Raw genomic sequence first — 72,089 nt, 5'->3', positions numbered from 1 at the left:
TATATATATATATATATATATATATAATATTACATAAAAATTTATAAAAATGAATGAGGAAATACCATAACTTCACAAGCAAACAGAGTTTCTGTGGGTCCTTGAAAATGTGGTTTGATCAAATTTATGACCATAAAAAGTCTTAAATAGTATAACAAACTTAAACTATCATTTTAATAGGCCTTGAATTTGGGGACGTAAAAACAGACGCTGCGGTCTAGATATATATGCAAATACAGTTCGAGACCCTAAACCCTATTTTTCTTATGCCTTATGGCTATAATAATTATTAGTTTATGGCTTTAAAATTGGAAAAGTGACACAAACTATGTCAATAACTGTTGAAAGATTATGAAGATTTCATGAAAATAAATCTACTGATTCTATGACAATCATTATTTTAAGACATTTTATATATATTTCAGGTATTTTAAGACTCAAATGAAGTTGATATGTCTACATTTTTAATATCAGGGGGAAAAAACCTGACATTTATATGCATTTCAGTACTGACATACATATAAAGTCTTATTTTGTTTTTGTTTCATCACAGTGGTCACTATTTACAAGACAAAGTCTCATAGTCTTTAGAAGTTTCCTAATATTTTCAGCATATCATTGGACAGCATGTATTTAAATATGTATTTCACCAATACATGAAACTGCCATCTCTTTTATTATTTGTATATATTTTATATAACATTAATAAAACTTTAATACATTAGCTCATCCATGAACATGATTTCTGAACATGAACATGACATTGTATGTGACAAAGTATAAGCTGCAAAAACCACATAGAAATTGTATTTTCAATTATACATGTCCTACATACAACTAAAGCCTTAAACAAATAATGCTAATTTAATATGAATGTCCACCATAACTCTTAAGACGTGTATAAAACATAGAGCAGTTTACCAATCAGTAATAAGGCTGTACTTCACGCATACCCTTGTCCTTAGTGGAGCCCTACTCCTATAGTCATTCAGAGTCATATACAGTACTGTATAATCAGAGACTTTCAACCTTAAGGGCCGTACACACCGGGACGAATATCGGCGCGCGTTATTCGCCAGCGTTTTTCAATGCGTTTTCTGTGTTCACACCCAAGCGATTTTCTCTGACGATGAGCCGAGTGAACATGCAAATTCATTCCCTGACATTAGATGGCGCTTAATACCACTCCATAACAGTTCTCTTTTATCAAGATTTTTGTAGTTGTCATATAGTTCTTTATGTTCTGACACCAACGAGAGCAGCAGCTCTACATTCATCTTGCCTTGCATCTTCCTCGTCTTATTTCTTCCCGGCAGTGTTTAGACTCTACTCGGAGTATATCTTCTTCGTCTTTACGTATGTGTGCTCGGCAAGACCGTTTTGTGTTTGAGCGCCCCCAAGTTGTGTTTTACTGTAACATCAGAAGCCAATCTCATTGGGCGGATAGTTTTTGAAGCGGAGCGTCAAACCAAAAAAACTAACCCGAGGCTTTTTAAAAAGAAAATGACGCTTTTACGTGTGGCGTTTTTCGTGTCGGTGTGCACACTCACATTGGCGTCCTTTGTTTAGTCATGAGGCGTTAAACGTCGGCGAATATCGCATGCAAAATTCGTCCCGGTGTGAACAGGCCTTTAGAAGAAACACAAGAAAATATTTTAATGGGGTCCTTGATTATGATTTCACTTTTTTATTCAAATATTTTTATTGGGTTTTGAATTGTAAACACTTATAAAACAATTAACAAGTCCCCATACAACAACCCCAACATACACAATAATAAATAACTAACCAAAAAAAATAAAAATAAATAAAATAAATAAATTAGAAAAAATAAAAAAATAAAAATAGATAAACTGACATGTTACAGAGTTACAGAGCCTGTGAATTAATTATGTTCCAGTGTTTCCAGCAGGAAATTGTAAATTACAATAATCCAGAAATGGCTGCCAGACCGTATAAAATCTCTGAGTTGAACCCCTGATTGTGTGTTTCAGCTTCTCAAGTTTCAAGTGTGCCATTACATCCTCAACCCAGCGCTTGTGTGTGGGAGGCATATCTGACTTCCAGTTGCGCAAAATAAGACGTCTGGCCAATAGAGATGAAAACGCAATAGCGTCTGATTGTGCACCACATATTGCCATCCCAGCAGGGGTCACACCAAATATTGCGCTTTCAGGAACAGGGCTTATCTCTCTGTCACAAATGTAAGAAAAAGTGTAAAAAATTAAAGACCAAAACTGTATTAACTTTGGGCAAGCCCAGAACATATGATAGAGGGTAGCCGGAGCCTGACGGCATCGGGAGCAAGTCGGGTCGACATCTGGGTAGATCCTGGCAAGCTTACTCCTAGATAAATGAAGCCTGTGGAGCACCTTAAACTGAAGCAAACCATGTCTGATACAAATCAAAGTTGAATGTATTCTCTTAATTGAGCTTTGCCAGGAGTCGTCCGACATTCTAAATCCTAGTTCCTCCTCCCATCCTGCCCTAATATGACTAAGTGACGGTGAGGCAATCATCTGAATATCCTCATATAATCTGCTCACTCCTCCTCTTTGATTTAGATCCCCTTCCAACCACTCCTCTATCCAGTTATTTGACGAGAGTAACAGAAAGGTAGGGAAATGTTTCTGAACAAAGACACGCACCTGCTGATACCTAAAATAATGCGAACTGGGGATATTATACTCATTTACCAGCTGCTCAAATGACATGAACACACCATCCTTAAAAAGATCCTTCACCCGTTTCAGACCATTCCTGAACCATGACTTAAATACTGTATCCATGAGTGACGGTGGAAAGAGTGCGTTGGCCGAGATTGGGAGAGAGGACATAGCCTGTCTATGTTTGAAGTGGGTCCTGAATTGGGACCATATTTGAAGTGAGCCACTCACAATAAGATTATTTGTAATGCCTAGTTCACACTACACAACTTTAAACGTCGGCAGATCGCTGTGCTGTTCAGACTACATGACTTGCTCTGGAGTCTTGAAGTCGTTGTGGTGTTCAGACTATGTGACACTACGTAAATCTTCTGCAACAGGGGCTTACACACTACAGGAGCTGACAACAAGTCTTGGCGCATTCCTAATGGCAAATGGACGGCGGGACAAAATTGTTGGTATATATATATATATATATATATATATATATATATATATATATATATATATATATATATATATATATATATAGTTGAGCACCGTCATTAGAACTCTATAACCACAAAAAAACGTGTTATTAAAATATTTTTAAATTTCTATCTTTTCTATTATAGAGAATGTTTAAATACTAATTAAAAGCAATTGTTGACAGTCTGTGTTATTATTGGTCTATACGTTTCCAACTGTAATTGATTCTTTCAATCATTTGAGATAGAAATAAAAGCTATGACTATGATATACATGTAGTGATGTGCCATCATTATGAGATTTATTAAACAAATGAAAAACATTTCCAATAATAAACATTAGCAATAAACATTTGCAATAATAAACAATATCATTACCGATAACTGATCGTGCAGTTTAATTACCCCTTGACTGGCCCCAAACATGTTTGATAAAAGAAACATACAGTGTGTATATATGATGTGTATTACATTTTAGCTCAAAAACAATTGTAATAAAAGATAGGATCATAAGATGCTATATTGGGTTTTTACCACTTAACCCTCTGGGCTTCTTCGCCCGAAAACTTGAACGTTTCGAATTGTTTAATTTTTTTGCTTCATCGGATGGGGGTGAAACTTGGTGACTTTTCTTTTACTACCTATATGAACACACAAAAAAATCAAGGAGATGATTCTGATATGTTAAAGGGTCGTAAAAAAAAAAGTCACACTTAGCTTCCTCCCGCCCGAAAACGGGCGACATAGGAAATGAATGGGAAATACGAAAAAATAGGAAAACTCAGAAAAACTTTTGGTGGTACAAGCTACAGATCAGCCACTGTGCTGAAAAAAAGTGTACAGCAATGAAGGGGTGACACTCTAAAACATCAAGAGTGCAAAAAAGACACCCCCCCCCCCCCCACACACACACACACCCACACACACAAACACACACACACAGAGAAATGAACTGGTAAGACTGAAACAGCAAATTTTGCCCCAAACTATATAAAAATTATATAATCATAATAACTCAAAAACTATAGCAAGGAGAGTCAAAAGGTAGGTATCGTTTGAAAGAACTCTTTTTAAATTTTTTGAAAATATAAATTACATTACATTTGGACATTGTCCCGCCAAGAAACGGTGGATAAAAGACAATATATATATATAATTTTTATTATGATTTTGCATATCTTTCATATTTGTCATGGAATAACTCAGGAAGGAAATAAGGTAGGAGGGAAATTATTTTTAGTGAAGTCCCCCTACATGTTAGCTGCATCTGGATAAAAAAATAATAATTTTTGGATAAAGGAATCAAAAATTACAGCATTTTGAATAGAGATAGCCTTTTTGTACAGTCTTTCACACCCCCTCATGGGCAATTTTTTCTCCATGAAGAATATCTTGTCATAAAAGCAATAGATTATGTTAATTTTGGGCTCATTTTAATTGTAATAATATGCTGTAAAAAATGAAGTGCCATTTTCAATTATCTGAGAATGTTTCATGAGCTGTATGATGTTTTTGACACATTGCAGTACATTATTTTATAGATTATGAAAAAAAGAAATTCTATTTATCAGCAAATAACTCAGCAATACTTAAGAGTTTTTCAAAGTGGATACATTCACTGTAAAGTTCAGACTCTAAGCTTTCAAATGACATCAACTTTGTGTTTATCAAGGCAAGATATTTGAAAAATATGGTAATAAATATTTTCGCAGCTAGGTGGCGCCTGCTGGCGGTACACTTGGTTTTAGAGGGATTACTCAGCACTCGTTAGGAATTAATACATTTAATTAGATGCATTAAAAAGCTGAGAATGAGCTTTAAAATGATATATAATTTGTGTTGTTCCATTCAGTGGTTGATTAGTAATAAATTGTTTTCTTTCCGAATGGGAATAAATCAAATAAATAAATAAAAAAGCTATAGGCCGCCTATGGGCGGTTATAGGACATGACACAAATTAATAAATTTTGAAGCCACTAGGTGGCACTCTTCTCACTTGAAATATATTTTTTTTTAGGCCTGCACTCTAATTTGATGTGAAATGTTGCATTTATTGAAAAATAAAATAAAATAAATAAAATAAAAATATATATATTAATTCTAATGGAAAAAATAGCTCATAAAAATTACATAATTAATGCAAAGTATCATAAAAAATTCAAAAAATTCTATATAATAATCAGAAAACATTATAGAACAAAACAATATTTGAATGGTTATCCTAGGACAAAGTTAAGTACAATTTTAAGGCTTCGCCCGTTTTCGGTGTGTGACCCAATTATGAAGAAGCCCAGAGGGTTAATGAAGTTTTGTTTTGTAAATCGTGAGACATGATTTTTACCACTTTGCTTTGTAGAAATAATTTATTTAAAACGAATTTCGTTTTGTACAAATTGTATCTTAATTTTAATAAATGTTTCATCAACCAATTGCATGTAGGCCTATTTATAAATTAAAAAGGAAATAGGCAATATAATAACCGATGAGTTATGTCATTTGACTCACGTCATAACCGTCACACCAATTCTGAAACCGGCACACGCACACCCCATATATATATATATATATATATATATATATATATATATATATATATATATATATATAGGCCTATATTGTTTGAGCAATGATCTGTTTAGAACCCCGAAAGAAAAAAAAGAAAAAAAAAAAAGAATATGGGTGAACGGATGGATAAGCACACACGGGCAGCAGGGATTGTCTGTCAGATAGAGATTTGGAAGTGAGTAAAACATTATAATGAAAAAGCAGCTGCCTGTTGTGGTTTGGCAACGATGGTTACAAATACAAAGGGCTTTTGTAATATCATAACAAGATGATCATTGGCTGTTGCTCGTCGCGACACGTGACACCACAGGCTATCGAGTCGGCCGACAATTCCAGATATTTGGCATGCTAGATATTTTTCTGGCGTCGGCGACGCGTCGGCGATGTGTCAGCGAGGGGTTTTGATGCGTCGTTAAGTATTTCACACTCAAAGATTGGCGAGCGCGGATCACCCGCAGATTTGCACGCGATTACAGCCTGACCTGTCGCCGAGCTCGTTAACTTGCAAATCTGGCTTAAATCGGGCTTAAAATCATGTAGTGTGAACTAGGCATTAGGCGCTGCTTACTGAGTGGCAATGGCGCACATACTAAAGAAGGTAGGGACACCGGGTCCGTGTACCCCTTGTTCATTTGATTTCCTGTTTGAAATGGAATAACGAGAAATGAAAACCAGCTCGTTTATTCGTTTTTTACTTTAGTTTAAAAAACGAAAAATTCGATTTTGGCTTGATTTTTCATTTTTCGTTTGTGGTTTACAAATCGGTTTATGGGTTCGATATTTCATTTGCACACGTGGGCGGTGCTGAAACGCCCCTTTCATCTGATTGGTCAAACCGCTCCGCCTTCAGTTAGCTATGAGCTTTCTTTCTGTCAGAGTCAGTACGAGTGTGGCACGGACAAATCATACACTATAATAAAATAATGTCTGAAACAACCACCACTCACTGTTAACTATGCACAATATTTGAAGCAGAATATGTTGCTGCTCACGTAATTCGTGCTGCAAGCGACCCCATTAATGTGAGCCACAGTATATGACAGATTATTTTAGCATGGTATAGGCTATTTCCCATTGATAAATACAGTGCAAATAGTCCCGTCTCTTTGGATAAAAGGGAAGTGAAAATAAATATCAACGATTGGCTGAACGGTAGCCTACCATGATAATATGTCCGTAACATTTACCATTTACATCAAAGGGCAGTGTGGCGTATAAATAATTTAGAAAATCGAATAGAAATAAAGATTATATTTATTAATGTATGCATTTGTAGCCTACTCATTTCACGTGAAAAGAAAGAGACAGAAAAGAGAGAAGTGAACGTACATTAAAACTGTGTGATGAAATAACAGGAGGATGCAAATTGCAAGTAAAACTCAGTTTATTAAAGATGGTCAGAACAAGACACAGGCCGGGGACAAACACTCAGGTGGTGATGAAGCAGGGACGAGATGGCGATCCGGTGGTGGTGCGGTGAACTGCGTGCTCGAGTGAAGACAACCAGGAACCGTGGAACATCAAACGACACGAAGAACTGACGAAATCCAGAACGAAGAATCTTAGCAGACGAGGCACAGGAACAGGACACACACCGAGGAACAACCACAACGATCTGACAACATGAGAGGGGAAATACTGGGCATATAAAGGGAACTGAGATTGATGACAGCTGGAGACACTAATCAACACAACGAGTAACCACACCCACACAATTACATTCACACAGACACATCAGCATGAGACAGCCGATTCATGAACCGTGACAGTACCCCCTCTCCTAGGAACGCCGCCTGGCGTTCCCAGACACCCTTACCTGTCGATTGTAATCATCGATAAGGGAGTGATCCAGAATGTCTCTAGCAGGTACCCAACTTCTCTCCTCCGGACCGTAACCCTCCCAGTCCACCAAGTACTGAAATCCGCGTCCCCTCCGTCTCGAGTCCAGAATGCGATGTACCGAATAAGTTGGTTCCCCATCTACGAGTCGCGGCGGGGGGGGAACCGGGGCAGGCGGATTAAAGTGAGAATAAAACACAGGCTTGATTTTGGATACATGGAAGGCGGGATGAATTCTCCTGTACGCAGGAGGGAGTTTGAGTCGGACTGTCACCGGACTAATAATTTTGGTGACAGGAAACGGGCCAATGAATTTGGGAGCTAACTTGTTAGACACGGAGCGGAGCGGAATATTCTTTGTAGAAAGCCACACTTTTTGACCCACGACGTAAACGGGAGGCTTTGACCGGTGGCGATCGGCCTTGGCCTTCATGCGCCCCCCTGCTTGGAGTAGAGTCTCACGGGCTCTAGTCCAAGTATGGCGACACCTCTGGACGAATGCGTGAGCGGAGGGGACCGCGACCTCGGATTCCAGACTAGGAAAAATTGGTGGCTGGTAACCTAAACTACACTTAAAAGGCGAGAGGCCCGTGGATGACACTGGTAACGAATTGTGGGCGTACTCCACCATAGAAAGCTGTTGGCTCCAGGACGACGGATTCTTGGCAACCAAACATCGCAACATTCTCTCGAGGTCCTGGTTGGCTCGTTCAGACTGACCATTGCTCTGGGGGTGATAGCCCGAGGACAGACTGACCGTGGCCCCCAGTAACTTACAAAATTCTCGCCAAAATTTGGATACGAATTGGGAACCTCTGTCAGAGACCACGTCCATCGGGAGGCCATGTAACCGAAAGACGTGATCTATGACTGTGACCGCTGTCTCCTTGGCTGAAGGTAATTTGGGCAAGGGGATGAAATGTGCCGCCTTCGAGAACCGGTCCACTACGGTTAAAACAACCGTCATGCCCTTGGAGGGCGGGAGGGCGGTGACAAAATCTAGAGCGATATGGGACCAGGGTCTTGAAGGGACAGACAGAGGTCGAAGTAGCCCATCTGGGGGTTGGTTAGATGTCTTACCAGTGGCACAGACTGAACAAGCCAATACAAAATCGTGAATGTCGCGAGCCATTAATGGCCACCAGAATCGTTGTTTAACTAAAAAACTGGTTCGCGTCACTCCTGGATGACAAGCCACGTTGGAGCAATGACCCCATCGAATAACGTCGGACCGTAACCCCTCCGGAACAAACAAACGACCCGGTGGGCAACCAGGCGGAGGCGTTACCCCTTCTAGGGCTGTCTTGACCCTCGATTCGACCTCCCATACTAGAGTGGAGACGACAATCTTCTCAGGTAAAATACACTCGGGAGTCACCGGGCGTTCGGAAGGATCAAAAATACGAGATAAAGAATCGGGTTTGATGTTTTTGGAACCCGGGCGGTACGAGAGAACAAAATCAAAACGTCCGAAAAAAAGAGCCCACCGAGCCTGCCTGGAGTTGAGTCTTTTAGCAGATCTGATGTATTCAAGATTCTTATGATCGGTCCAAACGATAAAGGGTACCCCCGAACCCTCTAACCAATGACGCCACTCCTCCAACGCTAACTTGACCGCCAACAACTCTCTGTTACCAATGTCATAATTACGTTCGGCAGGCGACAGTCGATGAGAAAAAAACGCGCAGGGATGCATCTTGTCGTCTGAGGAAGCGCGTTGTGAAAGAACTGCTCCTACTCCCACCTCTGACGCGTCGACCTCCACCACGAACTGACGTGTGGGATCAGGGGTGACAAGAATGGGAGCCGAAACGAAGCGACTCTTAAGTTTGGTGAACACTGCCTCGGCAGTGTTCGACCACCTGAACGTCGTTCGGGGGGAGGTCAAGGCGGTCAGAGGTGCGACTAGTTGGCTGAAATTGCGAATAAAACGCCGGTAAAAATTGGCGAATCCCAGAAACCGCTGTAGGGCCTTACGGGAATCTGGACTTGGCCAATCTACCACAGCCTTAACCTTGTCAGGATCCATGCGCACTCCCTCAGAAGAGATGATGTACCCTAGGAAGGGAACAGACTGTGCATGAAACGCGCATTTCTCCGCCTTGACAAAAAGCCCATTCTCTAACAATCTCTGGAGCACTCGTCTGACGTGTTGAACGTGTTCCTGGAGAGACGAAGAAAAAATCAATATGTCATCCAGGTAAACATATATGAACCGATCAACCATGTCTCTCAACACGTCATTAACGAGTGCCTGGAAAACCGCTGGACTGTTGGAAAGCCCGAAAGGCATAACCAAATATTCAAAGTGTCCTCTAGGGGTATTAAAAGCGGTTTTCCATTCATCCCCCTTCCTGATGCGAACCAAATGATATGCATTACGTAAGTCCAGTTTCGTGAAAATAGATGCTCCCTGCAACCTCTCAAAAGCTGAAGACATCAACGGCAAAGGATAAGAATTCTTTACCGTGATGTTGTTCAGCTCTCGGTAATCAATGCAAGGTCGCAGAGAACCATCCTTCTTCCCAACGAAAAAGAACCCCGCCCCCGCAGGAGAAGAGGAAGGTTGGATGAACCCAGAGGCTAGAGAATCAGAAATATATTTCTCCATGGCCTCCCTCTCGGGAACAGAAAGAGAGTAAAGTTTGCCCTTAGGCGGAGATTTACCTGGCAGTAGATCTATCGCACAGTCATAGGAACGATGCGGAGGAAGAGAAGCAGCACGAGACTTACTGAACACCTCCTTCAGGTCGAGGTACTCCGCGGGCACGTTTGACAAATCCGCTGCCTCACTCTGAAACACAGAACCAGACACAGAAGGACAGGCAGACAGTAAACAAGACTCATGACAGTGGTTACTCCAAGTGGAAACAGTGTTAGTGCTCCAGTCGACACGGGGATTGTGTTTGGACAGCCACGGGTGTCCCAAAACCACTGGTGCAAGTGGTGAGTCCATGAGGTGAAATGAAATGAGTTCCGTATGATTGCCCGAAGTGATGAGGGTGATGTTTTCAGTAGAATGAGTAATCCGGGGGAGTTCTTGACCATTGAGTGCGTTGACAGTAATGTGACGTGAGAGAGGAGTGATGGGAATCTGAAGCTTCAGTGCAAGTTTAAAGTCCATGAAATTACCCTCTGCTCCCGAATCCAGTAGTGCGCTGGTGCTGTGCGTCGATGTTCGCCATCTCAGTCTTACCGGGAGGAGGGTCGATGATGGTGATGAGGTCTTCTCGGCGGAGATCCCACCCGATAGTAGCCTCATACTTACTATCGGGCTTGCCCCTTTTACCGGGCAGGCATGGATGTAATGGCCCGCCCGGCCACAGTAAAGACAGAGTCCTTGGGATCTCCGCCTTTCCCTCTCCTCCCGGGAAAGCCGAGCTCTCCCCACCTGCATGGGCTCATGGTCGAATGTGGGGCTGACCGCGCTCGCGCCGCCGGGTTGATGGTCCTCCGTGCTGGGCTGTGGGCGACTGGTACGCGTTAATCTGGTCACACGATTCAGACGAGCGTCAACTCTTAAAGCCAGTTCCACCAATCCATTGAGGGTCTCGGGTAAGTCCAGGGCATAAATCTCCTGTTGAACGCGGTCAGCCAGCCCATGCAGGAACATATCCCACTGCGCCTCCTCGTTCCAACGGCACTCTGCGGCCAGGGTGCGGAACCGGATAGAAAAGTCCGCCACCGAGCCTTCTCCCTGTCGCAGTTCGGCGAGTAATCTGGCCGCCTCCTTACCCGCCACTGCACGATCGAATACTCTCCTCATCTCCTCGGAGAGTGCCAGGAACGAGGTGCAGCAGTTGTCTCCGTTCTCCCACACCGCCGTTCCCCAAAGCGCTGCTCTCCCTGACAGCAGGGTCAACACAAATGCCACCTTAGCCTGTTCGCTCCGGAACGTGCGTGGCTGTAGAGCGAAATGCATGGAACATCTCGTGAGGAACGCTCTGCAAAATTCCGGCTCGCCGGAATAACCCTCGGGTGTGGGTAGGCGTGGCTCTGGGCTGTCTGCTGCAGCAGGCGCTGGTGGTGGGGGAACGGACGGCGTGGGGGGCGCAGTGGGAGTCCGTAGAAGTTGTACCTGTTGGGTGAGCTCGGACACCTGCTTCACGAGTGCTTGCACCGCCCGACCTGTGCCCGAGATGCTCTCCTCTTGCTGGTCCATACGTGAGATACTGTGAGCGATGAAATCGTTGATCTGGGACGGGCTTGCTGCATCCATGATCTGGTCAGATCGTTCTGTGATGAAATAACAGGAGGATGCAAATTGCAAGTAAAACTCAGTTTATTAAAGATGGTCAGAACAAGACACAGGCCGGGGACAAACACTCAGGTGGTGATGAAGCAGGGACGAGATGGCGATCCGGTGGTGGTGCGGTGAACTGCGTGCTCGAGTGAAGACAACCAGGAACCGTGGAACATCAAACGACACGAAGAACTGACGAAATCCAGAACGAAGAATCTTAGCAGACGAGGCACAGGAACAGGACACACACCGAGGAACAACCACAACGATCTGACAACATGAGAGGGGAAATACTGGGCATATAAAGGGAACTGAGATTGATGACAGCTGGAGACACTAATCAACACAACGAGTAACCACACCCACACAATTACATTCACACAGACACATCAGCATGAGACAGCCGATTCATGAACCGTGACAAACTGACAAAATTAGCAGGGTTTGGGATTAATTAAAATCATGTTGGTTGAAGCACGGGATACCTTTAAAATGTTATTAGTTTTATTATAAAACTAACATTAATAAATAAAACTAGAAAAGTGCATTTCCGGTGGAACTGCAAAGTGTGCTTGCTCGGGTGCAGTGCACTAACGTTAGCAGGTAGTGGATAAGGGTGCGTTGAAGTTTGCTTGATGTGAGAATTTCAACAATAGTACTTTTTTCAAGATTGTGCATATAAAGTTAGGCAAGGCCAAACAGCGTTATCCATGTTGTTGCGATTGCATCGCTAGAGTAAGCTAATAGTGAAACTGATAGCGTTCTTCATTTAATTACAATATGAGGACTGACGGTAGGCTATAAAAAACAGCGTTTCTGTGTAGGTGATGACAGTCTTCATTTACTGTATCCAATAAGCCAATACAAAACTTACCCAGCTGTTCTGTGGTTGAGTGTTCCCTTTGATTAGGAACAAATTTACTATCTCAAATTAAGGTCAACCGTAATTAGCGATGCTTTGATTGCTGCTGTCAAGATGGTTGTCATCACCTACACAGAAACGCTGATTTTTATAGCCTACCGTCAGTCCTCATATTGTAATTAAATGAAGAACGCTATCAGTTTCACTAGCTTACTCTAGCGATGCAATCGCAAAACATGGATAACGCTGTTTGGCCTTGCCTAACTTTATATGACATATGTGCCATATGCTAGAGTTACACATCCCGCTGCCATTTCAGGGCTTGAATTTCGGTGCGGGAATGTGGGGATTGCACATTTACATGAATAAGCAAAATGCTTTTTAATGCCCCGCGGAAACCCTGGCTGATCATAGCTGTACAGGGCGCCTTATTATTTTTCATCTCCATAAATATATCTAGTAGTAAAGCCAAGGCCGTAACCAGGGTTTGAAAATTAGTGAGGTCTGGGGTGAGGTGCAGGGCCGGATTAAGAATTCAGAGGCCCCTGGGCACAATGTCTTGTAGGCCCCCCCTAAGGCAGGCCAAATGTATAGTTTGTTCAAGTACATTTTAGGACATTAAAAGGAACTTTGTTGTACTATGCTGGAGTAAAGTTAATAAATTATCGTTCTTTCCCATAGGATTTTTAAAACTATGTTGGGTAAACCTCTGTCCCTCTAGGGGGTTCGGGGACATGCTCCCCCGCAAGAAAATTTTGTACATTTTAAAGTTAAATAGAGCTTCAACGGGCTTCAACCATAGACTGTAAAAAAATGGCTTCAACCCATGAACTGTGCACAAAGAAAAAGCATTGACTTGTACCTGGACATTAAAGAGGGCTCAAACATATTTTTTAGTTATGATATAGAGTCTCAGTCTACATTAAATTATCACTGGTGTTTTAGGACGCCAAACAATTAGTATAATAATATAATAATGATTTATATAATTATTCCTATGACATAAAATAGCCTATAAACGTACTGTATTAAATGAAAATGAATATTTCAAAAGTATATTTTACATTACACTAAAGGAAAATTACAATACTTTTGTCCTAATGTCTTCTTCACTTGCAAGAAATAAACTCTTTGATCGCGTGAGCAAAGTGCGCACTTTTCTTTAAATCACGCAGCACAAACATAATGCCTATATAGGATACTTAAAGTCTTGTGCTGTTTTATAAAGCACAAAACCATATCACGGTTTCGATTTTAGTTCGTTGGCAAAATATAACGCTAGAGACCTTTATGTTAGCTATACATTTTACATCTCATGTGTATTGGGAAAAGGGAGAAGAGCGAGTTCGGCAAAAGGCGGATTCGAACTCGAGTCGAACGCGTCAAAAACTACTTTGTTTTAAGCACCTTGTCGGTACACGATCCGTTCCACCTGCACGATCCGTTCTACGCATGCGTATAATGGGATTTTAGCAATATTGCGAATATACTTTACCAGTTTACCTCATGTAAACACAATACTTAATAATGTGATTAAGCTCATAATTGCATAAACTATAATCGTATTAAAACGGGCGGCGTACGCTGTTTTAAATCGCAGCATGCGGCCATGTAAACACTTTAATCGCACTAACTGAAGTGCGCGTGTGTTTTTGTCACGCACCTTAAGCGCATATTCATTTTAAACTTGACATTAGGAAGTTTTCCCTGAACTCGTGTCAACACGACTCACTGTCAAAATACGTCCATAAGTCTGCCTTCATCCAGAAACAGCTCAAATAACGTGACAGCAGTGTATAAAACTGTTACAGGCACCGGCATAATATTTCTGTCTTCATCACGGCACAGAATAACAAAATACGTCCATAAGAACCCGTTTGTTATTTAACGTAAGTAATTATGCGCATGCGTGAAACGGATCGTGCAGGTTGAACGGATCGTGTACCGACACACCTCACGCACGCTCTCAAGCCCCGTTCACTGTTCTACCTTCTCGCAGCAACATGAATTGCAAACACACATGTGACGTGGTTTAAACGGCTAATTAATCATTCAGAGAGCTTGAAATTTTATTTTTGAATACAAAAAAATTACCGAGGTCCGGACCTCGGTGAAATCATAGCTGGCTACGGCCACGAGTAAAGCTAATGCAAGGGCTAGAAATCTATTAATCTTTTGATGATACTACTTCCTTGTCATCATGGCGATCGGAGTTCACGGTTGCATAGCAACGACAGACGCCACGGGACAGCAAGCGCTTGTGGAAAGGAGAGAGCGGCGCGCTCGCGCTTTCCACTTGTTTTTACACATCTAGAGAGACGTTGTTGATTGTTTGAGCATGTGACTGCACGTTTCTCCTTGTTTTCTGTTCTTTAGACCCCCCCCCCCCCCCCCCCCATGTGACCCATGTAAGCGGTGGAATTCCCTCCCAGTTTAAAAAACGAAATTCAGGCCCTGCATTTATTAAGGCAAACCTAGTAAAAACTAATGCAGTCTATACACTGACTTGGCAGCTCTGTGAAATGTAATACAACAGTGCCACCTACTGTCTAAATGCATTAACATTAAAAGTCTGAGTTGAAACCTAGACATAGGTAAATGGGTTTGTCAATTAGCCTGAAATAAAAAAATAAATTAAACAATTCAGATCTTGTACATCCTCACCTTGGAGTCTTGAGTTAATGTACAAAGTTTGGTTTCGATACGTGACAGCGTTCCTGAAATATGAACTACTTCCTGTTTTGGCGACTACGCCGCCGATTTCGTTTGGCTGTGACGGGCAAACGCTTCCAAAAATAAAAAATCCTTCTAGTAACTTTTGTAAGGCTTGCTCCAAGGATCATGTACGTCTAGTTTCGTGAAGTTCGGACCAAATTTGTGACCTGTGAAACTTTAGTTTCGCTTTCTGTTCAATCCACTATGGCGGACAAACGACATGGACTTGTGATGTCATCTTCGCGAGCAACTTACACCGGTACTGACCGAACGTTTTAAAGTTGGAACGGTGTCTCTGTCTCAAAGGGCCTAGGCGCAGGAGCTGGCCAAAATTTTTCTCCCGGGAATAATAATAATAATAATAATAATAATAATAAGAAAACTTAAGAAGAACAATAAGTGTGCGCTTTCAGCAAGCACACTTAATTAGTTTTATTATAAAACTAATACAATTTTATTACTGAATTGGTCAATGTTTGTCTGAGTTTTCTTTATTAGGTTGGCTTTAAAAAGCCAACATATATTTAAACATTATTATTATGTAATATTATTATGAGAAATTGACTCCGCCTAGAACTTAAATGCATCACCAAACTCAGCTCAGACATTCAGACTGGTCTGACTCGCTTATGTCCATTGACTTTCGGTATCTGAGCAATGAAGGCCGTAATACTTAATGCTGTCCACTAGAGGGGGCGACATGATAATGAGTGTTTTCTACTCTCTTTGCCTGTTTGCATCAGTTTAAATGACAAATAAATGCATGAATTTCGTACATAAATAGGCTACATCTGTGTATGAGAACAAGCTTTACACTTCAAGATCTATCTATCTATCTATCTATCTATCTATCTATCTATCTATCACAGACCATCTTTTTTAAACTGTTATTTAAAAAAGGTGGTCTGCTATATTTCACAAAGGAAGCCCATTTGTGCGGTCGTTGGCGTTGGCGTTGTACGAGAAGGACATTCTGAATATGAGCCTAAAATTAGCTGGCTTAAAAATGAGGATTGATCATTGCAGAGTTATTCCAGACGCCTCCCGGTGCTATTCGTATTGGAATTGTGTAATCACAGATTATGAACAGATGTTTTACACAACAATATATTCCCATTGGGTTGTTGGGTTTTCATGTTTTATGGGAACTTAAGACATAATTTTTATACTGTAACTGTGTTATAGCTAATGTAACAGTTATGGGTAGGTCATCTACGGACATGTTACGGACATGGTACCGTTCAGCCAATCGTTGATATTTATTTCCACTTCCCTTTTATCCAAAGAGACGGGACTATTTGCACTGTATTTATCAATGGGAAATAGCCTATATCATGCTAAAATAATCTGTCATATACGGTGGCTCACATTAATGGGGTCGCTTGCAGCACGAATTACGTGAGCAGCAACATATTGTGCATAGTTAACAGTGAGTGGTGGTTTCAGACATTATTTTATTATAGTGTATGATTTGTCCGTGCCACACTCGTACTGACTCTGACAGAAAGAAAGCTCGTAGCTAACTGAAGGCGGAGCGTTTTGACCAATCAGATGAAAGGGGCGTTTCAGCACCGCCCACGTGTGCAAATGAAATATCAAACCCATAAACCGATTTGTAAACCACAAACGAAAAAATGAAAAATCGAGCCAAAATCTCATTTTTCGTTTTTTAAACTAAATTAAAAAACGAATAAACGAGCTGGATTTCATTTCTCGTTATTCCATTCCAAACAGGAAATCAAATGAACAAAAAGTACACGGACCACACCGGATGAGCGGAATGTTGTTCCATTTCAACCCATACAGGTCCACCCCCCTCGTAAAACGCAGAGACCCAGTATATTAATTTATAAATATTAGTTGCCCAGTAATATTGTAAAAAAATTGGTAGTACCAAGCCTCCTGTCTCTTTCTGTTTCTCCAGATGTGACCTCCTTATTCGTGGGATGGTCTTGTTCCAGATAAAAGTAGATATAGATTTATCTAGCTCTTTGAAAAAAGACTTTGGGATAAAAACAGGTATTGTATGAAACAAAAATAAGAACCTGGGCATAATTATCATCTTGACAGAATTAACCCTGCCAGCAAGCGATATAGGCAGCGCTGACCAACGGGAAAGGTCCTGTTTGGCCCTTTCCAGGGCTGGTTTAAAGCTATGCTTGAATAGATCCCTGTATTTGCTGGTTAATGAAATGCCAAGATAGGTAAAAGTGTCGCGAGTTTCTTTTAGTTGATATGCCTCAAAAGACATCTGTCGAGCCTGGTCATTAATAGGGAAGAGCAAACTCTTAGTAAGGTTGATTTTGTAGCCTGAAATCTCTCCAAAGTTAGAGATCATTTCTAATGCCTTAGGAATAGAGGTGCAAGGATTGGACATGATTTCAATTTTTTAACTTTAGTTAGTGTGTACTGTTCAATGCAAAGAGAGATATATTTTCTTTTACAGAAATTGCTGTTTAAGGACTACAACAAATGGCAGGTAGGGACTACAAGGCTTTCTGCTCCAAATTAAGCTCTAGTGTAGGTCTTCTTTTGACATATAAATCCATCTTTGGATGATAAATTAGCAACAATGTCCTCCTAACTAAGATTACTTGCGTTTTCCATAGCAAATAGCGCTATGTTATCAACGTTTCCCCCAACATTTTGGATTTTTATTAACTAACATTAACAAAGACATTAACTTTATAAAGTTAAAGATAAATATTTTTGAAAGGAGGTGACCCTACCTTGCCTAATAATTACAGACCCATTTCCAAATTTTCAGCATTGGCCAAAGTGTTGGAATCTTTGGTTAGTGAACAAGTGAAAGAGTATTTAAATGCTCAGTAAATTATCTAAGCATCAGTCTGGTTTCAGGAAAAAACACAGCACTACCACTGCTGCTATAAAAGTAATTAATGATCAAAGCACTTGATGATAAGAAACACTGTGTGTCTCTGTTCATTGATCTGTCCAAAGCATTTGCCACTGTTAACCATAGCATACTAGTTCAGAGACTGATCAGTATACAGTAGGTATGTCTCAGCACTCTGTAGGCTGGTTTATCAGCTACCTTGCTGATAGGACTCAAGCTATGCAAGTTGATGGCCTAACGTCAAAATATATATCAATCTGTAAAGGGGTCCCACAGGGCTCCATTCTGGGGCCACTTTTATTCACTATTCATATAAACAGTCTGGGGGAAAATGTCCAACTTGCATTTTTCCATTTTTATGCAGATGATACGGTTATTTATTGTTGTGCAGTTACCATTAGGAAGGCGTATGAATGCTTGCAAACTGCTTTCGATAGTGCAAGCACAGCTTTATCAATTAAAGCTTGTGCTTAATGCAGTTTTTTTTTTTTTTTTTTTTTTTTTCAAACTCAAAGAAAAATGAGTTAGACCTGAATATTGTTACTGATTAGGGTAAAACAATTGAGGTAGTTTCATCTTATAAATATTTAGGATTTTTAATTGATGATCACCTTTCTTTTAAGCATCATATACAGAATCTAGTAAAAAAGTTGAAACTGAAGCTTGGTTTTTTCTTTAGGAATAAATCTTGTTTTACTTTTGCTGCCAGAAAAAGGCTTGTCAATACCACATTTCTCTCTATTATTGATTATGGTGATCTGTTGTATATGAATGCCTCATCAAAGTGTCTTCAGATGTTGGATGCTGTGTTTCATAGAGCTTTAAGGTTTATTTCAATTTGCAGACCCCTCACTCATCACTGTATACTTTACTCCACAGTGAATTTGCCCTCTCTGTCAAATCGCCAGCATACTCACCTATATCTTTATATATAAGGGCATCATAGGCAGGCTCCCATGTTACATATCCGAATTTCTTTCTTTTATACAGAGTACTTATGGTTTACAGTCCCAGAAAACTATTTCATTGAATGTACCTCAAGCACGGACAGAGTTGTTCAAAAAGGCTTTCATGTTTGTTGCACCTTCGACTTGGAATGACCTACAAAACACACTTAAACTACAATGTCTAATTTCCTTAAATGATTTTAAAGGTTATGTTAAAACTATAGAACTTGAGTCCATCCACAAGTGCAAATCTTTTAATTAATGGCACTTTTTATTTAATTGAAATGCACTTGAGTTGTCTTTGCCTCTTTTGTGTTTGTTTTGTGATTGCGTGATCAAATTTGTTCTGCTATCTTGGCCAGGTCTCTCTTGAAAATGAGATTTTATATCTCAGAGAGACTAACCTGGTTAAATAAAGGTTAAATAAATTAAATAAAGATTAATAAATACTGTAACAAATGTATTGCTCATTGTTAGGTCAGCCGGACAGAGTGGCAAAAGAGCTGCTGCATGACTGGATTTAATAGAGGAAACAGTGAAAACACGAGTAAAACAAACGATTATCGATTAAAGGTTGGACTCAATACAGTGTTCCTTACAATTTACAAAAGATCCAGTGGCCCATGGATATTGACATGGAGCCAGGAATCATGTTTCCTAAAATTCATATGTACCTGATTTCAACGTCGGGGAAATAAGTGTTAATTTAAAAACATTAAATTATGCAAAATATAAGATGATACATTTTTAACTGATGACCTGTTAATGCAATATATAACAATACAATATATAGGGTATGATTTTACCCCATATTGAAACAAAATAACAGCAAATCCACGTTTCACTGCCTGAAGTCCAGTTGTTTCTATGAATTTCAGCGATATATTTGTTTCTCTGTTCTGTAGCTTTTGGCAGTCTGTAAAAAAAAAAAAAAATCTAATTTCTTGTCAAATCTATTTGTTCAGAGCTTTGCAATTGAAAGGTTTTGAGTGTTTTTCACAGCATTTATGCTGAAAATCATAGGCTGCCTCAGTCTTTTGGTTGGCCTCAGTGGTTGTAACCACAGTCACTCCAGCCGACGGTGACGTCACGCACATACCCTCTATAGATTACGCTAACATTAGCCTACATTTAGCCTTTCCCTGGTGTTGGTTCAACCTTCGCTAGCGGTCCAACAGGGAAAAAAAAAAAAAAAAAAACAGTTCACCGAAAAGCAGAAGTCAGGCCGAGAATGGTATGCTCTAACTAAGAAAATCATGTACTGCACCAATTTAAGGACATACTGTCACGATACCGCACACAGGAAACAGGGGTAGATCCAATTGAAGTTTAATGGGTAATCCGTAATCATAAAGCCAGTCCAGGCAAGGGTCAAAATCCAAAGGAAAGGCAATCCAAAAAACAAGAAACAAATAGGGATGGCTGATGCGAAACAGTCGTTCCGAAGCTTTGCGAGATCCCGAAGCGCAGATGCTTCGAATCACTGATCCGAAGCATGATTCAAAACACCCATATCACGTGACTATGGCCAAACGAAGCCTCGAAGTGTTTCACTAAGGCAACGTTTACACGTAGGTGGCTATTTTCATAAACGGACATTTCACCCCTCTTCGTTTTCAAAAATAACATCGTGCACACGAACCTGTGTATATGCTGTCAAGAGCATGCCAAAACTGTAGGTGGCAGTGTAACGAGAAGCTCAAGCCCACCTTAGCCATTCAGAATCCCGAAAATAGTCACATTCTGTGACGTCGCTACCTAAAACTCCGGTTTTCTCTGTTTACATGCAAACGTGCAAACGAAGATTTTCAAAATCTCCACTCTGGCCGGAGTTTTTAGAAAGAATCGGTTTCATTGGCGAATCCTCCGTTTGCGTGTAAACGAAGGGCGCAAACGAAGGGAAATGTCTCCGTTTTTCAAAATAACCATGTAAGTGTAAACGGGGCCTAAGTGTTTCATCAGGTGTGGTCCGCCGAATCAGCGTTTGATTGACAGGGTCGGGAACAGACCACACAATCGCACATCTGTATAAAAGTGAACATCTCGTGGGTTTTTGTGAGAGGCGTTTGATTTTGAGATAGCAGATTTTTTGTTATATAGTGACATAGAAGGCTAAGTCCTTCCACAGCAGAGAAATTAATATTTTTGAATAAAAATCTCTAAAAGAGTGAGACATTGTGGCTTGATATCTTTTATTAATATTCATTTTGCAGAACCAAAATAACATTATGCACAGTGAGGAGCCTATAGGTAACAAGCTTCACATATTAGAAAAATACAATAATAAAAAAACAACACATTTTTTTAATGGCTCGTCAAGGTTGTTCAGATCAACACCTGCAAGTGACCACTAGATGTCACCGTTGAGACGGGTGTCGGATTGATTCGAAGCCTCGACACAATATGGCCCATTTGGTTCAACTGTTTCATTGCTTCACGAAGCCTCGATCTGCCCACCACTAGAAACAAACAAGAAGAGGCACGCACGCAGCCACGCATGCACGCACGCACGCAGCCACGCACGCCAAAAAAAACCTACCAGAAGTGGTGTAACGAATAACAAGGACTCCATAACAAACACTAAACAGGCAGGGACAGGGGCGTAGCCATCATTTCAAAAGTGAGGGGGACAGAATGTCAAGTGTAATACCAGTTTTTTTTTTTTCAGACTTTTGTTGACAGGTTTTTGCTTAATTGGCTTAATATGCTATTTATTTTTAAAGCAATAAAACAGAAAGAACGAACGAAAGAAAGATGTTCAGTACTTTATATCACACATGCAGGGTTTTTCCTGGCTCCAAACTAGGCAGAGGTGGTAAAATCCTGATCATGTATTTTAATAATAAGATAATAAAATTAGTATTTTTCATAGACCATTATATAGCCTACTGTGTTTGTGGGTGGAACTCGGTACCTCTAGGGGGGTCCGGGGGCATGCCCCCCCGGAAGAAATTTTTGACATTTTAAAGATAAATTGATTAATCTGGTGCACTTTGAGTCACCCGAATCTGCTGTTAAAAATAAAAAATCCACCCGCCATCCGCCCAAACCTATGATATTTATCATCACAATTACAATTATTCAAATTCTCAGTGTTAAGCATGATAATATGGTAAAATGTCACACTGAAGTAGGCTGCTTCTATCTATCTATCTATCCATCCATCCATCCATCCATCCATCCATCCATCCATCCATCTATCTATCTATCTATTTTACTAAACTAAAACTTTCCAATTGAAAACCTTCAAACTTCAAGCTTTTAAAACTACTTCAAACTTTCTGGTTAGGCTTGTTTTTCAAGAGTTTTTTTGTCATGTTTGTCATCGTGTACACGTTACAACACTGCCTGATTCAAGCAGGCTGTTAATGCATTAAAATACAAATTCAGCATTAACAATCACCATGTTTATTCTAATTTGAAGAGCTTTGATAACATCTGTGAAAATAAAAGACATTACGAATAAAAAAAGATTGAAAATAAGTGCACGTTTCGCGGGTAGTGAATATTTTTAGTAGTAAACTTGTTAATTATTCAACAAGAGAAATAGACAGAGTTATTCATCATTGTGCAACCCAATTCGGATACCACATGACAACTTACTTACAGTGCTTGACTTTTTCGTGAAAAAGGAGTGAAGAGTTTTTTTTGCCGTTTTGAACTCATTGCGAGTTTGCGACGACCTCTATGAAAAAAATGGATTGGGCGCGGCCGCGCGGGTGCGAGCATGGGCGTGTCGTGATGCGCGAGTGACTGATTACCATGGAAACGTGAAAGTCACGTATGTAGATAGACTATCCTTGACTCTTTGGATTTTAAATCTCGATGTATAGGCTATACACACCCGCGAAAACCTCAGCTTGTCATGGACACACTTGCCCTATGAAAAAGTGCGGGGGACGAATTTACATTTTATAAAAAGTGGGGGGGACACGTCCCCCGCGTAATATACGCCCATGGGCAGGGATTATATACACACAGAAACTAACAAACATGATGGGGAACAGCTGGGTGCAATGAACAGTGATCAGTGCAGACAAGGATTGTGGGTAATGCAGTTCCTAATGTAAATGACACCATGGGGGAAGAGGACCTCTAGTGGACACCAGGGAACATAAACCAACACTGTGACACATACAGCTGTGAAAGTCAAAATGAATTTGTTCTTTTTTTTACAGATTGTTATGAATACTTGGTAATTTGTGTTCGTCTGATTGTCTAAATTGTAATTTTATTATAGATGCTTGAAGTGCAGACTGGTTTCATGGGCGATTAGCATCCGTGGCGTTGGGCTGCGTGGTTTTGTTGCTATATTGTATTAGATTAAATCCTGTATTGTTTGTTATTCTTTAAGAGTATTGGGAGTTCTTGATTTGTTGATTGTCTAATGTGGAGTGACTGTTCTTTCCTATCAGTGTTAATGTGACAATTCTGAGTCGTAAATAATCTAATTCTGTTTGTTACAAGGCAGCGGTGGATTGCTGTTGGCAGTCTTTCCATCATGAGTGCTGTGTTGTGAGTGGTGTGTGTACGTGTGCGTGAGTGTGTTTATGCACAGGTGTACGGGTTGTGACTTGCCATGGAGGCTTTATTGAGCCCTTTCTTCCCTGCCGTTACGCCTTCGGCTGCTTTACCCTGAAACTCAGATTTACCTGACTACTCAGGTTGCTCTTTTTTGTGCACACACCAGTCACGACACAGCACTCCATACAATGAATTCCACCCTTTATGATGTCGTAGAGGGCCATACTCGGAAAAACTTTACAAATCTTATATGAATCCCGAGGGAGTGTATTTGGCACAGAAATACTCTGTCATATGTCCAACTAATTTTTTTTAAAACGTTGGCAATATTTAGCATGAGAATCCACTCTTTAACAGTGTAAATAAGTCAGAATGCATGAAATAGCATTATACATCCCCTTTAAGTCTCTTTAATCTTGCTGCACATTGTAACTATACTACTCAGCTTACTCCTATTCTTTACATTAAGATTGCCATACCAACAAATAATGGAAAAACTTAAGACAGATTCAATTACATTTTCTTAAAAGAAACATCCATAAGAGGCAAGCTGGGCCTTAGCTCACCATACTGCTGTAAATGCAATATTGAAATGGGGACATATGCACATATGTTTTGGAAGTGTGTTAAAATCCAAGAATATTGGACCGATGTTAAAAATGAAGTGAGCACGCTATTGGGATATAATTTAGAACTTTCATCGTTTCATTGTGTTCTTGCTGCTAAAGTGGACAATGCAAGGGACAAGCATAACGCAAAACTGACGGAAATTCTTCTTCATGTGGCAAGAAAGACTATTTTGAAATTTTGGATTTCCAGTGACTCTCCTACAACTGAGGACTGGTACACAGAGGTCTGGAGGATACTCCCTCTGGAGAGACTTACATATTTTCTACATGATAACAATGACGGATTTCTGGACATCTGGCGACCGGTTCTTCATATAACTAACCTTGCATGACCACATAATTGCTAACAATGTACCTGTGATTGTGTGGATCGTTCTGAAAATGGAACTTCAACACTTCAATGGATCTAGTGGTGATGACACTTGTATGTGAGACATGATTTATTTATTTATTTATTTTTATTTTATTTATTTATTTATTTATTTTTATTTTTTGCATTGCTGTTGATTACTTGTATCATTTTATTTTATTTGTTCTTTGTTAATGTAAAAAAGGGGGTTAAAACATATTCTACTTGAATGTAATATGCTCTATGATCCCAAATAAAAAGAAATGAAAAAAAGAAACATCCATATTAAAAGTTAAAAGTTTCCTCAGAAAATAAAATACACTGAAGATCTTTCCCTCTAATAATGTCAGTGCTTGCCTAAAATTTTAGATTATCATTGAATAAGTCCCTAAATATTTATACTGCTTCAACCTGATGTCACTTTATGACAGCAGGCAACAGAGGTACAGGATTCTTCTCATGGAAATCAATGGATCTCTTTTGTTTTAGACGCATTCATGTTTAAAAATGAAGCATCACACCATTGAATAAAATGATCTACTCCTGGACCATGACTCCCAACTGACTCGGAGAGGAGAGACACAATCACAGAGTAATCAGCAAATATAATAATGTGTCTCCAAAGATGCTCCGACAGTCATCAGTATCTAAAGAAAACAAAAGAGGGGACAAAACACAACCCTGTGGGGTACCAGTAGAAGACGTCAATGCATTGGACAACACACCATTTACACATACTCTTTTGGGGATCTATTAGTTAAAAAATCCACCAACCAGCACACAATGTTTAAGTCCAAATGAAAACTGGATCTACCGGATCTATATGCAAATTGCATAGGATCAAGTGCTGATTTTATTATATTCTCTGTTGTATTTTCCTGTCCAAAAAAGGAGTTCATTCAAAATTATTCAGCCTTTAAGAACAAGCTGAAGGGGGTGGTCACGTGACCCGGACCAAGATGGACGTTTGAGTCTGCTCCGCTCCAACTATGGATTAGATTTTTTCAGAGGTAAAATCTGTGGCCTCTCATGTTAACAGCATGGATGAATCTGTCGAAGCTCGCTTGGATATAATCGACGGAGCTGATTGGGTAAAGGATTGGGCTTTCTGGCTTGTGACTTTAATTGCATAGGGAATGCATCTCTAGACAAATCCTCCTCTACAAATGTATCAAACCCCAGGTCATCAAAGGTTCTGAATAATTTAAGCATGGTTTCAGGTTTGATAGATACAGTATTTGGCGGCAGTTGAATTTTAAAGTGAGAGACTACACATTTTATTCTTACCCACATAATTCCTATTCTAGGCTCGACTATTTTTTGATTCATAAACAATTGTGCATGAAGTTCAGTCTTGCCAATTTGACTATCGTTTTATCAGATCATGCACCAGTGCATTTGCAGATTGATCCAACTTTCAGCATTCCTAGAACTTCAAATTGGAGGTTAAATATGTCTCTTCTAAACAGTGATCCTTTTTGCTATTTCTTTATGGATAGTTTATCACAATTTTGGCTCGATATCAGAGACTCCCCAGTGTCTTCAGCTATGGTATGGGATCCAGCTAAAGCCACGTTACATCATCTTATTTCTTATTCTTCCCACCTCAAGAGAGCTTGAGATAGCAATAGGAAAAATCTTGAAAAATAAGTTATTAGGCTAGAGCAAATACACAAGAAATTCCCCACAGTTTCAAATCTAAAAGCGTTGGTGAATACAATGACCAAACTGAATATGGATCATATGTGCCATATTCAAAAGCTATTGCTTTATTTATTTATTTATTTATTTTTTATTTATTTATTTATTTATTTATTTATGTAGCACAAATAAACTCATCAAGTTGACCACTGTGCTTTACAGAGTAAAAGTCTAAGATGTGAAAGAGAGAAAGATAAACTGCAAATACTGAACAAAATAAAACATAATTTAGATTAATTAAATGCCCATGCAAGAAGATAAAACTTTAACTTAGATTTAAATTTTGTTTTTACAGTGTCAGATCCAGTAAATAATGTGAACCTCTTGTGATGTGTGTAGTTTTTATGGCAGTTGTGTAACTACCATTGCACAATATGCACAAGAATTATTGAGTAATAAATGTAAACTAAATTTAATAAATATTTTCTATATTGTAAAGTGCCTCAATCTGATCTCTCCTCCCACATAAAACTATTTTTCAGACAATTGATATCATACTAATGCTAAGATAAAGGTATTAACTACTGCCTAAGAAAAGGGCCTCAGTCTCGCCATAAAGATATACAGATTCAGATTAAACTGATGTTGAGAATACACCGGTAAGACTGTTTGTGTTTCCACTGTCACTGAATGAATTTCATACAAGATGTGCATTCATTCATACACGTCCAAAATGTGCATGGCATTCATTAAGATCTCCAGTAACACTTTAATTTAATGGTCCAGAATTATGCATTAGTTAAGCATAAATACACTAGTAATCAATGATTAACTTGTTCACAATTATGCATTAGTTAAGCACAACACACTAGTAATTAATGATTAACCTAACATACTGTAAGGAGATATTAGCCTTTATTTAAGAATAAAGCTTTTTCTTGGCAAAATAACTGGTGTCTGGTCCTGTGAATCAAATAATAACGGGGAAAAGGCTTAATTACAAGTCTACAGTCTGTATGAAATATCTGAGAGGTGACTGAGGGTCTGGATTAATGCCCGGAATGCTGTAACAGTGCTTGCTCATTTAGCCCAGCTTCCAGAAATGAAATATGGACTTGTTTAACGTGTCAATACATCCATCTGCTTTTCTAGGGTACCCTGACAGCAATGGTCACAGGGGTCATTGAAACCTATAGTTGAGTGACCATTTCATAGTTGAAGTCTTTATTTTACTGTGTTAGATTAAAGTGTCCTCTCCTTGAGAGAAAGAACATGTTACCTTGATGTTTTGAGACGACTCTCCTGTTTATAGTTAGAGCCTGGCCAAATCCAACCTTGAAAAAGCTGTGTGTCAGTGCATCAGCCAGTCACCTGGGTCTATTAAAAAATTTAAGAGACAAGAACAAATATCAAAAAAATGCAAAGGCAGCACTAAGAAAAATAAAGAATGAAAATGCAGCTCTCAAGATATCAATTAAAATTAGGGACAAAAAATGAAAGAATTTTTTGTCAAAAGACCAAATTATGGCATTAGGAAGATGAACCACAAAAGGGATGAAATGGAGCAATGACACAATTTAGAAGGCATTAAAAATTCGCTTTGCAGCCGCTCCAACTGGTTACAAGACCCTACAGGAATTGCAGATTTTGTTGCCAGCAATCAGAACCCTGCAAAGAAGGACGGAATGTATTAAATTTGAGCCTGGTGTGTTGGCAGAGGTATTTGATTTTTTAAAACTGAAGGTAGATGGATTGGCTGACCTTGAAAGGGAGTGTGTGCTGTCCTTGGACGAAATGGCAATCACTCCAAGTGTGGAGCTGCACATGCTCACAGGCAAACTCTATGGTGATGTCACTTTGCCAAGTCACACAGGAGTAGCAACACATGCTTGTGTGTTTATGTTGGCTGGAAACACAACTCGATGGAAACAAGTAGTGGCATATCATTACAGTGGTAATTCTACCAATGGAGCAGAGTACAAGCCAATAATTACCAAAATAATAGAGAGGGCAGCATCCATAGGGCTACATGTGCTTGATGTCACCACCGATATGGGTAGCCCTAACCAGGCCATGTGGAAATCCTTTGAGGTTGACCACACCAAAACATCTGTGCCACATCCAACAACACCAGATAGGCGTCTCTATTTTATGCCTGATGTCCCACATCTGGTAAAAAAATCTAAAAAGTGCCTTTGTCCGTGGACAGGTGTTAACAATTCCAGAGTATGTGGTTAACAAAGAGAACCTACCTTCCAACGAGGTTTCAGTGGTCCCTATTAAGGACTTGTTGTCCTTTCAAGAAGGGATGGCATTAAAAGTAGCTCCCCATCTATCAGCTGCAGCCATTGAGCCAAGCCACTTTGAAAAAATTAAGGTTGGTCCTGCTCTTAATGTATTTAGCAAGGCAACAAGTGCTGGGCTGAAATATGGTGCAGCAAGAAAACCGCCCTCTCTCCTACCTGACTACAGCATGGTTCCTGGAGCAAGTGGATCATTGGTTTGATCTTATGTCATCTCGCCATCCAATTACAGCGCTGAGCAGGGTCAAGATGGAGGAGTATGAAAAGGCCATCATCTTCCTACAGGATTTCATCCATCTCTTCCATGGGATGAAGATTGGTCATAAGGGAGTTTGGAAGCCTGTTCAAACAGGGGTGATAATGGCAACAAAATCAGTTTTGGGCATACAGGAAGAGATGCTGACACGAGGACACAGGTTTGTGTTAACTTCAAAGTTCACACAAGACTGCCTTGAAAATACATTCAGCTGTGTGAGGTCTAAAAATCCCATACCAACTCCAGTGGAATTCCACCATGCACTGAGAGTTATACAGTATCAGTAGGGCAGTTCCTTACCACCATCAGGTCTGGGAGCTACCAGGAAGATGACAGTAGCTTTTTGGCAGACTTCCTGGACACAGTGAAACAAAATGTCACTCCATCAGTCAGAGTGGAACAGCTGATGGTGGAGAACAGAACAGCATCTGACCTCACAAAAACTGAGAAATGTATTCTCTTCCATCTTGCTGGCTACATTGTCCACAAATTAACCAGATTTGCCAGCATCTGTGGAAAATGTAAAACTGCAACACGGCACACTGATGACAATCCTGCTGGAGATAACAGCATCTTAGTGAACTTAAAAGAGTTCAAGGCAGGTGCTCTTTGTTGTCCCTCCCAAGAAGCCTATGACTTAACCCAACAAATTGAGAAACTATTTAGTACCAAGACTAGTTCCTACCTCATGGAGCTCCTCAATGCAGTGGATGTCTTGGAGAAAGAAGCTCAGTCACTCTCCAGCAGGCTTCCATCATGCTGTGGAGTACAAGAATAAATCTTCAAAAGATTTACACAGCTGAGGTTGAGGATTGAGGCTAAAAAAATACGAAATGGCAGCAAAAAACAACACTTAAACGATGGACATCTTGGAAGCAAGAGCCAATCTAAAAAGAGGAAAAGGACCAACAGTAGCCAAGCTTCAACATCCACCTACCAGCACCCAGCCAACACTAATACTCCACCTACCAGTCCAGCACCCAGCCAACATCACTGCTCTTCCACCTACCAGGACCCAGCCAACATTAATCCTCCACCTACCAGCACCCAGCCAACACTAATCCTCCACCTGCCAGCACCCACCTACCAGCACTTAGCCAACACTAATCCTCCACCACTAATCCTCCACCTACCAGCACTCAGCCAATATTAATCCTCCATCTACCAGCACTCAGCCAACACTAATCCTCCACCTACCAGCACCCAGCCAAACTAATCCTCCACCTACCAACACTCAGCCAACACTAATCCTCCACCACTAATCCTCCACCTACCAGCACTCAGCCAATATTAATCCTCCATCTACCAGCACCCAGCCAACATCACTGACCCACAGCCTATAACATCATTGGTCCTCACTGCAGCACTCATGACGTGCAGCATCACTGCAGTATGATTCCTTAAATTATTATTTATAATGTATATTTCATATTTAGTTTAGTATGATTCCTTATATAAAACAGCAGTATAATAAACATTTAGCACAATACTTTATTGCTGGCTTATTTGAAACGTACCTTTTGTTTTCATTCTTACCATGGTGCCCTCAGCACTCCTGACCTGCATCATCACTGATGCTCCATCACAGAACAGTCCTGTGGCATCACTAATCCTCCACCTACCAGCACCCAGTGCAGTATGTTACTGATATACACTAACACGTATAAATATATCATACAGTAATAAAATACATGTTAAGTATGATTACTTCTATAATACAGTAGTATTATATAATACAGTTCTGGTATTTAGTGTGATTCCCCATTAGCCTAGCATGCTTCCTTTTTCAAAACGGTTCCCCTATTTTAGTTTTTTTTTTATTTTCTTTTTTTTTATCTCACTTAGGTCCATCAACTTCCTTCTGACATAAATCCAAAAATCAGCTCGGCTGAAATATAGACAGGTAATAGTCAATTGAATCAAAATGCCTAAAAACAATCCACCCATATGGTTTTGCAAATTCAATTCACTCTAAATTTATATCAGTAGGGTGCATTTTATTATTAAGGAATTTTATTATTTAAAACGTGTAATAAGGAACAAACTTGATATCCTCATTTTTACCACTTCCACCCACTGCTGTCACACGCGGTCAAACGTTACATTTAACTAAAATGTAGCTAACTTACCCCAACCTGCAAAAAATATATGTTTAGACTCCTTTTATCTAATACCAAAAACGATGGATGAAACTGAATTAAGAGAACAGATTTTACAATTAATAGGGTGTTCGTTACTAACTTTATCCAGTAGCCAATCCTAGCCTTAAATCTACTAATTTAATGAGTAATACTAGGAGGTTTTAATTTACAAGTTATTTTTATTTAGTTGTACTGATAATATTCAATCTTATTCTTTAAACGTCTCACCTTTTAAAAGTGTGTCGCAAATGGTTTGTTCTGCTGCATCTCTATGGCGCGGCATGTGTTTGCTGCTACTTTGCTGAACTATTGAGAGGCTCCACGGGCCACCATTGCTGAAAAAAAAAGCGTTCCATTGGAGTCAATGGAGTTGTCGCACTCTGGGGTAATCCAAAAGCTGGCAAAGAGTACGGGTAATGTAGTCCGGGGTGGAGTGCCCACTAGTGGCTATCAAGTGCACTCCAGCTGGTAATCGTGACAGTTTCTCAATGATACGCTACTCAGTTTGAGGTACATCATGAGATGTTGCAACTGTAATTCCTCACCATCAGCATTAACAAGTGCATGTCCATCAACAAACCGATGTGTATATTTCAAATTTATTGTGGTGCACAAGCGGGAACTTTATTACGGTGCATATGTTCACCCAGCACTAATGTGAATGACTGATGTAACAAACGTTTGTAAAACAAATCTTGCTTAATCCTTTATATTTACTTAAAGTAGTAAGAACGACAGACGATCTGCATTAATAGACTCAGTTGTAGGTAATAGTGGCCCACAACTGATTAGAAGTATTTTCAGTAAGACAGTAAAAATGTCGGTTAGACGGAAACTTACACAATATAAAACACAAAACTACATATTTTGAACACCCGGTAGAAAATATATACATCAATAATTTTTCATACTTACAGGTTGTGATTCTGAGGAGCAAGTTGGTCCAAATAAACTGGGTACTGATCCATCTTTCTAGAGCAAGCATTTTGCGAATCCCACGTTGAACTCTGAGATTTAAGAAGCAGTTGTCAATAAAACAACATTTGAGGGCTGGTCAAATTGTTCGCGGGCAGACAACGGCCTTATGCAAATGTATCTCATAGTGAAGTAGAACCGTAAAGACGATTCAAAACACAAACGACTCGTAAAGGCGGTTCAGAATCTATTCTTTCTTTTGGGAGACAATAACTTTATTTATCGTGCACTTTCAACTTTACAACTTTTCAGAGCGTTTACATGTACAAACAGCTATATTACACACGGCATGAAAGGGAATATAAAAAAAAAACATAATAGGGGCATAATAGTTGTAGTTATGAAATAGTGTTTGTGCCATTAAAATATCCAAGTAAAAAGTCTCATTGGATGAATTCACATACTTATTTGTGGATGTATGCAAATGTTTCCAAAATATGTCCATGATTTTCACTGCAGCACTGTACCAAAAATGTGAGCGTATGAGTTTCTTAATTTGTCATTCGTATAATAGGATATGTGCACCTGCATTGAAGGATTTAATGCAGTGATCTCAAACTCAATTACTGGAGGGCCACAGCTCTGCACAGTTTTGCTCCAACCCTAATCAAACACGATCAAGCTAATCAAGTCTTCAGGATTACTAGAAACTTCCTTGCAGGTGTGAGTTGGAGCTGGTTGGAGCTAAACTGTGCAGAGCTGTGGCCCTCCAGGAATTGAGTTTGAGACCACTGATTTAATGTGTAACTTGTGTTTGTGGTAGAGAAAAAAAAAATCTACAAGTTTGCAAATCTTAAAACATTTTTCTCTGTGACTTCGAATATACTGAATCTGATACATGTGTGGATAATCTTTAAAACTAAAAATTCCACCATCACAGGTGCTCAGTTGATTTGCTCATAAGTCCAGCAAACACAGAACGTTGGCGCAACGTACCCAACCTTCTAACAAGTCAAGTCAAGTCAAGTCAAGTCAACTTTATTTATATAGCGCTTTTCACAATACAGATTGTATCAAAGCAGCTTCTCAGTATTAAATAAAATAGTACATCAGTGTTTGTTTCTGGTGTAAAACATCCACGTTTGGTAATGCAGATCAATAGCACTGTTGAATCGATTAATCAATTTAAGTATCCCCAACTGAGCAAGCCAAAGGCAACAGTTTTTAACAACGTTTTAACAACATGGCCAAAAGGTTGCTATAAATACGTTGTGTGGTGAAGGTTGTTACAGCGTTGTCACAATGTTGACATTAAACCACCGTGAAGGGCCATTACTTAAGGTTGTGCCTGGGGTGTCTGGACAACCACTGGACAAATTATGTACTCGTCACTGCCCTGAAGCGCGAAAATCAGCCTTTTGAATTTCAACTGATCGTTGGGCCGTCTCTGATTCTTCATCAAGCAAGGATACTTGAGAATTGCGTTTAATTTACTTCAGCTAAATAAGATACATAATTATTCAAACACAACCTACAACTTCCTTATCTGATGTGACATTTATTTTTAACATCTTCTGGTCAGGTATGACAAATATTTAACTTTATGCCACAAGTATGAAGCCAAAATGATTTTAATGATGAGTAATTGATTTCAGCACTCATTGAACAAGCAGCGACACGTAGCCTATGCATGTTAATGTTTTTTTACTTTTTTTTTCTTTTCTTTTTTTTGGAAAGGCACAGAGGAAAAAAAAATGTTTGTAACTGCTCGCACACCTGTTTATATTTTCCTTTGATTTGTCATCTCATTCGTTTAGTTTCTTTGCCAGATTTTTGCATGTTTGCTCATGCTAGTTAGTCCACTCCCTGTATAATATGTTTGTTTGTTTGTTTGTTTTTCTTCTCACAAATGTATGACTTTTGGAAGTCATACATCAAGACAATTTGATTACCATATGCAGTTTTAATAAAGTTGAAAAGTTGAATTTCTATGTCATTTTTACTCTTCAAAACACTTGCAGGTGTTGATTATAATGAATTTACTGTTAGGCCCATAAATAATAAGGATAAACAATATTTAAAAAGTATATAATTATATAATTATAACATATGACTAATTAAAAATTAACCACAAAACATAACATGCTACATGGGGGATATCTATAGACCTATCTAGCATAAAAAAATTAATTGTCAGAACGTCGTCTCTCAGTTGCTGAATGTCGCGTAGCAACGTTGCAACAACCCTATCACGTCTTACAATTCTATGTTGTTACAATGTTGCGAGCAAGTAGACAGCGACGTTGCCATATCAGAAATGCAACGTGCCACAGACGTTGCCACAATGTAAATGTGTTTGCTGGGAGGCCTTGTCACACTGCTTTACAGACACGCCTGTTTTACACACGTCACTCAAATACAGAACCAGGAAACACATGAGTTCAGGGACAGTGAAACTGAAGTGTAGTTGAGCTGTTGTGTGGTTGTATCTCTGTATTCATGCAGTAAAATGGCAGAAGCCAGAATTTCTCAGGATGAGTTTATGTGTCCAGTGTGTCTGGATCTCCTGAAGGATCCAGTGACCACTTCCTGTGGACACAGTTACTGTAAGATCTGTATTACAGACTGCTGGGATCAGGAGGATGAGAAGAGAGTCTACAGCTGTCCTCAGTGCAGACAGACCTTCAGGCCAAGACCTGCTTTAGCTAAAAACACCATTCTGGCTGAACTGGTGGAGAAACTGAAGAAGACTAAACTTGCTGCTGACTGTTACGCTGGAGCTGGAGATGTGCAGTGTGACGTCTGTACTGGAAGAAAACACAAAGCCGTCAAGTCCTGTCTGGTGTGTCTGAACTCTTACTGTCAGAATCACCTTGAACAACATGAGAGTTGGTTTAAAGGAAAGAGACACAATCTGACTGATGCCAGTGGACGACTGCAGGAGATGATCTGCCAGAAACACGACAAAGTCCTCGAAGTTTTCTGCCGCACTGATCAGAAGTGTATATGTGTGCTGTGTATGATGGATGAACATAAAAACCACAACACTGTACCAGCGGCAGCACAGAGGACAGTGAAACAGGTATGAACTTAAATAAGTCCCATTATAAGTACCATTATAATCTCATTTAGGGCAGGTTCACACAGGACACGTTTTTGCTGTTAAAAACACAGGATGCTCGTCTAGCGTGTGTTTACATAATAATGGAAAAATAATAGAAAAAGTACTGTTCATGTACTGTGTGGAGATGCAAATGCTGAGGATCCAAATGGAGTAGTTTATTAAAGGGGTCATATGATGGTTTAATATATTTGGTTTAATGCAATGTGTTTAGGCTGTTTTAGGTTTTAAAAAGTCATTATTTTACACATACTATACATTATTTTTGATCCTCTATGCCCCCACCTTTCTGAAACATGTTGAAAAACGCAGTGTGCTCTGATTGGCTTGCATCCAGCATCGTGATTGGTCCAAAAAACCTTAAGCGTGTGACGAAAATATCACGCCCCTTACCATATTTGGAACATCAGCTCCCTAAAAGCAATAAGGACAGGTGATCAATTCGAGCCAGAATCTGCAAAAAAATCAGAAAAAGGCAGATGACCAAGCTGATCGATCATCTTTGCCAGCACGACTGGACCAGTTCGTATCAGATTGGTAAGGTTTTATTTCATTAGGGAAATAATTACTTATTATAATGACTTATATTGTCTTTTCACGCGTTGTGCCATGCTACAGGTGTGAGGACACTATGTAACCATAAAACCATGTCTGCATTTGTGATCATAGAAACGACAAGCAAGCATTACTCTGTACTGCTCAAAACTCACTTTGAATAGTCAGTAGCAAATTCTTAAAATTAGGGCTGTCAAACGATTAATCACGATTATTCGCATCCAAAATAAATGTTTGTTTTTACATAAAACGTGTGTGTACGCTGTATAATTATTTTCTATACATAAATACACACACATGCATGTATATATTTAAGAAATATTTGCATGTATATACTGTGTATATATATTTATATTATATATAATTTATATTATATATAAACATTTTATATATAAATAACACATTTTCTTAAATATATATATGCATGTGTGTGTATTTATATATAGAAAATAATTATACTCCGTACACAGACATAAATTATGTAAACACAAACTTTTATTTTGGATGCGATTAATCGCGATTAATCATTTGACAGCCCTACTTAAAATATGAAAACATACTTACAGGCTGTGTCTGAGTCAGAAGCAACAGAATGTATTTAGAATCGGCCTTTGTGCACAGCCGGCCTTGTACTCTCGAAGGTTCTGGAAACAATCCGAAAAATGTGCAGCACACAGTCGAAAATTGTTTAATTGTAGTTGCACTGTTCTGGAACAGTGTTGTAAATAGAGATTAAGCACTGTTTTCTAATTGTGTCCTCTTTTGGAAGGCCAAACAAACTAGTTTGGCTTTCGCAACGAAAAACACATCGTCTCCATGACATGGCCGGCAGCAACAATACAGCGAGAATAAAAGCTACGCCTTCTTTCTCTGCGTATACATTTGCGCTGTTATGAAACTCTGCCCCACATACTGACGTAGATGCTTTGAACTTTGTAACTCTGCAGATCTTATACTTGCAGTTGCACCAACAGCTACATAACACACTAAAGAAAAAGGAAAACATGAAATCGCATCATATGATAGTGATGTGACGTTCGGCACAGAGGCTTCGAAGCTTGTATCAAAAAAACGAAACATCTCACATTGAAGCAGTGTATCGGAGCTTGATTCGTTTTGCCATAACCACGTGATCTGTGACGTCCGATGCTTCATTTCCACACACAGTCATGTGACTGCTTCGTATTCAGATTCAAAAATAGCGCAAACCCCTTGAGCAGGTTGCGAGTGTAATGCCCTTCGCTAGTAGAAAATAAAAAAATAAATAGACTTAGCCCTCACACTGTAGAACAAGTCCTGTTCCTTAATAAAAATCTTTCATTTCTTAAATTACCCCAAAAATAAAATGTCACCTCCCCATTTTACAAGCACTTCACCATTCCACATTAATTTTATTTTATTTTGACTGTACTGCCCTGCAAAGCCAAAAGACCTTAACTCGCTAGAGTGTGAAACTGAGAAAAATGACTTTAAATTTTCTGTTTTGTCCAGACAAAAGTATTATAGGTAGGACTCCCAAAATTTGACAACTAGTTGCTATAATGAAGAAATGTTTGTATGCAAAAAATCTTGAGCTCAAAATTGACCTTTGACCCTTGTTTGGCAGTTACTGTATTCTGCCTTTGTATCATGTGCCAAAAATAAGGAGTCGTGCAAAGGCAAAAGGCAGTAACTGACATATAATCAATATTTGCTTGCTGTCCCCCATACTTACATCCATTATAAGAAGACTTAACCAAGGTCTAGTCATCATGGTATGTGTTTTAAATTATATAGAAGACCTCTGGTTGTTCCTATTTAGTGCTATAATGATCAGGATAGTGCGGCAACACTAAAAAAGTTAAACAGTATGACAGATAAGTTACTTTGCAGTACAGTATGAATAAATACAAGAAATATTTTCACAATAAAGATAATTTAATTATAATAAAAATACAGATGTTTTTAAAATAAATTACAGAGGAGCAGTAATTTATCAATTTGCAACAAGAATATTTCATATTCATTAGGCATGTTTAGGCCTTTATTTTGAAATAGCAATAAACATGAAAAACCATGAAAGATTGTTAGAAAACTCAGTTTGTTTTCATACCATGAGTTAAAAAAATAACACCAATTCAATTTTATTTAAAAAAAAAAGTCTGATTTTTTTAATAAACAAAAATATTATGGATGGGGGTGGGGGTGGCAGTTAAAGGGTTAAGAGACACAAAACTGCTCAAGATGCAGTCAACGAACTCGACTTGGATTACTGCTTTTTAATTCAGAGATAATATAGACAGAGTCAACCGAAAAAAAGTTGGAATTACTTTTACCATTTAGGTTAGTCTACTTTGTACGTTAGCGATAACTAGCTTAGTGCTATTTGAATTTGTGTAAGATCTGACATGAACACCTGCAAGAAGGAAATATGGCTCAAATGGATTGTTGTGGATACAGCAGATGACGTGCATTGCTATGGATTATGGATTATATCGGATTGCATGGAAAGGTAGGATGCCTGTGTATTTAATTGGTTTTCGGCGTCTGATGTGAGGCGAGTGTCAGCGTCAACATTAGCGCTAACTTACGTGACACAGATTAAATTTAGCTAGCTCCGGGTTGTCAATATGACATTGACAGATCTGAACCATCGCCCTGAACGAAAATAACAACATTTATGACAACCTATTAGCTTGCATACCATCTATGTATGGCTTGTTCACCTTGCTTTGTTTCTGTAATAATACAAACAAGCACTCGGCAGTCCACACTTTATTTCAAAGATGTGTCGTCTGTATGTTACGTGGTTTGGTGACAGTTAAAGAGCGGCAAACTTTGAAAGTATGACAAAGCCAGAGTACAGTAACATCACAGCGGCACCGTAACATCTCTCTTGATGCCGGGCTAAACAAAGTCAGAACACCTTAACTCAACTTCAGCGTGCTGGAACAAAGGCAAAGAGCCGTAACAGCTGTTACGGCGTTCTGCTGTGGTTTCTCGTATGGTTTTGGAAGTTACGGTTGTTATAGCCTTTTATTTTCTCGCTAAAACAATCAAATTGACTCACGATATTTATTCACATGATAAAGGAGGTCTCAAATACCACAAAAATGACACTAACTCATTTTTGACCAAACATGATGTTACTGCGTTTTGCCTTTGTAGGGCAGTATATATGCCTACATGAGCCTTGCCTTTTAACTCATACGATTAGGACTGAGGCTAAAGTTTATGTGAATAAGGCCCTGTTTACACGAGAACGCTTGCGGGTGAAAACGTAAAAATATTTTATCAGATGTGCCTTTCGTTTAGATGGCGACAGCGTTTTTGGGGCTTAAAAACGCAAAAAAGTGAAATCACCCTCCAGAGTGGAAATCTTAAAAACGCTCCACCGTCGCGTTTCTGTCTAAAGTGTAAAAACGCAAAAGTCTACTAGACAGTGAAGGTTGTACGCAGGTGCGCGGACTTGGTGTTGTTGTGTGGCAGTGCTTCACATTGCCACCTAGCCGCCTGGAGTGCATACTACATCAAATTTCACACACTTTTGCGTCACCATATGCGTGCAGATTCCCCCCCCCATAACACTCGTCTAAACGCAGAATAAAAAGTGATAACGCAACGCCACTTTTGCGTTTTCTCTTCAGATCGTTTCTGTGTAAACATAGCCTAAGGCTGCATTTGTTGATCAAAGCAGATTCATAAGAACTGTTTCTGTACAAGTTCATTTGTCCCATTTATAAAAATAATTTCTTCATAAATTCATTCATAGAGTTGTTTGTTCATACACTGTGTAAGAACTACATCAACACTTACACATGAATTATGAGGATTCATTTTATTGCTTTGTGGTTTACAAAGCACAAAGTGATTTATCACATGAAAAAAAATTGATTGGTCTTCTGGGACAGAAAGGCAGCTTTTCCACCTTTTGACCACAAGATGTCGTTAGTGTGCAACGTGTTGAAAAGCTTCGAGTAATGAACCATTTTACGATACAGTCGAGGGGGAAAGCCCCAGTACTTCACAAAGCTTCATTTCACCATCACTATCATATGAGCCCTTTAAAGGGTAATCCAAAGACGTAATACAGATAAAACAGACAAAGGTCATAAACACAGTGTAAACATTCCAACACAAACACCAGGCAGGAAACTCAGGCAAACAGCGTGATCCAGGAAACAGGCAGGGATCAAAACCATGGAACAGATAATCAATGGCACACAGCAGTGACACATACAAATGCTTGCAATGACAGAATGAACCAGGCTTTTGTAGGCAGAGGTTGACAAGGTAATGAGAACCAGCTGTAAGCAATCAGGGATGATGAGACCTGGCAATAGGTTGGGGGAAATGTAGTTCATGAGGGAATGACAATAGTCTGGGGTGGTGTGCCCTCTGGTGGCTATCAAGAACTCCAGCTGGTGATTGTGACAGGACTGAACCAGGTCAGTCACAATTTTGCTTGACACAAAGTTTAAGAAATTAGCCAGATTGTGCCACACAACATTGCAAAACTACAAGTTATTTAAAAAAAAAAAAAAAAAACACCATCTATTTTATGTTTCAGACAGCAAGAAAACTCAACATCAAATATCTTCATAATCTCTAGATATTATGAGAAATTATCCATAAGAGACACAGTTACATACCTATATCCATAAGAGACACAGTTACATACCTATTCTGTTTTACATGTGGTGAATAAAGTTCAGGTTTGAGGCGGTCATGTTTGGGTTGCAAATTGTGCATACACAAAAATATGGTCCATTCCGAAGTGTTTAAATCCAAACAAACAATATTCGTAGATTCTCCTCTACTCCTGTATTGTTTTGTGCTTGCACAGCGTCATGCAGCACGAAGACTCTGATCAGAGGCCCTGGCGCCGCTGGTTCCGTGGCTTGCAGTTTGTATATTAGCTAATGTCACTAATTTTTTTTATAGATTTAATTATTTTAAAGTCATTATAGAGTCATGCGGTTTGAGACGGATTTAATTGACCATATTCGTTCTCAAGTCAAAGTCAAGTAATTTTCTTCATTTATAGAAATCTTTAAATTCGCAAATGCAGTCACGTAGCCTAACTCAAGACCTCCACCTCTGATATTTACAGCTTTTTAAAGTGTGGAACTTGAGATAAACATCATACGATTTGCTCTTGCATCTCACTTGCAATATCACTTATTAAAAAAATCACAGAACAGAAAAACCCTGATTGTGTTATTATGAATTACATTCATTCAGCCACAGAGCATTGTAATGACATCGAACCTGATCTGTCCTAGTCTCACCCTCAGGTGCATATGGCACACTTTTCTGGAAACACTTAAGGAGTTTCAAAGTCGCGATCTGATTGGTTGAATTCTACAGGATGTCCGGGAGACGTGTGTGTCGAATTCTTTAATGGTCCACCTGGAAACAAATGCCATGACGCTAAACTCCCTCGTGAAAGAAGAAAGACGTGTTTACAACTGTGACAATGAGTGCTTAACCAGAATCAACTAAACACTGGAAAAGTATGTGAAGTTCGCGGCTTCATTATTGCAGTAAACTTGCACACAGTTCTTGAATGAATAATTTATTAGATGCACGCTGGTCTGTTATTGTAGGGACATCAACATTGTATTGCCAAGCCTCTAAACATGACGTGGAACAAAACTAACTGTGAACTGGTTGCGTTACATGTCAGTCAAACGTCCGCTTGGGCGGTCCTTGGCCAAGAAAAGCTGCAAAATAGTCCAGGGCCTGTATTCACACAAAAAAAAAAAAAAAAAAAACTTAATGCAAAGAGTAGCTCTTAGTGACAAAATTCTAAGAAAATTCTTAGAAATGTGGGCATTTACTTACTTATCCTAGTAAAGAAAAAGTAATTCAGAAAGCATCTTAACCCTTAAAAGAGGTCTTAAGGTCAAAATTGTTAGGAGTATGGACGAGGACTTTAAAGAGGCTTATGGGTTTCTTTAAGAGGAAAAAATGGCAGAAAGACGAAGGAGAAGAAATGTGTTGCAGACATTGGATGACAGTGAGTTAATAAGACGCTATAGATTAGATAGTGCCGGGATCATGTTTGTGACAGATCTTATTAGAAACACGCTAACATCTCTGACACAGCACAGGAATGCCATAGCCCCAGAAATTAAAGTAATCACTACATTAAGATATTTGGCAACTGAGAAAATGCAACAATGCAGCAGTGATGATTTGGGTCTGTCACAACCTTCTGTAAGCAGAGTGATCACACAAACAATTAAAGCAAACAATTTAACCTCTTATTGTGTCGCAGTTCATTTCGTTTCCACTGGACATTCCCACCTTGCAGGCTCAAAAAACTGCATTTATGAATATAGCAGGCTTCCCTGCTACAATGAGGGGTAATGAACTGTTAATAATTTGAGCTATAAGCTCCCACGTCTGCTTCTTGCCCCGTGCTGTGACACCCAGCCTGAATTTTTTCTTTAAGGATGGCCTTGTGTTCATCCACTAACTGGGCTAACAGTAAACACTGTTCCTCTGTCCAGTTGGGCTTTCTCATCCTTCTTGTTTTTGATTCCATGTTTGCTACATTAAGGCGAGACACTACAGGTGAATAGGGTAACAATTTTAACTAGCAGATATCACCATGAAACTTTCCCAGTTGATTACCTACATTAAGATGAGAAAATAATGTATTACAAGTTTTCTGTAATTTAATGTTTAAATATGCAAATTAGGCATTATCTAATTAAATATGCGCTAATTTGCCTATATTTAAAAAAAAAATGAAATCTGAGAATTGGATAAAGCCAGGTTCAAAATTCTTTTTTCATCGTGTTCACATATTAGATGGGAAAAAATTTACAGAGGGATTTATGGATATCTACTTTTGTTATCCTGTAAATCAGAATATACTGTCAATAGCCTTAAAAAAAATATTTTTGACATGTTTTTTTGGAATAAAATGTTATATAAATCAGGCTTGGAATAATATATGTACAAATCCCTCTGTAAATGTCTTCATAATTTAACCAGGTACAAGACTGGAAAGTTTGGTGTATATAGGTGCTACTGAGATTTCGGACTTGGAGTATAAGAGAAAAGTCTATAAGTCTATAAGTCTATATTCCACACGTTTCTATATGAAAACATTGTTAACAAGCAAAACAACTGGCCAAGTAATTGTTTATAACAATGTTAGACCATGAACAATGACAACTGAATAAAACAACATTGCCAAATAAGACCTTCAACTAACCACAGAGAACCATAAATACAGACACAAACTTATCATCAGAACTGCAACTCTAGTCATCTATGTCCATCGGAACACAAAGTTCACCCATGAGGGTTGAAAGCCTAGCTCTCCATGCCCATATGTAGGCCCCTCACCCCTCTCTTGCTGATGCCTTTTCAGCTTTTTAGCTGTGCTCAGAGTCTTTCTGCAATGTTTTGCACTCTATGACTGGATGGATTCGGCTTTTGTGATCCTCAGCATGTCGGTTTCCCTGATGGTGGTGACGGAAACGACAGTGCTTTCCAGCCATAGCTTATCCATAATGGCAAGCATGGCAGAAGCCCCCTCATTAAAAGTTGAAATGGCCATACTTGTTGCTGCCTCAACCCTACTCTTACCCACAAACCCTGTTTTTGGACAGCGGGCCCAAATGACGAGTTGAGGCACTCATTCGCATTTTGAGTGCCACCATGCTGCATGCGCTGCAGCAGTCTGTCACTTGACATGCGGTGGTATACAGGTTATCAGCTTCTGGCCCACCTCCTGAGACAAAAGGTTTCCTGCATGGAGCCTGTGGCTCTCTGGAGTTTCTTCATTTTCCTCCGCTCTCCTATACCAACACTAGGACAGGTTGCACCTGGTATGCAAGGGGACTTCGTCACAGGACATGCTATCTAGGAGACCAGCCCAGATCTCATTTTTTCTATGGAACCCTGGTTATTTAGAATTGTCCCCCTGTAATCATTTTGTAATGTTTTACATTTTTTGGCCGTTAAATTTCCCAGACCCCAGAATCCCAGAATTGATGCATTCTAATTTCACTACCTCATGCCCAGGGTATGGGTTGAGGGATACCACCTCCCTGAATGCAGCACTGTCCCCATCTGACAGCATCTGAATGTATCTCAGCTGGTGGCGACTCACGGACCTGGCCCACATTCTCTTCGCTGCCTCCTGCTCCATAGCCTTGCTTGAGCCCCTAAAATTTTGTGCACAGTCATGTGTTTCTCTCCAGCTGTTAATTTCCTCATCTGTAATCTTTCCTTCATGCCTGGCAGCTTCTTTAAGGGCACAAGCATGGCAATAGGAGGATAGAACCTCAAAGTCGATCACCAGTCCCGTAAAAATATCGATGCACACCCCGATCCCATAATGTGATGTGAACCCTCTTTTCTGCCAAGTGCCATCAAAAGACACACTGATATTTATCACCGCATCTGCATCCTCTCTCAGCAACTGCCACATCTGCATCAATATCTGCATAGGCCTGCCTGACCTGCTCCCTGGTCCTGTGAAGTGACTCAAGACCCCTTTCAATTTCTGCCGCTAAAATGAAATGTGTTTTGTGTCAATAACTGTTCATTTGTTTTGTTTTTATAGATACAGCACACAAAAATCTGTACTGTAAAAGTAAAACTGACCACCGCAACACAACATTAATTAATGAGATGGCACTTTATTCTATTCTTAAAAATCTTATAAATAAATATTCCATCCATACAAAACAAATGTTGTAATGTTATAATATATTACAAGGTGGTAACAGCCACACGTATTGGGCTATTTCTGACATTAGAAATTCTACAGACTGCTTCAACTTTTCGGATAGGCTACAACCCTGTTTCCATAACCTACCTGTCACTCTCTTGCCGTGCCTCTGATGAGTTTTAAGGTGAAGGCCACGGAGCCCCAACACCTTGCTGATTTTTCTGAGAGCTGCATATCCCAATCCTAACTCGTGTGCCAAGAGGACCATTCGCACATTCACATCAAATGTGACATCGTTCCTGGACTCATCTCGATGTCGTGCAGACGTGTACACGCTCCTGCGGTACTTGTCATCTTTACACAGACAGCACTCGAGCAATAAACTGCTACAGAACCCTTGATTCTGTGAATCTATATTAATTTTTAGCCCTGACATACCACAATTAAGTTAAATCACTAATCAGCTCATTCAGTTGCGCAACATGAACAAGCAGCCACTGTTGTGTAGAGTGCGCTTCACCTTTATTTATAGATTGGCTTATATCTAAACCACCCTGGTTTCCCATCGACAGCTTACGTTCAGGTGCGCTTCCCGAGGGCATTTCACCGGGTAATCCATCACTAATTTTCCTTTTCCCCCTTGCAAGTGACAACTGCTGTACTCTTTTCGATGACTGACGCAAAGTCATTTTCATTCATTCACTCAAAAGGTCTAGCTAAAGCTTTTTTTCTAGTAATGCTAAACCAAACCCGGAAGCGTCAAAGCATACCATGTGACGATTCTGAGCGAATCAGTTGTCAGAAATTGGCATCAGCCAATGAGGTTGCGCATTTAGAGTTAAATCCCCTCTTTTACTTTCACGATTGGTTGCTGATAAAAAGGAAATTACCATATTTGGATCCGACAGCATTGTACAGGAGAGAGAGAGCTTTCTAACGGTGTATGTGATGACGGAGCAGGCAGCGATCGCGGAGCAGTGGGATGATTTAGAATGCCAACTTTTGTTGAATTTATGAGAAATCTACAGACGCAAACAGACAAAGTGTAGTAAAATAAAGACCTAAATGTGTATTTCTGACTTTTCACCACAAGTCTGAAAGAAGACTTATATCCCAAAATCTCAAAATTGACCAGTAAAAAAAAAAGTGTTTTTGCTTGCCGCGTCTCGCCTTAAAATCAACATTTAAACCACCACTTAAATAGACATGCCAGTAATCAGTGTAATTGGAAAGAGAGGAACCATTTTTATCATTCTAAGCCAATCAAATACCTTATAGAAAATTAACAGCATAGTAAATAAAAAAAGGATTTATATCCATATATATAATCTGTGTGTGTGTGTGTGTGTGTGTGAGAGAGAGAGAGAGAGATAGAGAGAGAGAGAGAGAGAGAGAGAGAGAGAGAGAGAGAGAGAGAGAGAGAGAGAGAGAGAAAATGGTAAAATGGTAAAAATCACGCATTTAATTTCAAAGTGAAAACTTAGAGTAGACCTTATACTTGAAATCGCTCTTTTTTTTTTTTTTTTCTTCTTGGACAACCAACCAATCACAGTCTTCAAAAGATTGTGTCATATATAGCAACGGGGTCAGCCCCGCCTCCTCACTAAGATGAACATTTTTGTCTTTTCCTTGCTCAGAGTTGCTCTCTGATCGGTCCCGAATCGCACTTAAAGGGATAGTTCACCCAAAAATGAAAATTCTGTCAGTAATTACTCACCCTCATGTTGTTCCAACCCCGTAAGACATTCGTTCATCTTCGGAACACAAATTAAGATATTTTTGATTAAATCTGAGAGTTGTCTCACTCCTCCATAGGCTTCTAAGTGATTGAAACTTGCTGGCCCAGAAAATGTATTAAAGACATCGTTAATATAGTCCAAGTGACTCCAGTGACTCGATCTTACACGTCACCACGTATCACACATGACCAGCGTCGGCCAATAGTGAGCCTACGTGTGACGTACAACACAGACGCGCTACGCTTAAACACTACGTGCAAAGACCCGAGGCCCAGAGAGAAGGAAATGAAAAGTGGAATAAAGTCGTTATTTTTGTTTGTTTTTGCGCACAAAAAGTATTCTCGTCGCTTTATAAACTTAAGATTGAGCCACTGGAGTCACTTGGACTATATTAACGATGTCTTTAATAACTTTTCTGGGCCAGCAAGTTTCAGTCCCTTAGAAGCCTATGGAGGAGTGAGACAACTCTCAGATTTAATCAAAAATATCTTAATTTGTGTTCTGAAGATGAACGAAGGTCTTACGCGGTTGGAACAACATGAGGGTCAGTAATTACTGACAGAATTTTCATTTTTGGGTGAACTATCCCTTTATTTATATAATGCTCTGCTGTTTCAAAGCAGCTTTACAGTGTTAACAGGAAAATAATGCAACAAAGTTTGTTTCTGCTGTACAGCAGATCTAGAAGAAAATAGTCGAAGTACAGCTTAATCAGTAATATTGTTGAATAATAAGTGTCCCCAACTAAGCAGCAAGCCAAAAACCAAAGGTGACTGTAGCAAGGAACCAAAACTCAAACAATCAGAATATTATCCAGATACATCTGGTTTAAGATTGGAGTCATCACGCGCGTATGGAGACAGGTTTGTTGAGGATCAGTGCCACTGGCTGTCATGTCCAGCGCCGCCGCTCCCACCACGTGCATCACCCGCGGTGCGTAGGGCACCAAGTGCTGAGGGGGCCCAAAAATAGCCTAATGAAAAAAAAATTATAATGCCGATATTATTTCAGTAGCCTATAGAAATATTATTAATCACATTTTAGCCATCTATATGTAACAAAAAAGGGGGACAAGTGGTTTTCAATAGGTGAGGCACGCCTCCCCTGGGGGGCGCCAAATAGCCTTTGCGAAATGCAAAGAAAAAATAACTGTATGCAGGTAATTGTGTGTGCGAGTATTAGCTTTAAAATGCGTTGTTTCCCTGTCCCAAGTCAACAGACGTCAGTATTAAGGGAGGAGACAGGACCCAGCAAATAACGTAGGAAATATGATCCTGAGTACTTAAAGTTAGGTTTCACCTGGTCGGGGTCCGAGGCTGCACCTCTGCTGCAGTGTGTGGTCTGCAAGGAGGTGCTAGCAAATGATAGCATGAGACCATGCAAACTTCGGTGTCACATTGAAACTAAGCACACGAATTTAGTGAACAAGCCAGTTGAGTTTTTTTAGATGAAACGTGATGATTTGCTGTCACAAAAAAGCATAATAAAGTCGTTTGGCACTATTAACATGTAGGGGTGTAACGATACATTGATATGGATCGATGCATCGATATAACGTCTAACGATACGATGCATCGATTCCACACTTAAAATATCGATATGCACCTTTATTTTGACACTCTCCACATTATCACGACACGTAACATCCTTCCGCTAAAGCGCACATTTTCGTTTACTCACCAACCGCCTGCCGGTGTGTAACGTTAATCTCCTCATCTGAAAAAGATGCCTGACAAGACTGACTAAACCCTAAACAAGTTTTTTTTTTCACAAAAGCCGGTATTGTCCGCTGTCAAGGCATCCCGAGTTCATGTTTTACAGTAGAAACAGACAAGCAGTCGCACCCTTGTTGGTGAACACAACACGAGAAGTCCATTTTAGCGACTCAGCGCGCAATATTCAGGTCAGACGTCACTTTGAAAAGATGCGCGCTGGCTAAGAGGAGTTTCGTTAAAGCTGACTAAAAGTGATCGAGGATGGATCATTTCAATGAACTCGTGATATCTTCTTCAGGGCGTAAAAGGAAAATAAAACCTGAAACATTTTCACGGAACCTTACTAAAGCAGCTCGTTCAGGGAACGGAATGGTGAGGGAAAGGCTCTCTGTACTGCGTGTACGTACGTTAATCACAACAACAACAAAGTTTGTCAGGCATATGTCAGCTGAGGAGATTAACGTTATGAAGATTAACCGAGTGTTGTATTATTTATCATAGCAATTACTTTGTTGTGTTTGACTCAGAAAGATGAAATGTGAATGTATCTGCTCTGCTCTGCTAAAAAAAAAAAAAAAAAAAAACATATTAAAGCATACTTTCAATTAACTTTAATTTTGTAATTTACCTGTATTTTTTAAGTTATTATTATTATTATTACTAATCAAAACAACACAGCTGCAGTTTGATTGATATTACTTGGAATGCACAATAATAATAAAAAACATGATTTATGAGTACTTGCAAATGACCACTTCTGTTATAAATGTCCCAATTGGGAGAGGGTGTGCAATTTTCAAAGAGTTTAATTAAACGTTCATGTTATATATTTTGGTTGCATTTGTGAGTTAATAAAAACGTAACTGGTTGTGTGAACATAATATCTAAATATCGATTAATCGATCGATATAGCCCTGAATCGAATCGAATTGTATCGTGGAATTTTTTGAAGTATCGAAAAATATCGTATCACTGGCTGAGAGAATCGATATCGTATCGTATCGTCATGAACTGTCCGATTTACACCCCTATTAACATGAAGGCGACAGAAGAATCTTATCGTGTCGCGCTACATACAGCGAAGGCAGGCAAACCCCATAACATTGGCAAAACATTGCTACTCCCTGCAGCTAGAGATGTGTTCAGTGATGCTGGGAGAAGCAGCTGCTGCTAAACTTGACACGATCCCTATCTCTGACAATACCATCCAGCGACGAATATCAGACATGGCTTGTGATGTCAAAGAGCAGGTCCTGGACTGTGTTTGTGAAAGCCCCTTTCACGCCATTCAGCTGGATGAGTTCACTGACGTCGCACACTGTGCTCAATTGATGGTGTACGTTCGGTTTATCAAAGAGCACAGTGTGCAGGAAGATTTTTTGCTTTGCGTTCCTCTACCCGCACAACAGCTGACGAACTTTTCAAGGCCTTGAATATCTTTTATCAGGCTAATTGCCTTGACTGAGGCCAGTGTTGTGGCAAGAGCAATGACTGGCCGTCACAGCGGTCACGTAAAACAGGTGCAGGCAGTTGCCCTTGTGGCTGTCTGAAAGCACTGCATTATCCATCGCCAGGCTTTAGCAACAAAAAGGATGCCCCAAGAAGTGCGTGCCGTTCTTGATGAGGCTGTCAAAATCGTGAACCTAATTAAATTGCGTGCATTAAAAGCCTGCCAGTTCTCAATCCTCTGCAATGAGATGGGCGTTAACTTCCAGCAGCTGCTCCTGCACTCCGAGGTCATGTGGCTCTCTTGGGGCAAAGTCCTCACCAGGCTGTACGATTTGCACGAAGAATTCCTCCTCTTCCTCACCGAGATTAACTCCCCACTGGCAAAACATCTGGCAGACATGAACAGGCTTGTTATGTTGACCTATCTCTCCGACATCTTTGATAGGATCAACTCCCTCAACACCTCTCTCCAGGGCAAAGAGTGCCATGTCTTTTCCGCACATGACCAAGTGTCTGGGTTCAGGAAAAAGCTGGACTTGTGGTGTGCTCGTGTTGAACGAGGTTCGGTGGAAATGTTGCGGTGAAGACAGGGCTGCCTCTTAACTCTGTCCAACCGGTCATCACTGCGCATTTGAATGGATTGCGTGACCAGTTTGGTGAGTATGTCGGAGAGGACGCAATGGGAAATCAGTGGGTGAGAAATCCGTTCTCTTTCTCCCCCACACCCCGTGATGGACTGAGCCTGCAGGAGGAGGAGTCCCTGTTCGAGCTCAGCTCAAATATTGACTTGAAGCAGAGACTGGGAGAAATGCCGATCACACGTTTCTGGTTGTCTGTGGATAGCGAGTTCCCCAAGATCTCCACTAAGGCTATGAAAGTCCTAATCCCCTTCACCTTCACCTACTTGTGTGAGTATGGGTTTTCCACACTGACCCTGATTAAAAACAAATACAGATCAAGGCTGCAGGTGGAGGACGACTTGCGTTAATTTCTCTCTGAAGTGCAGCCCTCCATCAAACACCTCTACGCATCAAAAGCGCAGCCTTATTTTGCATTCCGTCCGCTCAGTTTATAAACCATACTCACGAATTCTCAAACTGTTCCCTCGGTTTAACAAATTGTGCCCACGGAATAATAAACCGTACCCACGAGTTTCTAATCCGCGCTCTCAGATTTGTAAACCGTGCCTTCAGTTTTTGCAATCTGTACCCACAAATTCATAAACCATGCCTACGCTTTTGCAATCCGTTCCCACAGGTTTGTAAACCGTACTCACAGATTTGTGGCTCGCCCCCATTTTAGAAGAACACCAGGAGACCGTTGTTAATGAATCTTATTGTATATTGTTTTATTCAAATAGTCTTAAATGTGTCTGTATGCTTAAAGTGGTTCTCAATTGTAGCGGGTATGGGGTGGAATATACGATTTAATATGAATGACGTGCATCAAAACCTGTATTATGACTGATATTTGACGAATTGCTTTGTTCCTACCGGAAGTAAGGGATACCGTAAAACTGAACAAACTGGAAGTAAGGGATGCCGTAAAGCTAAAGAAGGAGTCCTATCGGGCCTGGCTGGCTTGTGGGACTCCTGAGGCAGCTGACAGGTACCGACAGGCCAAGCGGACTGCAGCCCGGGTGGTTGTGGAGGCAAAAAATCAGGCTTGGGAGGAGTTCGTGAGGCCATGGAGAAGGACTACCGATTCTGGCAAACTGTCCGGTGCCTCAGGAGGGGGAAGCAGTGCCCTACCAACGCTGTTTACAGTGGAGGTGGGCGGCTGTTGACCTCGACTGGGGATGTCATCGGACGGTGGAAGGAATACTTCGAGGATCTCCTCAATCCCGCTGTCACGTCTTCCATTGAGGAAGCAGAGGCTGAGGGCTCGGAGGTGGACTCGTCCATCACCCGGGCTGAAGTCATCGGGCCTGGCTGGCTTGTGGGACTCCTGAGGCAGCTGACAGGTACCGACAGGCCAAGCGGACTGCAGCCCGGGTGGTTGTGGAGGCAAAAAATCAGGCTTGGGAGGAGTTTGTGTGGCCATGGAGAAGGACTACCGATTCTGGCAAACTGTCCGGTGCCTCAGGAGGGGGAAGCAGTGCCCTACCAACGCTGTTTACAGTGGAGGTGGGCGGCTGTTGACCTCAACTGGGGATGTCATCGGACGGTGGAAGGAATACTTCGAGGATCTCCTCAATCCCGCTGTCACGTCTTCCATTGAGGAAGCAGAGGCTGAGGGCTCGGAGGTGGACTCGTCCATCACCCGGGCTGAAGTCACCGAGGTAGGCAAAGAACTCCTCTGCTGCAAGGCACCGGGGGTGGATGAGATCCGCCCCGAGTACCTCAAGTCTCTGGGTGTTGTGGGGCTGTCTTGGCTGACACGCCTCTGCAGCATCGCGTGGCGGTCGCGGACAGTGCCTTTGGACTGGCAGACCAGGGTGGTGGTCCCTCTTTTTAAGAAGGGGGACCAGAGTGTTTGCTCGAACTATAGGGGGATCACACTTCTCAGCCTCCCCAGAAAGTCTATGCCAGGATACTGGAGAGGAGAATACGGCCGATAGTAGAACCTCGAATTCAGAAGGAACAGTGTGGTTATCGTCCGGGTCATGGAACACTGGACCAGCTCTATACCCTCTCCAGGGTGCTGGAGGGTTCATGGGAGTTTGCCCAACCAATCCACATTGGTTGGTGGAGAGTACCTGCCTCAAGTGGAGGAGTTCAAGTATCTTGGGGTCTTGTTCACGAGTGAGGGAAGGATGGAACGGGAGATTGACAGACGGACCGGTGTAGCTTCTGCAGTAATGCGGTTGATGTACAGGTCTGTCGTGGTGAAGAAAGAGCTGAGCCGCAAGGCAAAGCTCTCGATTTACCGGTCAATCTACGTTCCTACTCTCACCTATGGTCATGAGCTGTGGGTCATGACCGAAAGGACAAGATCCCGGATACAGGTGGCCGAAATGAGCCTTCTCCGTAGGGTGGCTGGGCGATCCCTAGGGTGAGAAGCTCGGTCACTCGGGAGGAGCTCAGAGTAGAGCCGCTGCTCCTCCACATCGAGAGGGGCCAGCTGAGGTAGCTTGGGTATCTTTTCCGGATGTCTCCTGGACGCCTTCCTGGGAAGGTGTTCCGGGCATGTCCCACCGGGAGGAGACCCCGGGGAAGACCTAGGACACGCTGGAGGGACTATGTCTCCCGGCTGGCCTGGGAACGCCTCGGTGTCCCCCCGGAAGAGCTGGAATAGGTAAGTGTATAGGGAGAGGGAAGTCTGGGCATCCCTGCTTAGACTGCTGCCCCCGCGACCCGGCCCCGGATAAGCGGAAGAAGATGGATGGATGGCTTTGTTCCTTTTTTGTAAGTTTTAGACAAAAGCATCTTCTAAATATGTAAAGGGGTTGATGTCGCTCTTGTAGCGCAAATGATGTGAACGGCGCATTTAGTTTGTGGTTTAAATCTGAGGTTTTATGTGGCTGAAATTATTAAAAACATTTGTTTGTAAAAAAGAATCTGTTTGATCTGATAACATGTCTTCAATGCAGTTGACTGTTAAATGTTATGTGTTCCATGAACAAACAGTGTTGTCGTTCATTGATCAGAGAGCTGTCCATTGTGCTGATTTTGTTTGATATGATGTGCATCTCCTTCAAATGTGAGCTTAAAGCCCAGACACACCGTGCCGATTTCAGTCGTCAGGTGTCTTCGGTGGTAGCTTTGGCGCTGATTGCACATGTTAAGCATGTTTTGTTGACTTGGTTAGGCCTACTGATGTTCAGTGATTTTTTTGAAGTAGCCTCAATTAGGCCTGCATGAAGTTGGAAATGATTTGCTTTTGCAAAGAATCGTTTATGAATGCACTTTTAAGAAAGTTGTGGAAATAAAATAATATTTACATTTTATCAGTTGTTATTGAAACTCATCATAGCCTGGAACACACAAAAGATGGCATTTACTGCAGAGGCGTGTGTGGGTTAGGGCAGGCGGACAGGATTTTGGGGAAGTGGGGGCGGTCCTTACCTACTCTAAGGGGAGGCTCACATTCACCCAATTTGAAAACCTTTGATATAGAGAATAACTCCATTTGGAGAGACTTTGTAACTTTGCAGAGCCTTTTCTTGTTCAAACAGCAACATTACACACTAAAGAAAGACAAACATGGAAAAAAGCAGAATAGGACCCCTTTTAACCAGTAGTTCACCCAAAAAATGAACAGTCATCATTTACTCTATTCCAAACTAGTATGACTTTCTTTTTTTCTGAGGAACACATTTTTTTTTTTCTGAGGAACACAAAAGAAGGTTTCGTCTGTCCATATAGTGAAAGTCAATAGGGTCCAGAAGTTTCAATCTTTAAAATGGACATTAAGGTAGCATTAAAGAAATCCATACAACTCCAAGGGTAATCTAACGTCTTCTGCAACGATAAGAAAAATAAAATAGGGAGGCATGTTTAGTCATGTGACATGCATGAGCCAGTGAGGTTTGATGTTATTGATGTGTCAACATATTTGATTTGGGCTTTAGAAACAGACATTCTTCAGAATAGCTTCTCTTGTGTTCTGCAAGAGAAAATCATACAAGTTTGGAAAGATATTAGGATGAGTAAACAATGAAATAATTTAAGTTTCTGGGTGAAATATCCATATAAAGCTAGGCAATGATGTAATAATCCTGGCATTAATGAATGAACATATTCTTATCATGCAATACCTTTAACCTCTCAGTCTCACCACTTCACTGATACTGGATTCATATCTGTTTAGTTGATGATTAATGTGATGTTTGTCCTTTAGCACCAGCTGAAGGAGACGCAGAGGTCGGTCCAGCAGAGAATCCAGCAGAGAGAGAAAGATCTTCAGCAGCTGAGAGAGGCTGTGGTGTCACATAAGGTGAGTCTGGAGAAGAAGAGAAGTTTGAGACGTCTCAGTCAGGACTCACTGAAGCCACTGTGTGATTGTGATGTGTGTCCTAACAGCGCTCTGCACAGACAGCAGTGGAGGACAGTGAGAGGATCTTCACTGAGCTCATCCGCTCCATTGAGAGAAGCCGCTCTGAGGCGACACAGCGGATCAGAGATCAGGAAAAGACTGCAGTGAGTCGAGCTGAAGGACGACTGGAGCGACTGGAGCAGGAGATCAATGATCTGAGGAGGAGAGACGCTGAGCTGGAGCAGCTTTCACACACACAGGATCACATCCATTTCCTGCAGGTAACAGAGATCTAGAAGAACAGGGTCATAGTGGACTTGAGCAAGAGAAATATTTCATGAGAGCAGAATGAGCCGTTGACTGAAATTTATTATTTTATTAAATTAAATTATTAAATTTCAGAGCCACTAACTCCTCAAAGGTTATAAATAATGGTCAATCAACTTTTTGCATTTGAACTGCTTTTCTGATCAAATCTACTCAACCCTGCAATGACTCAAAAAAAGAGTTGTATGACCCGGAAATCGGCTCAAAATCGGACAAAAATCACACAGTATTCCTTCCAACCTTAGGGTTACGGTGTTACCAAATTTATAGCTGTAATATGATAAAAATGAATATGAGAAGAATGAAGCTGATGCTATGAAAGTGCTGGATTGAGGAGAGTTCCAAAAGATCATCAAGAGCCACTCAAATCTGACAGTAGTGCAGGTTATTGATGAAGTGTGGAGGTGATGAGCTTTGATTTCTGTTTTCTGTAGAGTTTCCAGTCTCTCTCAGCTCCTCTTGAGTCTACAGACATAAATGACAATCCCTTCAGTTCTCTCTCCTTTTTTGATGGTGTGAGAGAATCTGTCCATCAGCTGAGAGACAAACTGGAGGATTTCTGCAAAGAGAAGATCTCTGACAGAGGTAAAGTCCTGGAGATTCATCAGCTCTCAGAAATTATTATCCTCCATCATCTCATTAATGTTAGAAATGTCTTGGGAACAGGTGCAGGGATCAATTTCTCTTGACATGATAATCACACTCTTCATGTCTGTTGATTTCCACAGTCACTTTCACCAACATTGTTCCCAAAACCAGGAGCGACTTCGTACAATGTAAGTCACTAAGAAAACATCCAGAGAAACTCACTGAGTGTCTTCATGTTCTTCCTGTAGAAGGTGAAAGAAAACATGACTGAAGAGTTTTAGAGCTGATCATGTAAATTATGTTTTTCACAGGATATCTGGTAAACTGTACTGAGACACTGCTGATATATTAAACCTGAACAGTTCAGCTATAATAAAAGATCAGACAGATTCATAATTCCTGATTCTGATGTGTTTTCTCTCCATCAGATTCCCATCAGCTCACTCTGGATCTGAACACAGTGAATAAACGCCTCTGCCTGTCTGAGAGGAACAGAGTGATTACATTCACTTACACAGATCAGCCGTATCATGATCATCCAGACAGATTTGATGTGTTTCCTCAGGTGTTGTGTAGAGAGAGTGTGTGTGGACGCTGTTACTGGGAGATTGAGTGGAGCAGGAGTGTGTGTATATCAGTGTCACATAAGAGCATCAGCAGGAAGGGATCGAGTCATGAGTGTGTGTTTGGATGTAATGATCAGTCCTGGAGTTTGGACTGCTCTTCCTCCAGTTACTCATTCATTCACAATAATACAGTGACTAAACTCCATGTAGAGTCCATCAGCAGTAGAATAGGAGTTTATGTGGATCACAGTGCAGGAACTCTGTCCTTCTACAGCGTCGACAGAGACACAATGAGCCTCATCCACACAGTCCAGACCACATTCACTCAACCGCTCTATCCTGGGTTTAGGGTTTATGGATCAGTGAAACTGTTTTGATGAATCAGAACAAACTGTAGAGAGATTCTACCCATAATGCTTTAAGCTGCATGATAAATCAATAACAGTGAGGTGTTATAGAGGGTGCTTCTCATTTTTTATTTGTGCATCCTCTCTTCCTTTCCTCGCATCCTACAGGGCATGAAGCTGAGACGCGAGGAAAGGAAGAAAATGAGGACGGAGGAATCGAAGGAAAGCTTATTTGTATATTGAAATATTCTTGATCACTCGAGCGTCACTTCAAAGCATCATCAGCTGCACTAAAAGGATCTGCCCTTGTGTTGTTAAAGTTTGGTTATTTAAGAAATTAAAAAACAATAAAGATAACACAAGATGCCCTGTTGATATATGTGTGACATGATTTATTGGTTACCTTATATGCAAAGGTGAAGCATAAATTAAAATTATTGGTCCCTACATAGAAGCTCACTGCTATCTATAAAAACTCAGTGGGAGGAAGACTTATTAGAGGATATTTCAGATGAACAATGGGAGAGTATTTTATACAGGGTGCATTCCTCATCAGTGTGTGTCAAACATGAATGGATCCAATGCAAAATACTCCATCGTACTCATTGGACTAGAGGTCAAACTCTCTCAAATTTATTCTGACATTGATCCTATATGTGACTGTTGTCGTCAGGCTCCTGCAACCCTGGCACAGATGTTTTGGTTCTGCCCAACCCTACATGGATATTGGACTGATATATTTGAGACAATGTCAGAGGTAGTTGAGACAACAATTGAACCTGTGGCTATAACAGCACTGTTTGGTACACTTTCTTTGCCAGTTCTGGGCGGATTTTGTGGCCTTCGTGTCCCACCGGGCCAGACGTCGGATTTTACTGCATTGGAAATCATCTGTCCCACCTACTCACTCCTTGTGGATTAAAGACGTTTTTCACTTTATTAAACTGGAGAAAATCAGATACTCACTGAGGGGCTCTCTCAAGAACTTTTACAAAATGTGGGGTTCTCTCCTTGCATACATGGAAACATACACTCCTTGCATACTGGAAAATAGTTAATAATTGTACTTTCTACTAGTGTGCTACCGCTCCTGTATTAACACTTATAATTGATTGTGTTGTTTAAACATTTACCTTGGTTGGCACAAGTGTTTTTCTTTGTTTTGTTTTTTGTTTTTTTGGGGATATGCAAAAACTAAATTTTTGCATATTTGATACTGTAAAGGGTATATTTGAGCATTCTTATTTGGGGTTAATAATTGTTCCTTTTATATTAGGTATGTCCTGGATCCCTGCTTATCTTACCCTTTTTTCCCCCTTTTTCTCTATACATGTTAAATTGTACAACTGTGTGTGTTCTGGAATGGTTGGAATTTTGTAATATGTGGAGAAACCTATAAATAAAGTGAGGGAATTTTTTTTTTATTATTGGGGCAGACATGGAAGGGAAGGAGAATTTATACGTGCGTCAGGTTTCTGGACAAGAAAGACTCCGCATAGGATACACCTGTGCTCCTCTGGAAGCTCCTCACTCCTTGTTCCTCACGGTGCAATTAGAGAATTGAGATGTCCTTCAAGATGACTGAATTCGATCCGTTTCCGGGTCACAGGCTGGAGGAGCGAGGTAACGAGGAAGGATCAATTTAAGTATTAAGAAGCACTGAGAGTCTCTTATTTTCTCTTCATTACATTAAAACTTCAACTGAACTTCTGTCAGTGAAATAACATGTCAGAATAAATGTGTGTAATGAATCCTCATATAGATAGTAAGATCAGTGTGTGTTTGAGTGTACTTGTTTAACCTACATTGAGGGGACCAGCCAGCCAGTGATCTCCACGAAGGAAATGGATTAATAAACATACTAAATGATGCTTATTTGAAAATGTAAAAATGCAGAATATACAGTTTATATAGTATAAAAATCATTATTTCTATGGAGTCCCCATAAAGATAATAAAAATCTAACTACACAACTAAGTGTTTGTGTGTACAAATACATGATGTAGAATGGGTTGTCTTGTTGTCATGAACTCATCCTCTATTAACACTACCCTGCAGAACAGTGTTGCCAGACGTACGATATTTATCGAATTTGTACGATAATTTTGACCTCTGTGCAATGTACAATCAATAATTGCTGTAATCATAGGGCTTTTATACTCATTGATCTAGTTGTGGATTCTACGTCTACCGTCATGATTGTGAGGAGAACGTGGTGTTACGCTTGTCTTCCATCTCATCACACGTTATGTCTTCTCGGGCAATAGTGCCTCTTTAGTTACTTGTGCATAAATTGGTATTTTGGCAGATATGTAAAAAAGAAAACAAATCACAGGGACCAAATCAAATCAAATGTTTCAGGGAGCTTAACACAGAAGTGTCTGTGTCACACCATTCCATTGCCGTCATTAGCAACTGCCCCTCCACTTGCCAATAATAAGCATGACTTTCCTTTAATTTATATGTTCCATGATCAACTCTGAGGTACCTGCAGTCAATGTAGCTTAGTGCATTTGAGCATTTCATCTCAACCAAGCCGAATGATGGTCTCTCAAGCGGGTCATATACCAGCCCATCAGGTGACGCACCCAGCCAAGGTGCATCTGGATGAATCACCAGTCAACATTTCCTTAAGTTCAGGTTTTTAAGAGTTGCATAGTCCTTTGAGGCTCCTGCCTCCATAGCCAGTCCCCTCTTCATGTGTGTTGTTTGTCGTGTCCCTCGGATGATCCTCTCAACTAGTTCTGCAGCATTTGGACCTCTAACATGGTTAACCTCCCTAAAATTTGAAGCAGTCACCCTTTTCTCAGTGAATGCCACTCAGGTGCTGACATCTGGTTGCTTCCTCAATGAGGTGTGACTGCAACAAAGTCACAAACAGTGAGTGGAGATGCAGCTGTTCCTGGTTTGTTGGCACATATGTAGTCTGTTGGCTTTAACTTTTGGGAATGGAGGTGCATCCTTCTAGGTGATAAAACCATCAGGTGTAGGTGGTGGATGCTGATACGATAGGATACTGCCAGCTTGTACCTTACCGAAAATGGAGTCCACAAGTGGCTTGTCAGGTGAGAGATACATTGTGCAGATAAGGGAAAGAGATCCTGGTTTGAAGTCAGCATAGACAGCTTTAGGGCCGAGTGTTGATGGGTCTGGCAGCTCACCACTGTAGGCCTTGTATAGTGAAGATCTGGAATAACATTATCAGGGAATCAATAAACATTTTTGCTACAGAGTATAGTATAGCATGCATGCTTACACTGACTGCATACCTGATTCCACTTGCTGAAGTAGCACCTTTTTAGAAATATTCACAACTTTATATGATAAGCACTGCCCTATTTCAGTTTACAGTAAACATAAGAAATATTCCAATGTCCCTGGATGACTAAAGGTTTACAAAATGCATTTAAAAAGAAAAATAATCTCTATAAATAATTCATTATATAATTCATATATAAATCATACATTGAAAACAAAAGAAGCTGATAATAAATATAAGTTGTACAAAAACAAGTTAACTGATGTAATAATAGCCAAGAAATTATATTATAAGACATTATAATTTAATAATAAAACCAAAATAAAAGGACCATGGGATGTATTAATTAGCATTCTCTATTTAATTATTATATAAGTATTATAATTATTATAAGTATTAAAAAGGGGGGAAAAAACAAATAGTGGATATCGCAACTTTCAGCAGTTAGAGAGAAATAAGTAATGGGTATTGTCCAAAAGGCCAAAAATAATTATTCTATGGACTGTCACTGCAACAATATGGCACTATTAAAAAAAGTTATAAATAATATCAAAACACCTTTAACGCACATCTATAATCGGTCACTTCTAAATGGTTGTGTTCCCAAGACAATGGAAATGGCAAAAATTATTCCACTATTCAAAAATGGAAATAAACATAATTTTACTAATTATAAACCAATTTCATAGCTTCCTCAATTTTCAAAAATCCGAAAAATTAGAAAAATTTGTTGAAAAATATGATTAATTAAAATCAATATGGATTCAGAAGCAAAATATCTACGTCTATGGTTTAAATTGATGCAACAAAAGAATTATCAAATGCATTGGACAATAAAAAATGTACTATTGGAATATTCATTGATTTGAAAAAAGCCTTTGACACTATTAATTATGCAATACTACTCAAGAAACTAGAAAGGTACGGCATACGAGTGGTGGATGGAAACTGTGTAAAAAGCTACTTAAGTGACATTATACAATATATGCAGATGTCCTCATCTACCGGTTGTGTAATTTCCCCCAGGGGTCAATATTGGGCCCTAAATTATTCAAATTGTACATCAATGATATATTTAATGTTTCAAAATTACTTAAGTGTGTTTTGTTTGCAGATGATACCAACATTTTCGATTGTGATGACAATTATGATAATGTTATTAATGGTGTAAATACGGAATTAAGGAATATTAAAAAATGGATGGATAGAAATAAATTATCTTTAAATTGAAATAAAACTAAACCCATATTATTTGATAATTATAAAAATAATAATAAAAAAAAAAACAGAGAAGACGATTGAGATAGACGGGATTCAAATTGAAAATGTTTCTGAAGTAAAAATTACTAAAATAACTTTAGCCGAGTCTGCCCCAAATTTCCTGAGGGAGCAGTTTTTACTCCACCCACAGCAAACAACAGCAGTTTTTACTCCACCCACAGCAAACAACAAAGTCTACTCAAACTGCATAGAAGAGTATCGGCTACTTGTCTGGCTACTTGTCCGAGTGGTAAGCAGTGGATCAAAGCAACTTGTTGCAGGGTTTGCTGGCTTTGTATCAGCCACTGGTTACAAGCCCCCTCGAAGATCTACCATCGACTACTTCACCCCAATCAACCAACCTTTTACAGAGTACTCAATCATAAAGGAGCTGCTAAAACAGTCTGAGAAGGCCACCATGGAGGTGGGTCAGGAGTACGTCCTCAACACCTTTGACCTCGGTGGTTGCATGAAGGCCCTGCCTTTCATTTGGAAATTCCCAGATGCACAGGCCGATGCTAAATGTCAGCGAACTGGCAGAATGTAAGGGGGCAGACTACTGCACAACAACACTCGGCCTATACATCTTCACAGGGGAAGATGTTACAAGTACCTTTAGAGGCAAATGGAAAGGTAGGGCCTCTGAAAAAGCTGCAGAGTAATCCAAAGTACCATGCAGCCTTCAAGTGAGTATTTATAATGTATGGCCAGGCCCGCGAAAAATCTGCGAACAACGTGCGCAGCATCATGCTGAAAAAAATGACTGGAGAGGATGAGACGCTTACCACCAGATCCAAGGTGGATCTGTCCCGGCTCCCGCCCTGCAGAGACAACCTGGTCCCACACATCAACTGTGTCACCCTCCGTCTGGCCATCTACAAGAGAGCAGTCACACCGATATTCTTGTGTCCCAAGCCCGATGATCCTGGCCAAGGCTGGGAAAAGACTGAAGAGGGTACCCTGGAACCAGTGTGGTCTTGTGGACCTTTCCTCCCCACTTCACTCACTGGCCCTGTCCCAAATGGCGCACTTCATGCGGACTTTCGGTCTCGTGGACTTGAATTGCGCGTGCTCGCTGAGTCTACGAGTCCATAGGCCGTCCCATTCAGCATTTTAACGCTCTGAAGTGTGCTCAGCAGCGCCCCCTTTGTACCCTTGAAGCGGTCTTCCGCGAAGCCCTCATAGAAGCAGGCTTCACGCACTTTAACTACCCAGGAATCCTTGCGAAAGGCCAATCACACAACGGATGGGAGGAGATTTCACTCACGGATAATTGTTGACATGGCTGAGAAGAAAATATTACAGTTTTTATGACCTAAATGTACATTTTACCAGTTGTTCCCTACAGTTTATACAAAAATTATGGTCATCGACCAGTGGTTGATGTCTCAAACATAATAATAGTGCGTTGAATAATACGATCACATTATGATTCATTAAATAAATAGAACCGAATATCAGGGCTTTACTGAGTCATATGTAAACATAGTATGAATATTGAAACCTGTAAATTCATCTGAAATGAGACGCTGGAGCGCAAAAAATGTGATTTCTCCTGTCCAACAACAACCAGACCTGTAATATTTCTGTCAGTAAGGTTATTTTTCACTCTGATGTCTCTGAAAATAAAAAGCTAGATGATACAGTATATTAAACTTTTTCTGTACGATGGGTAAATATCATATTCACAAAGCAATATACCTTAAATTCAAACCTAGTTGCAAATTTTTTGCTTATGATTTACAGTTATTCTTCACTTTAAAAAATCCCCTCCAATAAAAGAGCTTCGAAAATATCCTGTATTATAGAACAAGTTTTATATAAATTGTAAAAATATTTTATTTACTGTTATTATTTACTTTCATTTTCTCTGTATCCCCACATGTTCATTGTTTTGTATTATTTCCATTGTAATGATTTATATTGTAATGCAAAAAAAAAACAAAAAAAACAGGCCGTTATTTCCGGCGTGACGATCGAGTCTGTCCCAAAAATACCTCTCAATGCGCCCTCGTGGACTCGCGACAAGGGCCCTATAGGTCTGCACTACATGACGTCACCAAAGTGTGGACTCTGAGGAAGTCCACAAGTCCGGAGTGTGCCATTTGGGACAGGGCCACTGACTTGCTGGAGGAAACAGTCGAGGAGATGGATGGAGATGGTGAAGAAGACGAGGAGCAAGAGATCGATTTTGAAGACCTGCTGTATGATGAATAGACATCATTGCCCTTGACCTTCTGACCTTTGATTAGAATCGCTTTTTTCTATTTCAGTTTATTTTAATGGGGATTTGTTATACCCTATATATACACGTTTGACTATTTGAGTGGTTTTTTGTTTTGTTTCAATAAATATAATACCAATATAACGGTTTTGTCATGATTCTGCCTTCTTGTCTCTGATTTTCCCTGGTCTTGAGGCAGGATCATGACAGGCCCATGTTTTGTGTGTAAGCACATGGCCATTTGTTTGGCTGTGTGCTTGCGTTGTCTCGTCATGTAACCCCGCCCCCTTGTTATCTCATCTTGTTATCATTATTGTATCATTGCCGTCACCTGTTTCCCTCATTAGTTTCTCCCTATTTAATCCCCTTGTGTTTTCTGTCCTGTGTCGGTTCATTGTGAATACTGCTGTGATGTTACTCTGTGAATCTTGGCTGTGCTATTATTTCATGTGAGTCATTGCAAAATAGTTCCTGTGAGTATCCTGTCTTCTTTACGAGTCCTGTGAAGATCCTGTTTGTGTATTTGCTGTTAGTTAGTGTCTAGACTTCTGTCAAGTTTATAGTCTAGTTAGTATCCTCAGTCTTGTCTTGTTTTACCCCATTGTGGGCTTTATTTTCCCCTTTTTGCCTATAATAAATCGTGTTTAGTGTACTTTGTCTGCGCCTGGGTTCTCCTTCCTCATCATCATAACAGGTTTAATTAGTAACTCCTTATTATGGGATATGTTCATTTGGACCAACATGTGACAATATTTCAAGTAGGGATCATCAACATTTGCTTATTAGACATTTTAAAAACTGTAAAAATATAAAAAAGTTAGAAAACATATCAATAGAGTCCATATGGGAGGAGTTCCAGTGATCCAATGTCACCGATTTTTTTTTAATATTTTGTGTTTATTTGAGTTTTAATGCACCAAACATCATCTAACCCTCTGGACTTCTTCGGGATAAAATGAACGAAAATGGCTGTGATGCTAAAATCAGCTACAGCTACAATATACAGGTGTACATGGGCAAACCTGCAGGAGCACAACGCAAACAAAACCTGGGCAAACGTGTGGTGCTTGACATGTTACATAATCTTGAGGGGCACATTGTCACTTGTGACAATTTTTTCACCTCCTATGCTCTTGGCACAGAGCTGTTACAAAGAAAATAAGGATGCTACTGTGTGAAAAAACAAGGCAGAGCTCCCAAGTGCATTGGTGACAAGTGGAAAAACGGTTCCTTTTTCATCTCTGTCCACGTTCACTGAGACCCACACCATCGTGTCCTACTGCCTAAAAAAGAAGAACGTGATTCTTATGAGCACCACACACACCTCCACACTGGTACCTCCACAACACATCCCTCTACTGCCAGTCGCTCAAAAAGAAAAAGAAAAAGGTGTCGAATGTGCTGGCCAGAGGATGTGCAAACCGCCAGTTTCTGCAAAAATTGCAAACTTCCAGTGTGCAAGAGACACTGTTACTATCTGTTGCATCTGCAGCAATGTATAAAATAATTAGGCTACAGTTTGAATGTAAATAGTTAAAATTATATTTATTTATGGGTATTTCGATTTTTATTCTTCTTTTTCTTCAATTTACTGATCAATTTACTGTTTGATAATTATTGTTTGCTCTTATTTTAGCATAATATGAGTTCTTGATATCTATTGCATATGCAACAATAAATAAAATAATTACAGTTTGTGTGTATATAGGCAAAATAATATTTATTATTATTACATTTGGATTCCTCTTCTTTAACCTATAGTTTGATAATGATTGTTTGCTGTTGTTATTTTATTATGTTTTTGCTGTTAGATTATAAATGCTGTTCCCTTCTGAAGTTTTTATTACCATTTATAGAATTAAAATAAATACCAATTAATTGCAAAATGTCTGTATAAAGTGTTTTGAATTATCACTATCCATCCCTTAATTTTAAGTAAGGAATAATTGACGACAGGCCGTTGAATTATTAGAAATATAATGCACACCCGAGGTGGTAATGCGGTCACGACGCGAAGCGGAGTGCATTATTTTTCTAATAATTCAACGGCCTGAAGTCAATTATTCCGCTTATACTACAGTTACCACACCTCGAAACATTGTTCAGATTATGTATTTCAAGACGTTTGTAAAGTTTTTGTCATTAAAACGCTCTTGTATGTAGGACTAATTTCTTACGCATCTAGTCCAATGCCTCCGTTGCTAATTCCAAAACGTCATTTTAGAGTTAGTAACGGAGGTTTGAGCCACTGATAGCAGACTAATGCTGGGACACACGACTAGCTGACACATTCTCTGACTGTTTTCATCGCAGCAGCAGATTTTAAACACCGACTTTGAACACAGACGTAACGCGCTGAACACGCGTTTGGACATGATCAGTCATCATAGGCTACGTATCAAATTACATTCATAACCGGCCTTAAAGTGTGTCCCCAGTTATTAATGCAGTTATTAGAGAGAGCAATAATGAGACAGAAAAGCATTTGCGTCAATATTATTATTTATTTATTAATTTAATTCGTTTTAATTAATTCGTCCATTCTTCTTTTTTTTCATTGACAGATGACAGTAGACTATAGCCAAATAAATTAAACACAAAGCCATTTTAACAAGTAGGCCTATCAATAATTATTTATTTGTTATTATCTGCAATAAAAATCCGTACTGCAGGACTATCCATTTATTTAGCCTATATTCAGTTGAATTTTCTATTGATTATAATATAGATAGGACTATATACTTTATTTATTAAAATTAAACTGCATGTTTCCATTGATTGTGAAGCTAGACATTGAAAATTGCAGATCAAGCGCATGGGGCTAAATGTTTTTTCTTGTTATGAATTGTATCCTATTTTCCGTTATTACCGTTAACTACGCGAAGTGATATGGAACTGTAATGCGGTCAAGACCTGCCTGGAACTACTTTAGCCGTGCGTTTCTCTGAAAATAATGCACACCTTAGAACGTTCGTCAACCAATCAGATTCAAGCATTCAACGGCCCTGTAGTATAATTTTTTTTAATTATCAAATACTGAGTAACAAAAATGTTTGCATTGTGCTCCCTTTCTAACCAAATGTTATTGTTTGATTGTAATCATAATGCAAAACCTGATACTTATCTAAAAAAATAAATAAAAAAATATCAAAAAGTAGTCTTTTAGAATATCTAAATATATATCTTGATAAAAAAACGAATAAGATGGAGAAATCATGTCTAAAAAAAAACAATGGGAATCAAAAAGCCTTTCTATGTATTTATATACACAAATCCGCTGCAAACTTTATGCCATCTTGCCTGCCACCATTACTGCGTGCCTGCGAAGTGTGACGTTGTGACACTCTAAGGACATTTCAATGAAAGCGGATCCTGCTTATTAAAAAAAATGTCTGGTGAAAGGGAACATTGGGTAGATGATGTCAGGCAGTGGCCAAAACTTACTGATAAAGGTAATTTATTGACAACATAATGTAATAATGTAAAAATATGTAATGTAATATAATTAAGAAGTGTATTAATTGATGACAACAATAAAACCGAACGCTGTCATTACTAGCTGTGTTGCTAATATGTTCACAAGCTTCACAAGTTTCAAATAACTATTAGGCCATCCTTAAAAATATTCTTGTTTGCCGTAACCCGACTGACCCTGTCAATTTAGGACCAACCCAATTAATTATTTTTTTTCCCTTTTAGTCCGACCGACTTGCCGATTGTAATTGCGTTAATACTCACGGATTTTTACTCTTCAAACAACTAATACAAATGCAATAAAATGTGAGACACACGCAATTGACCCTTTCAAACGCTCTCAGGCCACACATCCATTTTCTCACGCACAGAAAAATCGCGAAGCAAAGAGGACACGGAGACCGACTGACTAGACAGAGCAGGTTACTTATGATAGAAAAAAAAAAGCTTGTAAATGTGACGCGACACATCCCTAGCGGCACGTGAACTTATCATCTCTAGCTAATATTAAATAAACACGAATGAACACTGAAAGATACAGTAGGCTACAACTTACCGAAATGTATATTCCTCGACTAATCAATCAAACAAATGGGTCAATAACAGCTGGAGAACAATTACGTCACATAACATTTACCTCAGGAAAGCCATTTGATGACCATAATATAGGCTAAAGCACGTTCGTTGGCTGATATTTGTACTATATTACATATTTATTATATTTTTACTTATATCATTAAATAAAGTTGTTATTATAATAAAAAAATTGCATTATATTTAAATTTTTATTTTTAAATAATACTGCCAGCTGATAGGGCTCTCTGTATGTTTACAGCATTAAGTTAGGTGAGTTGTTTTTTTCTTGAGAAAAATTAATGCCTACCTTGTGTAGCCTACCTAATATTTATCCAAATGAGTCAATATTAAATCAAATCACAATAATTTAATTGAATTGAAATAATAAAAAAGTGTAGCTTACCAGAAATTGTAGCCTACCATGTAAACATTGTAACATGTCACTAAACCTAATAAAAATCAGTTTAGTTACTAAAATGTTTTGACAATCACAATACACTTATTGTGATGCAATATTTTTTTTTTTACATTTGTAGCAACCAGTTGTAGCAATAAAATACATGTTCTTACAGGTACTTTATTAATCATCTGGCATGCGATGAGCTTCAGAGCCTAAACTACAGGGCATTGATTGAAGGTCAGAATTACATGAGCTCCGGATGGATTGGCCAGATACTGCATACCATCGCAGATGAGCTCATCACATTAAAAGGTGTCGTGAGGTTTTCACAGGCAGTGAACTCGTACCATAATGTGTCAGTAGCCGCATTTCCATTAAAGATTCGCGCAAAACTTTTGCGTTTTTTTCTAAATATCGATAAAAATACTATTGCGAAATGACGGCGTTTCCATTAACCGATGTTATGCAACTAAAATGTAATTTTTTCCTCTCGCGATAAGTCGTTCCAAAAATCATGGCAACGGACGTTGGTAAGTTTATATATATATATATCACAGCCACGTACCGCACTAGACATTATTATTATTAATGGAAGGAAACGTAGGCGTGTTATCCAAGCATTAATGGCAAGGAAAGACCCTTATACTATGTCTGTGAGCGGCACGTATGAAGTGTTTCTGGGTTTTTCTCACTCATTTCTGCATGGTGGCATTTCTCTGAGGTTTAGAATCCAGTATTTCTGTCATTCTTTTGTCTTTTATGAATTCAATAAAGAACTCTGTCTCGTATTCTGTCCAAACACACCGCGCCTTCTAAGTCAGGTGACCTGTAAATGCGCAAAAACTGTTTCCATTGCAGTTTTGCGAAATATTTCTTTTTCGAATTGCCTGAAAAACCACCTCATGCGAGCGTAAAAACTTTTTCCATTGAGCGTATTTTCAATTCGCATTTTCAATTTGCGCAATTTGAAGGGTAATGGAAACGCGGCTAGTAACAATACAGAGAGAGAACTGCAAAGTTCTCGAAGTAGTGTGTGACTGCATGGCCGGCCGAGGGAAGTGTTGTAGCCATACAGCAGGGCTACTGTACAAAATTAAAGATGCGACAACAAGAGGGTTCACAGGCTTGGCCTGCACAGACACAGCATGTGCCTGGAACAGCTCCACTTGTGACAATGTAGTGCCAGAGACAGTGGAAAATATGCAAACGCAGCGCAGTGGCCCCAGAAAATCCATGAGTGTAATTTCTACTGCATTTCTGACAGATGAAAATGTTATTGCACATTTTTCAGCACCAGACATGGTTGGCTTATCTATGGTTCCTGGAACTATCTTGCATCATGTGTTGAGTGCTCAACCACACACTGCACACACTGAAACAGGTCCACCCAAAGAGCACACAATGTGTGCAGAACAAAAATGCACACTTTGCAACACAACATTTAAAAAGTATATACAATGTGGGGAACAGGACAGGCAGAGATTAGAAACGGAGACCAAGGGCCAGAATAGTAAGATGTGGCTGGACCAGAGAAAAATTAGAATAACCAGTAGTGAGGCATCTGAGGTACCAAGAAAGACAGACCCAACAAACTGGGTAGAAAGAAAACGTAACACAAGGTTTTCTGGAAATGAGGCTACTAGGTATGGTCAACAAGTTGAGCCTTTGGCTAGACAATGTTTCGAGCAGACAACAGGGCTTACATTGGAGACTTCAGGCCTGGTTGTGCATGATCAAGAAAATTGGCTTGGTGCCAGTCTCGATGGAATTATTGACACAGATACTATTCTTGAGATTAAGTGTCCCACACCAAAACAGCTTCCAGCAGTAGCAACAAGAATTGCACATGGGGTCATGACAATTTGTGTGATCAAGTAGCTATTACACTTTAATGTGCTTTCCCATGACAACTTAGCAGTAATACACAGATCAAGAGTTCGACATTTGTTCACTGTTTACAACTGTACATTTTAACTATCTGCATTGCATTTTTATGGCAACTTAATGCACGTTCGACATTTGTTTACACTTTAAACCTGTACATTTTAACTATTTGCAATTGCTGTCTGAAACTGTTGGTTGCTTTGTTAGATTTTCTGTTGAAATACAATTAATATTTACATAAATTTACATTAAAAAATACATTAATATTTGGTATACTGTGACCTTCTTTAGCCTAAGGACATAATCTATACAATATTAACCATATCACACTCACATTTTCCCATGACAACTTAGCCCATGACACACTCACAGACAGACAGACATACACACACACACACACACACACAGAGAGAGAGACACACACACACTCACGCACACACGCATCCATTTCAGGTGTTTCTTCTTCATTCAGTACTGTTACAGATTAACTGAGGTTGCAAATTACATAACCCTGCACAAATACTTACAATCTCATCAACACATTGCAACCTACCAGACATAACATTTCACAAAATCTTAGAACCCTTCAGCCTTCGAATTGCTCGCTCAATGTGAATTCTGACATTAGCTAGGCGACATGTGGATGTCATCTCATTTTCAGACAGCTCCTTACGTCCACGTGTGAATGCAGGAAGAGCTAGACTCCGATACCGCCGACCCCAGGGGGTTAAATCCTTTTTGATCACTGCTGAGCACCGTACGTAAGACGTACACTTTTATTACTGAAATGCTGGAAAGTATTTCCAAGAACAATATTTCATCACAGCTCCACCTCAGCAAACAAAAATGTGAAAGAGAATAAAGCACATAAAAAATGTAAATGGTTATGGCAGCAATATATGATACAATTAAAAAATATGTAGGCTAGGCTATTATAGGCTATTATAGGCTATTATAGTTTGGATTATTTTTTTATAATATCCCATGAGTCCTAATAAATGCAATTTCAACTATTTCTGAAGTGCTTCTTTTATAAAAAACACCGCTTTCTCACATAAACAGCCCCTGCACGAGAGAATAATTGATTCTCGAGCCATCGATATAAAAAAATCCAGCACCATCGCCACGGACAGCGCCGGGTAACGTCGCACGTAAGAAGGTATATCTTAAGAAGCTTCCTAAGGTATAGTTCGGGGAACACGCCTAGAAATGGTATACCTTCAGTTAAGTTATACCTTAAAGCCCATGGTGCAGTTTTTTTTAATTTTTTTTTTATTAATATAACCTTGTATGAAAATACCATATGAAAAGTAAATGCAGGATTAAAAATTGTTTTGCAAGACATAAGGGCGCAAATTCAATAGAAAACGTGACCGTTTCCTTGACCGTATTGAAAAAGCGCTTTTTTTCACCATCGCGTCGTATGACGTCACATGAGGTAGTCGTTTGACTCTGCGTTCGCGCTCAGTGCAGAGATAGGTTGGTGTTCAGTTGGAGCGGACATGATTCACTGTGTTTTCGGTGCTTATTGTATTTCAATTAATCATCGTCGTGGTAAATGATTGTGAATTATGGCCTGTCAGGACATCGAGTCCACAGGTTTCCGAATAAGAATAAAGACGGTGCGATCTTCCGTGCCTGTGTGCGTTTTGTGCCGGGTAAGAGACGGGACTTCACTTCTGCTTTGAAAAACGCGGTAGTGTGTAGCGTTCACTATAGACCAAATGATTATAATCCCGGCTATATGTGCACACTGTCCCGGCTCCTTCATCGGGTCGCCCGGTGACGGTCCGCCGTCAGCTTGTGGTTCGGCCGCCAGCGGGAAACATGACGGTCACGGATCCGTCAGAGATGACTTATTGTAGGCTACATCTGTTTTACAAAATATGCCTTGTCTTAATTTAATTCATTAACATATCCTACATAAACTTGTAATGTAATGCATTTATGTGTTTGCTATTAGTCTGCAGCCGACACTTTTTATTATTAGGCTATATTATTTAATTATTATAAATATTATGTTCTATAATTCATTTTCAATCTGTACAAACCGACTTTAATGTTTGTGTTGGCTGTTTCTAGATATAAAGTTTTTATACAGTAAGACAGTTGTGATTGTGATCATTTTTTTATTCATCGTCACCAAATGGGTTAATTCAAAGCCTTTATTAAGTCCCTCTTCCTCTGGAAACTGTCTCCTAATGGCTGACACACACAACACATGCAGGTAAGGGTCTAAATACTAGCTTTGCTATTGCCTGATACATGATAATGATAATGATATCTGTACAATTTAGGGCTGGGTATCGTTCAAAATCTTTCGATCCGGTGCCAATTTCGATACCTCAGTTTCGATACCGGTTCCTAACGATACTTTTTTCGATACCAATTTTATGAAATCCATTTTAACAATATTACATAACACATTACCTCAGAAAAACTTTGGTTTTATTTTTTCAGTTTGACTCATGCTCTTTAGCCAGTGCACAAAGGAACAAAAAAAAGCACAAAGGAACAAAAAATGTTTTATAAAGAGCTCATGCTCACCAAAGCTGATTTTTTTTAATACAGTAAAACTTGTAATATTGTGAAATACAGTAGTATTACAATTTAAAATCTTATTTGAATATATTTCAAAATGTAATTTATTCCTGTGATGTCAAAGCTGAATTTTCTAAATCATTACTTCAGTGTCACATGATCCTTCAGAAATATGAAAACAGTTTGCTGCTTAATATTTTGGAAACTATGATACATTTTTTCATGATTCTTTGATGAATAGAAATGTCAAAAGAACAGCATTTATTTAAAAACGAAATATTTAGTAACATTACACGTTTTAATGTCACCTTGGCTTTGATCACTTTAATGCATCCTTACTGGAAAAAAATTTCTGACTAACCAACACATTTTTGAACGGCAGTGTAGGCTACATTCAGTAGGTTATTATTTATTGCAATATTAACACTGTCAGAGTGATCAACAAGGTATCTCTTCATTTACCAGTCGAAGGCGGAGCAACTTTCTGCTCTTATGTTTACTCCGTGCACTGTCAAGGGCTTCATCATATCTGTCGCGGTACTGGTCTTTAC

The 72,089-nt window shown here is 39.7% G+C and overlaps 1 protein-coding gene across 1 annotated transcript; it reads left to right on the top strand.

Moving 5' to 3' along the window:
• Window positions 1-34,428: 34,428 nt before the first annotated feature.
• Window positions 34,429-55,950, top strand: LOC308689298 (E3 ubiquitin/ISG15 ligase TRIM25-like; the record flags this gene model as incomplete). Its single annotated transcript, XM_081362951.1, has 6 exons — window positions 34,429-35,001; window positions 53,958-54,053; window positions 54,140-54,373; window positions 54,854-55,004; window positions 55,148-55,258; window positions 55,442-55,950. 6 exons carry the CDS (start codon window positions 34,429-34,431, stop codon window positions 55,948-55,950), a joined length of 1,674 nt encoding a protein of 557 aa, XP_081219077.1.
• Between the last annotated feature and the right edge of the window lie 16,139 nt (window positions 55,951-72,089).

This window comes from Scardinius erythrophthalmus, assembly GCF_964197995.2.
Source record: "Scardinius erythrophthalmus genome assembly, chromosome: 4".
Classification (NCBI taxonomy): domain Eukaryota; kingdom Metazoa; phylum Chordata; class Actinopteri; order Cypriniformes; family Leuciscidae; genus Scardinius; species Scardinius erythrophthalmus.
The sequence above is the reverse complement of the archived record's forward strand: the minus strand, read 5'-3'. Positions and strand labels throughout refer to the sequence as shown.